Source organism: Spea bombifrons, chromosome 4 (assembly GCF_027358695.1).
Source record: "Spea bombifrons isolate aSpeBom1 chromosome 4, aSpeBom1.2.pri, whole genome shotgun sequence".
NCBI classification, from domain to species: Eukaryota; Metazoa; Chordata; class Amphibia; order Anura; family Pelobatidae; genus Spea; species Spea bombifrons.
This window is the reverse complement of record NC_071090.1, coordinates 57,851,496-57,923,584: the sequence shown is the minus strand read 5'-3', so window position 1 is coordinate 57,923,584 and position 72,089 is coordinate 57,851,496. Positions and strand designations below refer to the sequence as shown.

Genomic DNA, 72,089 nt, shown 5'->3' with positions numbered 1-72,089 from the left:
TACAAATGTGAAGTCAGTATTTGCAGCCAAGAGAATCCTCTTTTTACCACTAATCAGTCTGGTGATTAGTTTTTTAGCAGAATGTTTTTGTGGGTTTTTTTTAAATCCTTTAAAAACAAAAAGGGTCAAACATAATGTTAAATATTATATCTCTCAACATCTTTGCTGCTAGACAAAAAGGGTACACCATTGATTGTGTACCACAACTGCAGGATTTGAGAAACTTGATTTTGATTTATTATTGTATACTAGTGTGTTCTTTAATTTTTTATATTTCTTTATAAATACCTATTAGCTTTGAATTTTAGTGATCATTTAAAATGTGTGGGTGATTCTTTTAATTAGCAGTTTGCATTTCTTACCCAGGTGAGCGATCCCTTAGTCTGAGGATCCAACAGGGTAACCTTACATTTTGTTTATTTTCCTAGATTTAATTATGTAACTGACCTGAGCTTTTTGGATATAAATCTACATCTCAGTTCTGCTTAAAATGACAGTTATTCAGATGATGTGTCAAAATTGAGGTTTTTAACATTACATTTCTGAGAATATTAACTTGCATCCCACAGGGATAATGAATGCATTGTACAGTCAGCAATCAAAGGTGCATCCGACTGGGGTCCTGAGGCATCAACATCAGATAAGGATTAAAAGACATACATCCACTATCTTAAAGCATAGGTCTGACAACCTCTTTGAAATATTAGGTGCCAGAGGATATCACAGAAATATTTTTTCACAAAATTAGCTATTTTAGGAGAATTCTGTAGCATTCCTTTAGTGACGCAAAATGATGAAAGTAATGACATGCAGAAAAGCGGAATAAATTACTGCCTCACACTGGAAACATATTGAAAGTTTTGTAAGCTTTGAAGACACTTTTTCCATGCATGAAATGCAAATCATAATAGGAATTAAGACCCAAAAAATCCATTCTATCCCCCAACCTAAACACCTTAACTTTATGCTGGTTTCCATTTTTAAAAAGGTGGAGAACAATGATTTAGTGAATTAAGGAATTCATCTTAAATAAGCGAATAAACATCATGTTTAAGTCATTCTTTATAGTACAAGCTGATTCATTTCTTAACAATTAACGTTCAAGTACGATACCATTGGCTAGTAGTATTAAAACACTGCATCTTTATGCATTAAACTTCTCCATGATAATACCTTTAACTATACAGAAAGGGGGGCACACAAACAATTTAAAGCCTTCTCTGAACACCATTGAGGTACCTGCGGGCTACTCAACCTTAAAGTTTGGCCAGAAACTGCAAATATGCACAGCAGAAAAATATATAGGTAAAGTGGAGCACACAACCTAAAAGACATACACATTCAGGTTCTCGGGTTGCTGCAGGAATAATAAAGACCAATTAATATACGAAACAATGCAAGAATTCAGCAAATACTATTCAAAGAACATATAAGGCAAAAATATGAGCAATATATGGCCATATAGTGTGACAAAATCCCCAATATATGTGCCTTAGAAGTTAGGTTTTTTTTTAATGGTATTCACTGGGTATGCACAAAATGTGGTGGCTTTCCTACTGCATTTACTCGCTTACTCCTATATGATAGAGCCTGACGGTGCTACTCTAGGCAGAAGTCTATCCATCCTGTATGGTGGGAGCCCTTAAAGAGCAATGATTACTTAGTAGTTAGATTTTACAGGTCAACAAATATCTAGAAACAGCTAATTTAAGATATGATAGAAGGTCAAAATGATCATACATTGGTTATTTAATACCAATTAAATCTGGCTTTAAAATGTAGGTTAAAACCTACTCCATGAGTTACTAATAGTAGCCTAATATTTGTATTGTAATGAAAGTGTTTATATTTGTTCCATAGCACTGATAGAAGGTCAACATGAAACTTACGTTTTCAGCTTTGCAAGGTCTTTGTGATTATGATTGAAAAGTTATGCATTATTAAAGATGTGGTTGCACTGCCATCACATGGCTGTCTGTCATTGTCTGCTACTGCTTGATATTGCATAATTATTTATGCGAGCACCCCCTGATGCTTTGCCAGCTGTTGAAATTACACTGATTGTTTTATTGTTATAATGCTAAGTTATGATTCATAGTCAATTACTTACTCCTCTTTGTATATTTAGTCTTGCAGTGTTTGTTGCAATAGCATGTGCATTTAGATGATAAAATAATGCATTTTGTTCAATAATAAATATAGCTTTTATTTGTAGTTGTGTTACAATAATAAAATAAATAAACAACATACATATGTATATAACATGTGAAAATATCTTAGTTTTGTAGTTTACAATATATAAAATCCTAGGTATCTAGTGTCCTACCTGTCTTTGCTGCCCATTCTACGCTGCAATCCAAGAATGCTGTGCATTTTTATGAGTAGGAATAAACAGAAAACTCTTCTGCTCATGTAGATATGATGATGAATTTAAGACTTAATTAAGAACAGTTAAAATATTTACTATTGTGGTGGGCCAATTCAAACAATGTATAAAAGGTTGAGGCAACATTGTAGCTTTCATAGCAGATTTTCCATAACATAGTTTTGTAAGAATTAAATCACATTGATGTTTCTAATATGAGTTTAGAATTATTGCTTACCATGGTATTCCCTAACTCAAATAGCCTCTCACATCAGTAAATGTGTTCCCAGAATTTCCAGAAGTCCATATATTTTAATAAAATAGGTTAGTACAGGGTCATCACTTAAACTTGCATGGAAAAGGAGCTAGGTCAAGTAAAGACCAAAGTCCTGGACTTCAAGTAGATAAATGGTCAAAACTATATATATGGATTGAATGGCTCTTATCTGCTATGAAATGCTACCTTTCATTGTTTTCAAATTGCAGTAGTATATTCAGCCAAATGGATACCAACAGTTGCACTACCATACAGTCTACTACAAAATGGATGTTCGTGTTAATTTGTTGTGAGGCAACATGATATTGGACTTGGGTGAAGTTGTTTTGTCTACAGATGTTTCTGTGAGGTTGAAAGCAAGTACATATGTCGTATCACTCATTGTTCTACCCTGCCAGTGATCTTTCATTTACCGGTATATTCGGTTGACATGCCCAACAGTTTGAATAAAACCTATGAATTCCAAAATACTAATCCTTTAGTTGTCCTTGTAAAATAATGTGTGCAATAAGTGCAAGTTATAGGACCTCTGCATTTGTTTGTACTAATGTTTTCATTCTATTGAATAAACAGTACAATGACATCTAATGAAACTGTGCAGCATTACCCCTGGATACGCTAAACACATTGATATTCTATAAACAATCTAGCATGAAATCTCATTCACTTGTATGGAAATATTAAACATATTTTAACATGCCTTTAGAATATTTTTAAAACTGCAGATGACCCTAGGCATTAGAAATGTCATTAAATTCCTGTGCACTGATAGGGCCATCTGTTGCTTCCAAGGCCAGCTATTCATTAACCTTATTAGTGCCTGCCCTGACAGTCTTGAATTGACATTTCCCTGGTTAATAAGACTTGCTTCCTATCACACACCGAAAAACTGATTAAAGCATTTATACGAATTGTCTAATAACTTCTGTGGTAGCAAGTAACAGCTGCCAGTCAATGCATATGAGATCCTATTTACGGAATGCTTGCTTTCAGTGTGCTCAGATCTACCACAGACAAATCCTTCAAATAATAATTTACTGGAATTACCCATTGCACAGGTTAACACAGATTATTTATTTATTTATTTATTTAGAAAGTGTTTCACCGGGAAGAATAAGTTGAGATTTCTCTTGTTTTCAAGTATGTCCTGGGGAATGGTACCAATTCGCAGGCATAGGATTTATAATTAACTGAACGCAACTTGGGAAAATGCAGTGCGCTATGTGGCAGTGTATTCCGAATTTCTATAGAAATTGCTTAATAAAAATGTAATGTTATGGTAAATTCTAAAGCATGGCATACCTCATTCTCTAAATGCAGTTAACACAAAATCTGCAGAGACCAAATGTGTATGTAAAAGCAATTAAATCCAAAAATATATATGAGGCATCAAAGTTAAAAATGCATAACTACTCTTGTAATCATTCTTTTTAATTATGTAGTGGCAATGCATAAAGTTAAGGTTGTCATCTTCAAAAAATGTGAAATTAATCAAGAGGTCATAAAAAAAAACTAGCAAAATGTGTTTAGGGCTAGATTTACTCTTGTGCCTCTCAGCTTGATTTGGCTTTTTACGAGCGGCACAAATATACAATAGGCAAACTATGATTAAAAATGGGTGGTGATCTGTCAAAAAAGGCAGATATTATGTGGAAGTGGGTGTCTAATGTTAAGATCTATTCCTTTTTGCAACCTAAGGCACATATAAAAACAAGGCTCTAAGGGCTAATGACTTGTTTTCCTAGTGGGAAAGATAATGAATCAATTAAAATAAGCTGCTGCTGATCGCGCACCCTTCCAGGGTAGGAACTTCTGAAGAGTCAGGGGGCAACACAAGCATTGCTTGGGTGCTCCTGACATTATTTCATAAGAACATGCAAATAAATGCTCATGAAAAAGCTTGTACTTAGCAATGTGTATCACATTCAGAAAATACATTTAAATATATAAATACTGCTGTAAGCTAATCTTGCGAATAGTTAGTTGAAAAAGTCCTCACCTAAATGGGCTATGTAGGAGCAATGTCTTCTACTGCAAGAGATGTGAATACATTTTGTGTTTGTTGTTGTCCTTATAATCTTGTCTTGTATGAAGTAGTTTTCTGTTTTATGTCATGAATAACGCTTTCTGATATTATTTAAATTCCAATGATTGTAAGTTATGTTTGTAAGTATGTTTTAACGTGTGGTTACATAATTGTCATTTTAAATTGTCTGTTAACATTTTCACTGTCTACTATTGTAGCAGTTATTTTCCTTTATATCTGAAAACACCGACCACCACAAAATAGTTGAAATATAGCCTTTACTTGCCATGAAAAGTCTTTTTAATCTATTGGGCTATTTAGTGTTTCTCACCTCAATAATATTTTACAAAATTAAACTTGAAGAGGTTGCATTTTTTGCTAGAAGCAGTAAATAACAGAACACTGATGTCACAGGCTTAACACTTTATTAAACCTTTCCAAAAAATAACATCAGTTAAGGTTATAATGAATGTTATCTGATGAATGTTGACTTGTATTACAATTAATGAGGTATTATAAAACATGTGGCACTATTCTTTTATATATATCTATAGCAAACAACGGGAAACCTAGTACCCTTATCATATATGCATCAGTCCACTGTATAGTAATAGACTCTGCTATCAAATTGGTGTGACAGAATTACATTCTACAAGACAAGCTTGACAACTGAATGAGAAAGTGACTCAAATCTATATTGATGTTTCATGAAAATCACTAAACCTGTGTAATCTGGAATACATATTTGTAGCTGCCGTTTAAAAGATTATTCCTGTTTTAGAATACTAATACCTTTGTTCCATTGTGTAAACTACTTAATTATCCTTGCTGATTGGCAAGTTTTATGGGCAATGCAATTAGGTTGCAATTTAAAAATAGAAGGCATCTCTTAAACATGAGACAGGTGTGGGTTTGTGCTTGTGTGCATGTCTTTCAGTCACTCTAAAATTATTTCATATTATTGTATTTGGTCATGTTTACTTACAGTGAACATATTAATGGGTATTCCTTAAAGAAACTGTATATGACAATTTTAAACTAGGGTTCTGTCACGACACAGCATAGGAAGGAGACACCGAAGTCAGGTAGGACGGGTAAGGGATAGTCCAGGAAGCCGAGGTCAGGGAGCCAGAGATCAGGAATGTCGAAATACAAGCCGAGGTCAGGATACCGGAGAACAGGAACGTCGTGGGATAAGCCGAGGTCAGGATACCAGAAGACAGAGTAAACAGGAACAAGCCAGGTAAGCAACAGGAAGGCAAATGGAACACGTACTGAGGAATAGGCACTGCCGAGATAGGCACGACCATCAGAAGGCAATGGCTGTAGGTTTCAGAGTCTCTTATATAGGCACAGGAGTTAGGCACTAATTAGGAATCTCCCGCCAAATATTCAAAGTCCCGTTACGTCACTTCCTGTGCGGCCATCGTGTGTGTGGCGTATTCGTAACCTCCTAGTATAAGGCGATGCAGTTTCTGGTGGTGACACTAGGTGGCGTGAAGAGGATCGAGTCAGGACCCCGGAGCTGAACCTGTCTCCAGGCTGGGGCTGCCGTGATCCCAGCGTGGAGGCGGGAGGTCTCCCTCGCCGTCGCAGCATCTGCTGCTGCCGTGCAGAGGCAGGGGGTCTTCCTCTTCTTCGCGGTGGCTGCGGCTGCCGTGCAGAGGCGGGGGTCTCCCCCTTCTTCGCTGCGGCTGCTGGTCAGAAGCGAGGGGTCTCCCCCTTCTTCGTGGTGGCTGCGGTTGCCGATCAGGGGACCCAGAGGATCTCCTTGCCAGTTACGTGACAGGTTCATATGCTCTTGGGTTGTTTTGTAAGGGAAAATAAATTGGGGATAAATAATGATGCCATTGAGGACCTTTTTTGTATACTGTTCAGTAATCAGTAAACTGTTCAACAACCTCAGTGTTCATAACAGTACATATAACCTGCTTCATTATTGGACTTTTCTCAGAAGCTTTTCCCTTCTCATACATTTGACTGCATATTAATAGCGAGATAGAATTCTATTAACATTAAGAGATTTTGCCTCTAATGGCGGCTTATATTCTAGCACTCACTGCATATCCAGCTACATTATTAAATGTTCACATAAATCTTTGTAATTAAAACATGTTAAAATACCTTATTTTGTTTAAAAAGAAATGTTGTTTCATTTATACATATAATACAACAGCTTGACCATGATAAGCTATCATAACATAAATATCCATATAACAATTATTATTATCATCATTATTATTTTCATCATCTCATAATGATTTGAGATAATTTCATAATAACCCCTAAAGGAGTGACTTTATATTTTAATACGGATTCATTTGCATAGCACTTCTCTCTATGTAATGTATAAACACATAAACGTATGTTAATGAGTGGTTATTGAGAAAATATGTTGCAGGATTGAACAATAGGAAGCAAGCGCTTTAGTGCCTAGCGAGAAAGGTGAGTTTACTTTGTCAAAGGCAAAAGAGGTATCCAATAACATGGCAAAGCCTCTATGTAAACGAAGTTATGTAAATTACACATGCCCTCAGAGTCAGCAGGTATAAATAATTTCTTAGAAGATAGACAACTGTGTTAATCGCCTTCCAGTTTAATCCCTGTGTATCTGCAAATCATCATGTTGGCAATTTAAGCATTTTTAGATGTGACTGAAATCAAGAAAAGGGGATCTTGGGATGCTGAGAGTGATGCTGGTAATTCTGTTTGTGGGGAGAAAGTAAATCTTACATATCTAACAAAAGGAGCCCTCTGGCCCAGCCCTGAGGATCAAATCCAATTCTACCAAGATACACATTAAGCCCTGTCTATCACAGCATCGCCCTTGAAAAGACGAATAATGATGAGATTCACCTGACTCTTTCTGTCTCCAGAGAGTTGGGGGAAAAAAAACATTTAAAGAACCTACAGCACAACAAAGCCTGAAATAAAAATCTGTATTTGTCAAAGCTTCCATAAGCAAAGACATATAAATTATACCACTGTAAACAAAAGCATATTTAAACACATCAAAATACTGTGCAGATATTTAAAATATTTTCCCCTAGTATAATAGGTGTGTGATTAAAAAAAACGAAAAAAAAACCAGATGATTTACGAAATAATTGTAATATGAAATGTATTATATTATCTATATACTGTGATGATCACAAAGATCATGATGTTTCTTCTTTACAATGTGTATGCATTGCATGATAGAATGTAAAATAAATTGGTTACAATGTTTTGGGATTATTGGGGGTTTTTTTTATCTTATACAAACTTTAAAAAAAAAACGATGAAATGTTCTATTTTAGCCACATGACCTTTAGTTACAGCAAATACCTCATGCAGAATCGCATTAAAAAAATTGATGCATAATTTCAAACATAACTATTTTTTTAACAGCAGGATATCAACAAGACGAAAAAAAGCTGCCTAAATATAACAGAGGACATGAATATTAACAGTTTTGTAAAGATTTCTATTAATCAATTATACAAATATTATTTTAACTGGGTAGCACCATTTAGTAAAATATTTACGTTCAAATTGTTAAACAATAGTAAACACTAAATAAAAAATAAAACCTAGTTTTAAATTACCATTCATAATTGATGTTAAATTTAACTAACCATATTATTTTGTCGATTATTTAAATCATTTGTATCACTCATTGCATAACTAAATATATTTTAATTTCATTGTTTTTTGTTTGGTTTTTTTATTATCCAGTACAGTTATTTTGCAAAAAATGTTAAACATAGATTTTTCTTGCCTATCCCACTTTATGGCAGGAAATGAGCCCCCACAAACCCCCCGCTGTGAGCACACCATACTATCTGCACAAAATCGTGTTTGTCATAATAATACATATGGACATTTAAATTCTCATGAGCTTTTGCGTCTCATATTCCCCATCTGTGTTAAAATGTCCATCTATTTTTATGTGGTGAGTCTGCACATTCCCATGTGAATACAAGAACAGATTTATTATTCAGCATAATTTCTGAAAAAGTGACTGCAATCATTTTATCTATTTTTATCAAGTTTTAAACGATATTGAACCACGTTTTTAATCTCTGTTAGACACATAAGAAATGTTTATAGAACCATATTTTAGAAGCTGGAGAAATTGTTTACTGAGGATATTTATGGAGTGTTATGAAAAAAAAATAAGCAGAAACCAAATATAAGGCAAAAGAAAATAAGATGTGGAACACAGAGATGAGTTAGGTTCTCAAATGTTAATAACATTGGTTAATAACTATAGTGGTTAATGTGGTTAAAACAAATGCCTAGTTTAATTTTATTCTAAATGTTAGTTTACATTATGTTTATTGATGCTATATTTGTTGTGTAATTTTTTCCTTATTGTGTGTCATATCCATAGGTATGCCTTTATATTCCTGTGTGTTATGCCTCACCACCGAAGGAATGGCAGTCATACCAAATAATTTCTTAGGGTGGCCCCCCAAGACCACTCCCTTCTCTTAGGGAAGTGTGGTGCTAGTCACATGTTGGGGCAGGGCTAGCCACATGTTGGGGCAGGGCTAGCCACGTGTTGGAGGCAGGGTTAGCTGTGCCCTTGGTAAAGGCTAGGCCCAGGCAGCTTTAAGTAGGTTGAGAGTAGGAGGGGAAGTGAGAATGCCATTTGCTACTCCCCTTCCCAGAGAAAGATGAAAGTGACACAGAGACTGAGGAAAGCAGTGCTTCACCCAGAGACTTCTTCTTCATGCCATGGTGCTCTATCTCCGACTTGGTACACTCAATCGCCACACAATTCCTTTCTTACAATCATGCAGTTTTAAGATGTCTGGGGATAGCCCAGCAACTTGAATTTCTAATCCTGCCCATATTTGTGGGTAAACCTGTGCCTCACTAAGCCACTCCCCCACAAACAGAGGGCTCCCGGTAGCCTAACCTGATGACAATATATATATATATATATATATATATATATATATATATATATATATATATATATATATATATATATATATATATATATATATATAATCTGCATTATTCTGGCCCCTCTGTGCACTTCTGTGTGTGCCCGGAGGCTTCTCTTTTCTGTGGAAGTTTACCAGGAGGCCATGTCCTCGGAGGACAGGACAAAAAAAGAAGATACGAGCAGTAGACGGAGATAAAAGAGAGACGAACAAGAAGATGCAAGAGAAGAAGCGGAGCTGCACTGCAAGGAGACAAGGACATAGAAGTGAACAGCAAAAAAAATAGGCAGACATTCAGAGACAGCGTGAGAGTGCATGAGTGAGATTAAAAAGAGTGAAAGAACCATTAAAATTAAAATTTAGAGCTCTTTGCTTTGGTTTTGTTGTTTTTTTTTTGTTGGGGGGGTCCTCATTTTTGTAGATTCCTATGAATTGAAGAGATTGGGAAATGTCATTAACATTTTAATTCTTTGAATGTCCAAAGACATTGGCTGGGTTTCTCACTGCCAATGTGAAATGGTTTGCACTGGACTCACTTTGTCCTTATATGTCCACTAGGAGAGTTTGTGTTAAATAAGCAAATCTGATATATTGCTATTGATGAAACTACTAGAGAAACAAAAGACTTTTCAAAATGCATATATAAAGTAAAACAAAATCAGGAATGAAAGGCAATGCTATAAGAATATTGCTGGTCAAAAAATGGTATATTCTATCTACTGAACCAATTTCCATTAAAAAAGTTAATTGAGGTCATTTCAATAATTGCATCTTCGCAAAATGTATACCATGCTTCTGCAAAGGCAAGGTTGTAGATTGACTTTTTCAGTGAATGGGTAGGAGAAGAAGAGTAATAATAGCCTGCAGGATGGACTCTGTTGTTAATAAGTCTTTACATTTAAGTTCCACCCATTTAGAAAAAAAGCTTTCTGTGGCAGTTCAGTTAATCATTAACCTATATAAAATGAGAATTCTTCCTTTTGCATTAAAAATTAGATTTTTTATTCTTGAAATAGTGAGTGTTGGAAAGGTGGATTGGGGGTTGCTCCTATGATCTGCTCTTAAAGGGAGTGCTCTTAATCTCAGCTTGTTACCTAGCTGTCCAAGGATGTAAGGGACAAGATTGTAGACCTACACAAGGCTGGAATGGGCTGCAAGACCATCGCCAAGCAGCTTGATGATAAGGTGACAACAGTTGGTGAGATTATTCGCAAATTGAAAAAGAAACACAAAATAACTGTCAATCTCCCTTGGTCTGCGGCTCCATGCAAGATCTCACCTCTTGGAGTTTCAATGATCGCGAGAATGGTGAGGAATCAGCCCAGAACTACACGGGAGGATCTTGTCAATGATCTTAAGGCAGCTGGGACCATAGTCACCAAGAAAACAATTGGTAACACACTACGCCATGAAGGACTGAAATCCTGCAGCACCCGCAAGGTCCCCCTGCTCAAGAAAGCACATGTACAGGCTCGTCTGAAGTTTGCCAATGAACATCTGAATGATTCAGAGGAGAACTGGGTGAAAGTGTTGTGGTCAGAGGAGACCAAAATCTAGCTATTTAGCATCAACTCAACTCGCCGTGTGTGGAAGAGGTGGAATGATGCCTATGACACCAAGAACACGATCCACACTGTCAAACATGGGGGTGGAAACATCTGCTAAGGGGACATGACAACTTTACCGCATCAAAGGGACAATGGATGAGGCCATGTACTCAAATCTTGGGTAAGAACCTTCTTCCCTCAGCCAGGGCATTGAAAAATGGGTCGTGGATGGGTATTCCAGCATGACAATAACCCAAAACACACAGCCAAGGCAACAAAGGAGTGGCTCAAGAAAAAGCACATTAAGGTCCTGGAGTGGCCTAGCCAGTCTCCAGACCTTGATCCCATAGAAAATCTGTGGAGGGAGCTGACGGTTCGAGTTGCCAAACATCAGCCTCGAAACCTTAATGACTTGGAAAGGATCGGTACAGAGGAGTGGGACAAAATCACTCCTGAGATGTGTGCAAACCTGCTGGCCAACTACAAAAAAACATCTGACCTCTGTGATTGCCAACAAGGGTTTTGCCACCAAGTACTAAGTCATGTTTTGCGAAAGGGTCAAATACTGATATGCAAATCAATTTATAACTTATTTGAAATGAGTTATTCTGGGTTTTTTTGTTGTTAATCTGTCTCTCACTGTTCAAATAAAGCTACCATTTAAATTATAGACTGATCATGTCTTTGTCAGTGGGCAAACGTACAAAATCAGCAGGGGATCAAATACGTTTTTCCTTCACTGTAGTTAGTACTTCAGCAACAGGGCAGAGCACAACATGGGGACAGCGTATACAAAAAAACAAAAACTGTGCGCTTCTCACCCTAATAAAGTTGGCAACAAATATATAAACATAATATAAAGGAGAGGTTTTGATTATATGAATTGGCCAAAGCCAGTGGCGTCTCCAGCTTATATTCTCATATTTAGGGGGGCACATGGGGGGCCAGGGACCAAAGTAGGGGGGCCAATTATAAAACGGTACATATACACTATATATATATATATATATATATATATATATATACATATATATACATATATATACATATATATACATATATATACATATATACACACACACGTTAGGCAGTTATTTCTCATTCTTTAATATTAGCCCCTGCTGACAATATATATAAATATTAGACCCTGCTGCCGATACATAGAAATATTACGCCCTGCTTTTGATATATATTAATATTAACCCCTGCTGCGGATATATATTGATATTAGCCCCTGCTGCGGATATATACTTATATTATACCCTGCTGCCGATATACATAAAAATTATACCCTGCTGCCGATATATCTTAATATTTGACCCTGCTACCAGTATATATTAATATTAGCCCCTACTGCCAATATATATTATTAGTCCCTGCAGCCAATATATATAAAACTAGCCCCTGCAGCCAATATATATTAATATTAGCCCCTGCTGCCGATATCTATATAAATACTAGACCCTGCTGCCAATATGAATATAAATACTAGACCCTGCTGCCAATAAATATTAATATTAGCCCCTGCTGCCAATATATGTTAATATCTCCATCTCCCTCCCTATCTATCCTATCTATCCCCTCTCCCTCCCAATCTATCCCCTCTCCCTCCCAATCTATCCTATCTACCCCCTCTCCCTCCCAATCTATCCTATCTATCCCCTCTCCCTCCCAATCTATCCTAACTACCCCCTCTCCCTCCCCATCTATCCTATCTACCCCCTCTCCCTCCCAATCTATCCTATCTGCCCCCTCTCCCTCCCAATCTATCCTATCTATCCCCTCTCCCTCCCAATCTATCCTATCTATCCCCTCTCCCTCCCAATCTATCCTAACTACCCCCTCTCCCTCCCAATCTATCCTAACTACCCCCTCTCCCTCCCAATCTATTCTATCTACCCCCTCTCTCCCTTTGAAGTTCTCTTACCTTGGGCTTGTAGAAGTCCAGCGGCGGGATCGCGAGGTCTCTGTCTTCCTGGTTCTGCCGCAGTGTGCGCGGCTTCATTGCTGAGCGCCGGATATGACATCATATACCGGCGCTCGGCTTGAAATGCCGGCACTGCGACCAAGGCAGAGGCCTCGCAGTCGCGGAGAAGAGTGAGAGGCGCCGAACGGTCGCTGAGAACTTATTCCTCAGCGACCGCTCAGCGCCTCTCTCTCTCTCCTCCGGATCTATTAAAAAAAAAAAGACGGCGTTTCAATTGGGGGGGCACACCGGGGGGCACAGCATGATGTAGGGGGGGCCATGGCCCCCTCTGGCCCCCCCCCTGCCGAAGCCACTGGCCAAAGCATAATTAAGCTCACCTGCCTATTCACGGGCACGCTGGGCAGGGGGACAATGTTAACATTTAGGCCACCCTAAATGTTAATAAAACAACCTTTAATGCAGGACAAAAGCACGCATTAATAGTGATCGCAGGCGTCACAACCCCCGCGATCACTTCCACAGAGGCCCTGACACTTACCTGTGCGTTGCTCGCTCTGCGAGCAGCGTCTCTTGTTCCACCCGGGCGGTACAAGAGAAGAACGCAGAGGGATGCAGCGGCTCCTGCAGAAGTCTGTGAGTGGCACAGAGTGATCTGCAGTTCAGGTAAGGGAGTGGGGGAGGTGGTATGAATGAGTATGCGTGATTGAGGAAATTAATGAGTATCTGCCAATGAGTGAATGAATGAGTATCTGTAAATGATTGGTATCTGTAAATGAGGAAATGAATATATGAATGAGTGGATAAATGTGAATAATAAATGAATGAATACGTGTGTGATTGCATGGATGTGTAAGTAGGGGGAAAACATTGCAAAGGCAGGCTGTTTGAGGATACCACAGGCAGGTTGTTTGGGGGCAAAGGTGGGAAGTCCTATGTTTCCATTCTGGGTGTTGGACAGATCCTGTGAGTGAAATCTGGGTGCTAAAGGGGGGGTGCATTAATTCACAAGAGGGTGCTGGCTGGGAGCATCGCATAAATTAATATTAAAGGGGGGCTGGGCGGTGGGCTAAATATACAATGTGAGGCTAGCTGGGGGTAATACACAAGAGTGGGCACATTCGGGTGACTGCATTGGCCATGTTTTCCAGGATACATATAGCTTTTACATTCTGCTGACCAGCCCAGATAAAATGCTGCCCTGCAGTATGGCGGATTTATAGACTCATGGAAGGAACAAAATAGTCAGATATACATCCCCCATACTGCAGGGCTGCATTTTATCTATGCTGGTGGCATCAATACACAAGGGTAGCAACTGGGGCCATTACACAAAAGGGGGCAAAAACACTAAAAGGGGGTCAACAACAAAGCAGTGTGGAAAATACTTTTTTATTATTGTTGTAGCTTAGCCCCTCTGTGCCTTATCAAGGCACACTCTCAATAGGGTAAGAACCTACTCTCACCTCCTACATAGTGGGCACACAAAGCAGTTTATACTGCCACCAAAACCTTTTTAATATTGCAGAGCTACTACATCAGGCCAGGATAACGCTGCAGAGAGCCAGGCCAAATTGACCACCAGAGAAGACAGGAGAAAGAAGAAACAGAGAAGCAGAGTGAAGGAGAAGTGGAGAGACAGAGAAGATAGAGAGACATTTACAATGTGTGTAGGAGAGTGAGTGCGTGTAAGAGAGTGAGACTGAAAAAAACGAATGAACATTTGGAGCTCTCTGCTTCATTTTCGTGTGTTTCATTAGAGCCCCTCCACATTTACGGACATTTGTACGAATTATTAAATTTGGATACATAGAATTTCTAATTTTAACAAATGTCAAACACATAAGTCTTCTCTAGAGTAACAAACCATATGGACCTCAAATCTTGTGTAAAAAGGGAAATAAACCTCACAGTTTATACAGTACCTCTAAATTAAAGTGTGTTGGACTGAACTGGATAGTGCAAACTTTGTGTACCCAGGAGCTTAACCTCTGGGAAAGGAGCCCCAGTGACCATAGATTATCTCTGGAGAAAGTGACTATAAATAGTTAGTTCTCAGTTGTGTTCTCCTGTCTGTAAATCCAGTGTATAGTGTAAATTATTAAAAATCCATTTGTTGGCAATTATAGCTGAATTATAAACATAAAGGGTTTGTATAGATAACCTAGTTATTTAAACCTCTAGTCTAGTAGAAGGAAAAATTTTGGTGGATTATTGATATGTAAATTAAAAGTCATAAAGTATAAATATTAGCCCATTAATGGGTATCACTTGCATTGCATGTTATAGTAAATATTAACCAAATGTTTAATTAACAAGAACTTTGCCTAGATGCACTGAAGTAGGGAGAATCCATGGCACAGTGACAAGGACTTAACACAACCTAAGTCAGGGGCCTGCCTCCTACACTTCTACTGAGGCTCTATGATGATCCTGATACATAACGTTTAATGTTTCTTGCTGAATTGTTGTTCCACTTTTATTTCATAACAAGCTATATTATTTTATGTAAAAGTGTCTTGTGAAAACAAGCTGCTCTAACTATAGTATTGTAGTCCAAGTAGATAGTTTTATTTGTAATGGGAATTCCTTTACATTTTGTATTAAAAAAAGGATAAGTGTTTAGTACCTAGTTCTCTAATGAAAACCTAATTATGTTAATTGTTTTATCAAATGATTGTAGTAATTAATTATGCTCCTTTTTAGGTGAATTGTGTTTGCATCTTGTTAAATGACAAAAATAAACTTTTAACATACACTTTTAACAATGAAAGAATTCTTACTTTGCGCAGTACTGTATGTATACACTGATCATCTTGTTTTCATAGCAGCTGTCAGTGGGTCGGATATATTAGGCAGCAAGTGAACATTTCGTCCTCAAAAATAAAATGTTTAAGAAGCAGGAAAAATGGACAAGCGTAAGGATCTGAGCGACTTTGACAAGGGCCAAATTGTGATGGCTAGATGACTGGGTCAGAGTATATCCAGAACTGCAGCTCTTGTGGGTTGTTTCCAGTCTAGAGTGCTCAACACCTATCAAAAGTGCTCCAAGGAAGGAAAATCAGTGAACCCGTGACAGGGTCATGGGTGGCCAAGGCTCATTGATGCACGTTGGGGGACGAAGGCTGACCCATGTGGTAAAATCCAAAAGATGAGCTGCTGTAGTTCAAATTGCTGAAAGGGTTAATGCTGGTTCTAATAGAAAGGTGTCAGAACACAAACTGCATCGCAGATTCTTGCCTATAAGGCTGTGTACCTGAAGAGCAGTCAGTGCTCCCATGCTGACCCCTCTTTACTGCAGAAAGCACCAACAATAGGCACGTGAGCATAAGAACTGGACCACGGAGCCATGGAAGAAGGTGGCCTGGTCTGAATCACATTTTTTTTTTAACATCACGTGGATGGCTGGGTGCGTGTGCGTTGCTTGCCTGGAGAACACATGGCATCAGGATGCATCCATGGAGGCCACACTTTGCAACTTACAGAACTTAATGGATTGGCTGCTAACCTCTTGGTGCCAGATACCACAGAACACCTTCAGAGGTCTAGTGGAGTCCATGCCTCGATGGGTCAGGGCTTTTTGATGGCAAAATGAGGACCTACGCGATATTAGGCAGCTGGTCATAATGTTATGGCTAATCGGTGTGTGAATACAGTATACAGTTAATCCATAAAAGATAATTTGCCCATATAACATCTTTTAAGTGCACTGCAGAATTCTAGTATAAAGATTTAATAAGTAGATTTAATGGTCATGGTTACTTTAATTGAAATGTCGCTGATTTTAATATTGTTTTCTACAATACTAACTAGACTGTTTGACTATTATCAGAAAAATATAAGGTTTGGTGCATTTGGCTGTATAGTCTAATGCTGGTTCTTTGTGTGCATGAGACCAATGAATATTCTGTATTATTTTCTTTAGTACAACAGCTGCCTACAGACACCTGATGCTATATTGAATTACAACTTCCATGAATGTCCCTGCCATGATCAATTTATCAGCATTTCTTTAAAGCTAAAGGATGTGCCATTAATTTCTCAAAGGAGCAACCACATTTATATACTGTAGGCTATAATCTTGTGCTTAAGTATCATAGGTTTCATACAGTACATTTCTGATCACCTTATTTCCATTTTATTACTTTGAACATTTCCCTTCCCACTGAGAGGCTTTTTTGTTCGCACATACTATTAAATAGCAGTGACAATGGGGAATAACAACACCTCGCTTTCCCTTTTGAACTTGCAGCTATAGAAAGCTCTTAGTTTTCGAAGAGACTGGTACATATTCTCAGTAGCTCAAAGTCCCAGGAATACCAGCCTTCCATTTTAGTTACAACTTTGAAGTCTAGACCTTCTTAAAAGGTTGCATGACCCAGACACTTGCAACTCAAAGCACCTATGATGATTGCCATGATCCGTATTCTGTGCCCTCCAGAAGGAACATTAAATAATTCCCACTGTGAAAGAAATTGGCTTTTTACGTCGACTTTAGATCTCAGCTACCTATTCGGAAAATAACAAACAAAACATTTCATAACTTGAAAGGATCATTCAAATGTTACTAATGCAACATGTTATTATTTTGGATCGTTTCTGTCCAGGCCAGTTCATGTTAAATTCACATAACCTTTCTGACACTTAAAAACATGCAAAAATGATGTTGTGATTTATTCATTAAATTGTAAATTAAATATGTTTAACACTGTCATGAGAAATGGCTATGTTTAAGGGTTAGTAAGGAACTGTGTCCTAAATATTATCTGGAAACCTGGCCAGACCCCACCATAAGGTTAGCAGAACATGAAGAGCACACAAGCACAGCATCTTGAAAGGATGTCAGATGTCCTGTCCTAGATGCTATAAACTCTTACAGGGGATGGAACACCCCATCTTCAGAATTATAATTTGAGAAATATGGTTAAGTTTCCATTCCAAAGAAGGCCAGATGCCCTGTCTTGGGTGCCATAAAACCTTATAGGGGTCCAGGCATTGGGGTTACACAGGGGATGCAGCACCTAGCATCTACAGAATTATGATTTAAGAAAAATTGTTACATTTCGATAGTAGAATCACATGAAGATGTTGTGTGCTGACGGTGCGACCTTCAGAATGAGTAGAAAACATGGCAGGAGGGGGTTAAACAGAGCCTAAGACGTAACAATGAGGAACCTAGCTGACATGGAGTGTTTGGTACCTGTACACGCGTAATAACATCGGGAACAAGATCACCCCAGAGTTATTAACATAAAAGGTACCATACCACCAAACTATGGCATACTATAATATCAGGCAGGAGTTTGTTGCCCATTTCTATGATCCAGCTCATTAGGAATGTCGTAAAAGTGCCTGGACTACACACATCCCTCTCCACGTGACACCAAAGGGGTGTCTCCCACAGAGGAAAAGGTGGAGATTCCTATAAGAATGGGACTGGTAATTGTATGTAAGAATTTCCGATTAAATGTGCAATTAATCAGCTCTGGTCTTTGCACTCTAATGTGAATTTACTACTCTGAAGAAAGCCCAGTGAGAACACATTACAATAAGGGTTAATTAAATATATGGATTATTAAGGTGATTACTTATATACTGTACTGGCAGTGATGACAAACACAAACTATAAAATACAAAAAAATATTCAAATAATAAACAGCTGAACAGAAATGTAATTATATTTTATATTTTTGTTTGTTTCGTTGGGGGTCCCTCCTGTTTTTATTGATTCATAGCAATTCATGAATTAGGCAAAATGCATTCTGAATGCACAAGTTCTGTACATTAACATAAACGCACTCTAATACCATATGCTGACACACTCACACCATTCACTTATTCAAACCTTACACACTAACACTCGTTACATTCTAACAGCATCAAACCACAAACACACATGCTAATACCAAACAAACACAAATGCTAACGCTATACAATAGCATATACACACTCTGACACACACTCACGCTAGACAATACTATAACCCAATAAAATGTACTAAATCTGCTATTTTTATATGAATATCATCAAAACAAATGAAACAAAAACTTATGTAACCATTAAAGTCCATAGTTTATTAAATACTTAAGTCCACAAATGCATATATCTCCTAGATATTATAATTGTTTTTGCTCCTGGACTATGAATTATTTCAGGATTATAAAATACGCCTGCAAAAAATACACAAAACATAACTGGAAATTATCATCCTCCAAAAATACAGTGCAAAGGATGAGATATGCTTGTAAATGGTTGCACTGCATTGCACAGGTCTGTGTCGTTCTGAGGGTTAAATACTACAGATAGAATGGTTTAAGTTGTCTCCTTAGCAGAATGTTTTGTCATTATTGGATTTCCACACAGTGCATGTATCACTGAGTTACTCTCACTCATGAGGGCTGAAGCACATCAATACTCAATCATGCACACCGGCCCTCCATCACCCAAATAAAGATCACTCACAGACATTAACAATACAAGTGTATATATCATTCTAAACAGCTCACATTCATCTAGAGCAAATGTCAAGTGTACCTAAAAACCTTGAAAAACAGCGAGAAGTGACAGTGGTGTGATGACTTCTCGTTGCTAACAGCCAAAAAAAATTTATGAAACATACTTTATACTTGTCCATATCTAAAATTCAAGAATACTAATGAGGAACCTTGACTAATATCTAAGAGATACTAGTTTTTTTTGCCTTAGTGAGAATTTTCATACAGTTAGTACCTTTTTTGACATTTAGAGGGAATATTCAGATGAGCAGAAGATTGCAAGAGGGTCTCCATTTCAACTCACTGACGAGTCAAAATTGGTCACAATGCATTTTAGGGCAAATCCCTGTGGCTGTCTTCTATATGACAAGCTGGCCTATTTAATACACTGTTAAATCAGTGATATTTCTTTGAAATGCCTACATTAAATTGTGCATTATGCAGGGTCAACTCAGCACTGCATGCAAGAGAAACCTTTCAGCTTTAGCCTTTCATAATGAAGTCAGGGAGACGGCATTGATGTCTAGCATCAAGTCCTTTCCAAAAATGCACGTATAGAAAAAAAATCCATTATAAACCCATAAAAGGAGAACAGAATGGACCCAGTCAATTATATAAAAGCTGCCTTTGTTACTGAATACTCAAGATGGGCTGGTATGTGGAAAAGCAAGTATGATGCATTAAAAAAAGCTGAGGCAGTGGTTCAAACTAGAACACCTTATGGAACAGTTGCACCTGCATCCCTTGCCAGCCCTCCCCTGGAGAGCGTTGATTATTTTTAGCTGAAGAAATATTTTTTGGACAAATCTTGTATTTGGTTTGTTTTCTCCTTAATGGGAGAAGGAATAATCCAGTTGTGGAAGTCTGAAAAATACATAACAATTGTACTGTTTTTCATATTGATTATAATATATATTGCAAAAAATGGCTGGATTTCATTACTGAAAAGCTCTATTTCAAAGTCTACTCGGGAGTTCACATTGAAGTGTGTGCTCCAGGGCAAGGTTGCCATCTTGTGGATTTGTATGGGCAGTGCACATGTGGAGCAATTTTAAATAAAAAAAATAACACTGCAGAACCAGATACTGCTTAAATGCGTTATTCACTAGTCAATTATGATACAATTAAATAAAATTAAACATATATTGTGCAATGGCAACTAAACTATTTTAGTTTTCGGTTCCTTCATTGGAGTCTCTCCTTATTTCTGGACATTGATCCAAATTAAAGAAACTGGTAAATTTCATTAAAATTGTACCAATCTAATGAACACGTAGTGGTTCCTACATATAGATCCTGGAATACATACCTTGTTCTCTTTCTGTCGGTGGAATAGATTACACAACCACTTTTTTTGATCACATTTACTATTTACAACAATGCTCTATTTTGGTGATGTGGGCTTGAAATGATAAACCTCAGGGGTGGAGGGTCTAGGAATTCTATGACATAACCATCTTAAAGTTTGAACTGCCCACTTGTCTGATGTTGTAGTTTCTGAAAGGTGACTTCTTCCTCCTTCTGGTGGATGAAAATTCTGGTGTCAGAAACATCTAGTTTGATCCTGGAATGCACCATTAAAAAAGGGAATGTTTTTTTTGTAGTTCTATTCAGTGCCTTTTCACATTCAGGTATCTTTTTCACTAGGGTGTTTCAATATGACCCATAAAATGCTCCTTGTTACAGAAGCTGGTTTTGGACGTTGGATCAAATGCCCAGGGTTTTAGCCATAATGTCCTTCTGGCAAGTGTAGACAACCTCATGCTTTTTTTTTTGTCTGCAAGTCTCAATGGTTCTGGAGATGCATCACACAGAAAATCAGAAGACGTGTTGATGTTAGGCAACAAATGCTTTATTATCTTGGAGATTATTAGTGTCTTCAAAATGAGACCCAAAGTCTCTGTACTCGGAACATTTCTGTTGCTGCCAATAAGGCTTTACATTGAGACCCCGATGCCAAGTATGCTCTTCGTATAGAACCTTAAACCTTTCTATCCATAGAATCTTTAAGACCCACCAGGTCCTTCAGCAGGAAAGTAGACTGCTTTGTCAAGCAACCTATAGCCACATAAACCATGGGTGAGAAATTCTGCTATTGCTCCTCCTTCTCCAATGGAAACAGTGCCTGAATCATTTGGCTATTTGAGGCTTTTCATCAGGAGAGTTCCACTCCTTGGTCATAAATTTAATGTACAGCAAATGTTTCTGCCTCGTATGTAAAGTGTTTCAGACTCCATAACACCCTTGCCAGCTTTAATTATATTGGACACTTCCTCAACAGGGGATACAGCCAATTAATTCTGAGGAACTTTATCCTTTGAGGATTCAATACAATCCAATATAATGTATATATCTTCATCACTATCAGAAGCAGATGAGCCTTCCATGATTCATAGGGGAAGGTATGGCCGATAGCTTGGCAGACAAGGTGTGGAGCTTTAATCAATTTCTTTCCTTTGGGTTCTGCATTAAGCCCAGGAGGGAGCTCAGTAGCCTGTGACATTCTACAAGAGAAGTCAAATAGCAAAGTAAATACACATACAGGAAACACTGCATGTACAATTACTTTTATCTTAGCACCTGAAAGGCTCACACAAAAGCAGCAGCAAGTATTTAAAGAATCTAGAGGTGAAACATATCTGTCATATCTGCTCCATATGTTTACCAAAGAGCATAAAAAAAGAAAAGAAAAAAATAAATAAATTTAGACCTGTGTCACACCAATAAACCAAGTCTGTGGAGACCAGGATCCTTCAGAGAGGCCGGTCCTTCAAGAAGAAAAAAAAAGTGCGTTTTACTCACTAGGAAACCAACAGGAAAACAGATGGTATGTTCCACTTTGATTGGCTCATATTTACTTGTCCGTTGAGTATAGATATTAGAGAGGCTGCCCTGCTATTAGAACCATGAGCCATAAATGGTTGGAATGCCCTTGCATTTAAGTGATTTAGGTCACTTATTCAATAATTTTTAAACAAATCCTGTTTATTTTGACCGGACACTTTGCCCAGCATTATTTTATTAATTTATATAGCAGGAAAATTAGTATAGCATATATTGCTGCAGGTGATATTAAAACAAAATCAGGCTTTAGGGCATGCAGCCAATTTAGCCACAACTTTGGTCCTTAAACACCCAAAATAGAGAAGCTATGGTAATTATATGTCAAGACCAGTAAATATTCAAGAGCAGTAGGGTAGACTCCTTGAACTTAACATACATTTTAAAGGGCCAACCCAATGGGTTTCTCCTGCAGAAAGAGCTCAGCTGGCTGTAAATGCATTGTTAAACCAGTAAGCATTTTCCAGTCACCTCACCCACTGAATCTTTATCAACTCAGTCTTTCACTCTGGAGAAACGTCCTAGTGTTGGTCCCTGATTTTGAATACATTCAGAGTTGAAACTACAACCTGCAAATACATCTGTCATCTTTAAGTGAATAGATCCCTCGGATTTGCTACCCTGACTGCATCAAATATCATTCACTTGTCATGTACAGTATCATTGACATTCTGACGTGGCTGTGTTTTCTATTCTTTGAAAATATGGCAGCAATGTTTGTATATATTAGTATGAGCTCTCATAGGTCTCTGGTGTATGTCAACTATTGTGTATGTCTTAGGGTTGACGGGTAGCTCTACTACAGTCCATGAACTATTAAGTGTTCAGTGGTTTCGGTCTTGTTTGGTCTATACAGAATTCAATGAAAAGCCAGAATATACTTAAATTATTATGGCACCAGAATGCTTCAGTACATCAAAATCTCAATTTTTTATTTTATATAAAAATGCAGCTTTGGAAACCCACCATACATATATATTATATATAGAATCCCTAACATAATGCTTTAAGTCTTAAAAATAAAAATAGTACTAATTCTATATACATGACATGTACCATACAAAATGTATCCAAAGGTCTATTGCTACCAAGCATTTCTAAATAGGTTACATAAATCCCCCTTTTTTTTTATAGAGATAAAGAAAAAAATAAAAAGTAAAACCCCACTCAAATGTAATTTCATATTTCATAACTGATTTTGATGCATATAAGTGTTGTATGTATGTGCCTTCAATAAAACACATTAATATTAATTCGACAAAATTCTCAATTTAAAGCAAATTAACACTATTTAAACAAACCGCTCAGACACATATACAATTACATTTATATATATTTATATATATGTATATAAAAAAAATAAAATCTCTGGGGAAAAGGTAGTGGGATTTTTTTTTGTTTTTTTAAGAGAACAATGTGCTCAAAACCCTTTTCTCCAAAAGATGAACCAAAAACATAAAAAGTCACTTAAAAAAATTAAAAAAAAAAAAATCAACTTTGGGCAGAAAGTGAGTGCAACAATGAAAAATCTGAAAAGTTCTGATGCATTATCATGCTTTTTTTTTAAGCAAATTAAGATTCTATACTGGATATGCTGTTAGAATATAATATTGTAGAAAAAAATCTACAAAAATGTTCAATAAGTATATGGTGTAAGATCCTGTATTTATGTAAAATATGTTTGGAGAACTTTAAACAAAGCATGATAAGTAACAAATACAATATTTAACATTTAAATGCCAGGTACATTAAAATAAATTCATATTTAATAGCACATTGCACCCTTTTCAATGGAAATTTCATCCTTTAAAATACTCCTTTAAATACAGTAGTCAAAATATGACAAATGGACACACTAGGTAGCAGTACTTCTTTAAATATATTTTAAACATTGCTATTTTCCCCAATCCAGCAGTTTTACAAAACCATTTCATGTAAAGTGGTGCTAAGGCTCAACCCAATGTTTTACATTTTAAAACAAAATCACTGAGAAATAAGAAAAAAATCTTCAACAGGAATTTAAGAACTAGCTCAAAATCAAAATAAGTTAAGTGTTTCCCAATATACATTATGTACAGATTATGAACACTATAAACATGACATTTAATAACTTTAGTGGAAGCTCCTCTGAACTACAAGAAATAGATAAAATCAATAGAATGGCAGCAAAAGTCATGCTCCGCAATAGAACATATTCATCCATTCAGTGATTCGGAATTGTATCTTCAATACATTCTTTCAGAGGAAGAGGTTAGAAGTAAAGCTTAGAGTACATGAGGCATGTTGTTTCTTTGTAGCACCTTCATTAGTCAATGTCACTGAAGTCACTAACAGATTCTCCTTGAACCCTGCTCAAATGGTTAAGGGCTCTATCATAAGCCACTCTCACAGCTTTGCGAATGCTTGAATTTCGCCCTTCCATCATTTTCAACTTGTCTATAGTTTCATCGATCCCAAGTGGAACCATCTTTGATTTAGGAAGCCATTGCCTAAAAAGTAACATGGGAAAAAATGACATTGATTATTCTAATTATTTTGAACACTGAGGTTTTTAAGAAAGTAATATGTACTTTTAAAATTTCACACGGCTTCTCCATTTTGGCTTTATTTTTGCTGAATAAATCATGATACGGTGTAATTTGTCATGTGTTGTTAGTCTGAGGTTGTACTTACCTAATTTTGAGACCTGCTAAGGAACAGAAGATTGTCTTTTTTTACATGACTGTAGTAAGTGCCATTTACTTCAAATTGGCATTTTTACACTTGTGGACAACAACATTTTTGCTGTGCCCTTGTTCAACCATAATTGTCCTCATTTAGTGTACCTGCACAAATTATATTCTTCCTGTGTCTTCTCATAGAGTTATCAGGATGTAGGGCTGTACAGCTGTGCTCTCCTGATCACACCAACTAGCGGGATCAACAGCCCGAAAACTTTGGGTCTCTGTTAGAGTCATAGCTGACATAACTAGAAAGGGAATGCCCAAATAGAAGAGCCCCGCCACATTAGAACACCCAGCTTAGGGCCATTAATATTGGCCCCAATTAGCAGAAGGGATACCAGGTTGTCAAACGATAGCTTGATTTGCCACTCACCGGCAAGAATTTAGCTCTGCCGATGTGTAAAAGGCCAGGGTGTGGTACTACGTCCTTCTGCATCAAATACCAGAATTCCGACACATAGCATTAAGGGCTAGCGAAGGGGCTAATGAAGATTAGAATTTATTGATACTTACTGGAATTATGAAATACATTAACATATAATACAACAGAAAGGGGTTATTATATTATCTTAAGCTTACCAGCTTCTTTTATTGTCAAAGAACAAAACCAAAAACAACTTTTCTTCAGCCCTTGTTTGCATTTGTTCTCCAGTTTTCAATACATCCAACGGTGGTACTGGTATTGCAACACCATTGTGATGACAGCCAACCCGTGGCATTTTAGGGTCAATTATCTATGAAAGAAAATACAACCCACCCAAATTAGTTAGAAGAAGCAAAAACTGCAAATTACTGGCATTGTAACAAACATTTGGACATTAGTCCTTCAAAATGGAAAAAAAAAACTGCCAAACACTTATATTCCAAACGAACACTATTTAAACCAGTCTAAACTACAAGAAATCAAGAGAGTCCTCTAGATGGAGCTATTGCAAAACCTATAAACTTTAGAAACCAGCTATGTGAAAATGTAGGCACTGCTTACCAATCTGATGAAAGAGAAAATATTGTTCTATAGTTATTTTAGGATTTCTATTTCCTAATCTTTTAGTGCCAATAAAAGCTGCAAGGTTAAGCAGAAACAGTCAAAGCAGCAATTATAGAACGGATACATGCTCTCCTTCAGAGTTTCCCTGCTCCCCTTAATAAATGTATCCAACATGTGGCTGTACATATGCTGATTGCACCATCAAGGTGAAAGTACACAACGCAGCACAGTTTAGGCACACATACTGGTGTTACATCCCATAATTGGAAATAAAATAGAACTAGAAAATAAACATGTCAAATTATGGCACTTTTAGCACCTCTGGTGCACCTGGTTCTGAGGGTTACAGCACCCATCATGATTATGACACAAATGGTCAATGGTGCATTAACAGACATTTACTTTTTTTCTTTTATTAAAAAGGACCCTACTGTGCAACCACATATGATAAACATGGTTAAAAAATGGATAAACAAGATTAGTCATTTATTTTATCAGAAGGTTTATTTTTTTATAAAAAGTACAGACTTAACATTGTTTAAGAGGTTAGTAACATAAGTGTTACTGAGGAAAATATGAACGAATGAGTCAACATATTTCTTGATTAAAGAATTATTTAGCTACATAATTGTTAAATTGAGGAGAATAGGTGAAAAAAGTACCATTACTAGCAAACTGTCCTAGAATATCCCATAATTACAACTAAAATAAGCTGGGTCAGGAATGTTAGATTTGATGGTCTCAACACTAGCAATTTATTAATTATCTAAAAAATTTATCTAACACACTCAGTTTGCTCTTTTTATTGCACATGAACATTTTATGTGATCATGGCCTTTGGAAGGTATTGTTAATATATAGGCGTTATAAGCATCATATTTCTAGTGTACATCATTTACGTTAGGTTGCGAATAAGGCTGCTCTAAAAAAATATGCTTTCACTTGGATTACTCTTACATATACACATATTACATATCATAATACTTACCAGTGCTGGATAAGAAGGATAACCACTGCACTTAGCCCACACAACTTTTAAAGGTTCAAGAAATGATGCAGTTGCACTTGCAGACACCCACATGTTTGTCTGACCAACTTCTGAAAACAAAAATAAAATTTTCCAGTTTCCAAGATATTCAAAAAAGTTATAAAAAATCCAAAACAAGAAAAATGAAAAACAGCACAAAAGTGTTACTGTTCTACTATCATGCTTATATGATGGTCTAAAAACAATTGGCTTAAATGTTTTTCATTCTACTTTTTTTCCCTCTTTATCCTTTCATATGATTTATTCATGCAAAAAAAAAAAAAGAAAAAAAAAATCATATGGTGTATGTTGCCCTTACTTAGAAATCAGATAAATCATTCAAAGCCAAGTTTGCAAAAAAGTGCAGTGCAATAGTTATTGAAGAAAAAATGGTTGTATGGGTTTCTACAGGGTCTTTCATGAAAATACCAATGCGTTGTCACGCAAGTGATGACAATCAGTAATAAGAACAATGTTCCACATTTAATAATGCAGAGAATGGGTTGTTAGTGACAATTCTTTTTCCCTATTTTGCCAAAAAAAAAAAAAAAAACAGAATATTTTACAGAATATTCTAATTTTTAAATAGGTTTCACCAAATGACACGCAAAAGTAAAAAGCAAATGAAAGATTAAGTACCTGCTGCAATTCTTGCTGCTCTTGCGTAGTTGCCATTTTCAATGCATGATATTAATTCACTTCTGTCTTCTATGGTGTGGCGCCGTATAAGAGCAGGTTTGCCCTTACCGCACTTGGGCAAACTAAAACTAGCACACAAATACAAGTATTAAACACTAGGTTCTTTAAGTATAAAATAAGCTATCACTCTATATTATGAAAAATAAACAATCCAGAGCTATTTGTCATTTTCATTCTATGGACACTAAAAAGTAAGCAAGTCACTTCTAGAGAAGATGTAGTAACATTGGATGGCTTGGTAATTGTGGGGTAGTTGGTGAAATATATATATAGTTCATGCTACCCCTGTACAGCATATATGAATAAAATACGCAAAGCTCAGTAAGAGAGACTATAATGAATAATATAGGGGCTTTCAAAGCTCTAATCATGGAAGGGGAAGCACTACATCTCATTTCACTGTATCTCTGAATAAAACCTTTGAAAATGGTATAGAAATCATTACATTTATTATACAGTGGCTCGAGTTGGCAGCCGTTTCTCTAACCATTTTAAAAAATAATGGCCTCCAAACTCTAAGCAAGAAAAGTATCCTAGGGTTTTTGCAAATTAACTTCATAACCAGTATGATTATTTTGATACCAGAAATGCTACCAACAGAAACAGCCAAAGTAAAACAACTCCCTTACCTTGGTGGAGTGCACATCAAGCTGCTATTTGAAGAGATACTTGATTCTGAAGCACATCTTCTCCGAGGCTCAACCTTCCGTCCTCGTGGCAGCTCGAAGTCTTTTTCTTTTTCGCCTTCTCCGAAGCCGTTTGAGAGACCTGCAGAATAAGCAGATACACGCAATTACATTTAACTATTACAGAAAATCAGCGCCAATCGTTTTTTCCCATTTGACTTGGAATTATACATAAGTTACATCTCATTAAAAATTCCAAAAGCAACAACAAGCATTTTCTACCATCAGTTTATCTTCTGCGCATGGTTGGTTGACTTCTGCTTTCTAGAGGTTTGGATGCCCAGATTAATGCCCTACCCTCTCTCTGTGCATCATTATTACAATGATCACGATGAACAGAGGTGAACTTTACAAAACACAAAGTAAGTTACCCTGTAACACGTTTTAAAGTGACAGACAACATATTACTTATAATTGCAGTTACAATTATCGGTTCTTTCCCGATTAACATTTTGTTTGATTTAAAAAATGTCTGACTAATAAAAGTCTATGGAGGAAAATATTTAATTTTACAAGCAGGATTTCATTAGCACAGCCATAAATTCCGCTTTTTTTTGTGCTTGTTGCACTCAAGATACATTTTTCCCATGGGACTTCCCCATTAGCAAAATGGGAATCACGTAAAAAGAGTAACTAACTATGAAAGCGGCAAAAGTGATTTAATCAATATGGTGAGAGGTAGCCAAAGTAATTGTGCTGATTGATTAAAAACTTTGTGTAATTTAAAATATATTCTAGCCACATCGTTTTATATAAGATATTATATATACATATGTACACACATTTCTGCAAGTTACATACAAAATGTTCAAGAAATATTTAAATCCAGTTTTTTTTAGATGTTGAAATTCTAATATAAAACAGAAAAGTTACTGGGACTGCAATTTTACATAGCCTTATAGGGGCTAAATTGTAATATTTTGTATTTTCACCCTTGCGGTCATTGTTGAATGCGCGAGTAGATTAGTGTTGTGCCGACCTCTACATAATCCTGTGCCATTGTGTTATCTGTTAATTATAATCCTTTGCCTGTATATGTTGATTACGCACCATCCCAACCAGTTCCTGTTAATTTAGTGGCAGCTGCGGGGGGCCTCCACTTGTTCTAGCAGTGTCCGTTTGCACAGGCTTTGTTCAGAGCCCTGGCGTCGGAACTCAAGGACTCTATTGAGAGAAAGTACCTGTCCTACCACTCTGTACTGACTTTTTCCAGGAACACACAGAGCGCCATTGATGATGCTTGGCGTCTCATGTGCTGTGTAAAGGATGCTCTATGGTTTGATTATCTTTTATATATTTTTAAAATATTTTTTTTTTTTAATTTTTTATATTTTTTTTTTGTAAAAAAAGGTTAGAGGTCCTCTTAGGGCTGGACGTACTGGTACATCCATAGGGGATTCTTGGGATGCGTTTTTTTTTTTTTGGACGTACCGATGCGTCCATATGGGACTGAAGGGGTTAAGGACATGGCGGTTTTAATATTTGTACCCTTTGTGACTGGGGCTGTTGTAATATATATAGCGGTCTTGCTATTTAGCTGTAATTTTCTTGCATTTTGGCGTACCCACACAGTTGTTTTCAGGGCAAATTGGCTTTGTTTAGATACCGTTATTGTTATATAATCATGTTTTTATTTATAGTAACTTTGGTGATAAATTATATTTAAAAAAAAGCACATTTCACTTTCAGCTGCGGGGGGCCTCCACTTGTTCTAGCAGTGTCCGTTTGCACAGGCTTTGTTCAGAGCCCTGGCGTCGGAACTCAAGGACTCTATTGAGAGAAAGTACCTGTCCTATCACTCTGTACTGACTTTTTCCAGGAACACACAGAGCGCCATTGATGATGCTTGGCGTCTCATGTGCTGTGTAAAGGATGCTCTATGGTTTGCCAGATTCCGCCTGGTGTTGAGGAGGGAGCAGGTCACAGTACGTGAGTGCCGCAGGCTTATCGACAGCCTGCTGAGAGACCACTTTCTTAAGGACAGTGTAGAGGCTGAGGACTAGCCCCATCCTTCAACTCCTTTAGTGGTGTTCCAGTAAAACAAAAAAATCTTACATCTGACATCACCAACTATACAGTGAAGAACCCAAAACATCACCCCCGCCTCAGTTTACGTTGTATTTTTACTTTTTTTTACCCCTTCCACAAGCCAACAAATTTACTCCCTTAACCCCTTCAATCCCAGGGGTTTTTGGTACCTCAAGTCCCAGAGCAATTTTGCCATTTTTGCGCTGTCGGTTCAGCGATTATTCTCTTTTCCTGTGAATAGTGTACCCATGTAAACAATATATTGTTTTTTCAAGGAGAGATAGAGCTTTCTTTTGATACCATAGTTGGATGATTAGCTGAAAATTTAGAATGAGAAATTTAGTAAAAACTAGCGAAAATTATAAAAACAAAACTAGGTAAAGTGATGGAAAATCCCCTCCAAGTTTATCAATTCAGGTGTCCTGATTTCAGAAATATCTAATTTATATAGATTTTCCATACTTTTCCAGCACCAGGGAACATAGTATAAAGTGTACATTTTTTGTAGAATTTTTATGCTTATGGCTTAACTGGTTTGGGGATTGTGAACGGGGGCAGGAGGGTTATAATGGGTAGATGTTATGCTAGGGCAATGGCATGTAAGGTTTGTTAATTTTTTTTAATTATCTTTTATTTTTAAAATATTTTTTTTATTTAAATTTTTTATATTTTTTATATTTTTTTTTTTGTAAAAAAAGGTTAGAGGTCCTCTTAGGGACCTCCTGAACATGTTATTAATGCCAGTGATGTCACAACGACATCACTTAGCTCACTTTATTATTATTTTTTTGTGTATTATTATTTTAATGATTTATTATTTTTTAAAAGAAAAACCTTTTTTTTCTCCTTCTCTGTTTCAGGACGGAGGGGGGTGAGAGACATGGTTTTTCAATCCCCTCACCGATCACACTGATCTCTAAGCAGGTCCTCACAGACGTGCGGCGTCAGGGACACATCTCTATGCAAGAAGGGCTGGACGTACTGGTACATCCATAGGGGATTCTTGGGATGCGTTTTTTTTTTTTGGACATACCGATGCCTCCATATGGGACTGAAGGGGTTAAGGACATGGCGGTTTTAATATTTGTACCCTTTGTGACTGGGGCTGTTGTAATATATATAGCGGTCTTGCTATTTAGCTGTAATTTTCTTGCATTTTGGCGTTCCCACACAGTTGTTTTCAGGGCAAATTGGCTTTGTTTAGATACCGTTATTGTTATATAATCATGTTTTTATTTATAGTAACTTTGGTGATAAATTATATTTAAAAAAAGCACATTTCACTTTTATTTGAAAAACATTTTACTAATCTACAAAAGCTATAGTGTCAGTGACATCACTGGGGTCTATTTTTTTTATTTTTTCATCTTTATTTTACATTGATTAGTAGGCTGGGCTCCATTAAGCTGCATGGTTGGCTGTTGTACCTGTACCCTTTGGGCGTCGCCACTTTGCTAGAGGCAGTATTCTTCTTGCTACCTGGCATTTGTGATCTGTTCCTAAGCACTTATTAAGCAGCTGGCCACCGCCATATTGAATATGGTGAACGTGATTGCTACTAAGAGCAATCGCACGGAGCCCCTGCAACTTTTTTGGTGTTGCTGAATGCCTCAATATTGAGACATTGCAACACCGTTTAAGTGAAGAAAGCAACTGATCGTTATTGGTTGTTAAGGGGTTAATGGACAATAATAAAAGTGCCCCATAAGTTACAGAAGCAGGACTATATAAATTAAAGTTACTTCTTTAGAGTGCACAGGCTCCAAACCAGATGTAAGGAGCAGAGTACCAGTACGTCCATACAACACATCGCAAGAAACCATTATGGACGTACCGGTACGTCGTGACCTTCATGCAGCAGCAGGGACACATCCCTGCCGCTACACGGGAGATCGGACTCCCCTTCGCCATCCTGGGCTCCCCTCTGTGTCGCGTCGGTGCTGTCGTCACCCGGAAGGACAGGATATCCCCTGCAGGGTCTGTCTGGACCCCGCTGGGATATCTGATCGTTCGGATGACACACTGATCACAGAGACTGCTCTCCATGCAAATCAATGGAGACCTGCATGGAGATCACAATGTGATTTGTGCAGGGGAATCACAGGGAGGGGAGTGAGAACCCATGTTTCTCACAAGCTGAAAAACTAAAAACAAAAAAAAGTGTTAGTGATTTTTATCATAACTGACGTTAATAGTGCAGTATGGTAAGAGGTCCTCTTAGGAGACGCAGAAGAGTTTGCATAAGCTAACACATCGAACAAATTGGAAGTAAATGCAAGGCATCGTTGACAAGGTAGGGTGTGCTGCTAATCAGTTAGAGACTGTAAAGTGAAAAACTTGCCATCAAAATGTACACACATGGTAACACCATATATTGAAAACACTATGTTGACATACACTCATGCTAATGCCATACTGTAACAAACACCACACTCAAACACACACACTGGCTAACAATATACATATATAACAAAACACTAACGCTATGGACACACACTGACTGACTGACACTAGTTTACACACTCACAGACTATACTATAGTACACATACATACAGACTCCAGCACTATACATACACACCAACTCTGACACCACAGTATACATACACTCTAGCACTATATATTTTCTATTACACACACTCACTCACATACACTACTCTCCCTCCCACCTCGTGGAAATCAGCCCAACGCTGTCTATCTTCTGCCATCGTGAATCTAGCACCCTATGCTGTGCTGTGGGGAAGCAGTCAGACGGGGGCCCTGAGGCACTCGGCATAGGGTCCCGTATTCATGATTATAGCCCTGCAAGATCCTAGGTGCCAGAAAGGGGTTTGTTGAGCCCTGCCAAATAAACTTTAAACGACCTGGAACCTTTATTTTCCAAGAATCGTTGCATGAGCAAGAAATGCTTAATTACTCTGGCAGACCTCACAATCAGTAAGGAATACAAAGTATTGATGCAAACATCAAGCTGTATAAGCAGCAACCTTAGAGTCTCCAAACAGAATTTTCACCTAGCCTATAGGTTTAAAACATACTTGTAACCGGTAACCAAAAGAACTATGGTTTAGAAAAGATGTACTATTTACTAACCAATGAAGAGACTTGAGTAAGGTATGAGACGTTCCATTAGTTGATCATATACGGAAATGTGTCAATGCACCTTTAATTCCTCAGATCTCCCTTAGTTTTTCCCATTATTTTACCTTAAATAGGTAACTACACTACTACTTCAGGATTTAATATAATATGGGTTATTGTTTTTGAAGATATCTACATTAACCCCTTAAGGACCAGGCTGTGTTTTACCTTTTGTACCATTGGGACCGAGGCTGTTTTAACACTTTTGCGATGTTCGTGTTTCGATGTAATTTTCTCCTCACTCATTTAGTGAACCCACACAAATTATATGTTGTTTTTTTCAGGACAAGAAGGGCTTTCTTCAGATACCATTGTTTCTCATATTATCTAATTTCCCATAAAAAAATAATAAAATATGATGAAAAATTTAAAAAAATAAATAAATAAATAAAAAAAAAAAAAAAAAAAAAACACATTCTGACTTTTATCCCAAAAATCTTTTACTCATCCAAAAAAGCTAATGAAAAAAACCTACTAAATATATTCTATTATTTGTCCTGAGTTTAGAAATACCCAATGTTTTTAAGTTTTTTTGCTTTTTTGATACACGTTATGGAGCATTAAGTACAAGTAGCGTTTTGCTATTTCAAAACCATTTTTTCCAAATCTGGTAATTCTTCCCCCCCCATGTGCCATTTCGGGTATTTTAACTTTCCATGCATTAATTCTACCACCAGTCTTTGTCAAACTTTGTGGTAGTAATTTATTTTGTGTTTTTTTATCACTAAAATTGCTCTTCAGGTATGGATTTACAGCTCCCGGTATACATCACTTTCAAACAACACCCCAATATGTGTTCAGCAACATCTCCCGAGTACAGTCATACCCCCCATGTCGGGTTGTTTGGGAGGTAAAACGCCACATTTAGGAAGTGCACATTTTTTATGTTGGAACTTTTACATCTGGTCATTCTGCCCCCATGTCCTAATAGGACCATCTTTGAAGCCGGCTAATTCAATTTACCCCATCAAACCATATATTTTTGAAAACTAGACACCCCAAGGTATTTCAAATGCTAGTATTTTAACCCTTTCCATGCATGAGATTCTACCACCAGCCTTTGCCACACTTTGCGTTAGTATTTTTTTGGTATTTTTTTTTTTTTTTTTTTTTTTTTTTACACAAATTGCACTTTGGGTATACAGTTATAGCTCCAGGTATACGTCACTATCAAACAACACCCTAATATGTGTTCAACAACATCTCTAGAGTACAGTGATAACACCCATGCATGGGTTTGACTGCTGTTTAGGGTTAAAAGGCCACATTTGGGAAGTGCGCTTTTTTTTCCCTATTTTGGTCAGTCTGTGCCTATGCCCTATCTTTGAGCCTGGTCACTACAATTTACCTCATAAAACCATATATTTTTGAAAACTAGACACCCCAAGGTACTTAAAATGGTAGTATTTAACCCTTTGCATGCATCTGATTCTACCACCAGCCTTTGCCACACTTTGTGGTAGTATTTTTTTATTTATTTTTTTACACAAGTGGTACTTTGGGTATAAATGTATAGCTCCAGGTATACGTCACCATCAAACAACACCCTAATATGTGTTCAGGAACATCTCCCGAGTTCAGTCATACCCCACATGTATGGGTTTGTCTGGTGTTTGGGGTTAAAATGCCACATTTTGGAAGTGCGCTCCCCCCCCCATTTCAGTCAGTCTGTGCCTATGCCCTATCTTTGAGCCCGGCCACTCCAATTTAACCCCATCAAACCATTCATTTTTTTTAAATTAGACACCCCTTGAGTATTTGAAATGCTTTTATTTAAATTTTTCCATGTCAGGATTTTTGGGAAGATACAGCACTAATTTTAGCACTTGCTCATAATAAACTTTATTTTTAAATTTTATTTATTTTACTTATTTTTGGACTTTTTTTTTTACATTTTGCTGGAACTGGATAGTTCCTCTGATGCATAATAATTTTTAAATGGCCATACCATGTTTTTTTTAAGCTTTTTATTTATTTTAAATAAATAAAAACGCGGCCAAGGCTTATTGATGCACGTGGGGTGCAAAGGCTAGCCCGTGTAGCTCAAATTGCTGAAAAAGTTAATGCTGGTTCTCATAGAAAGTTGTCACACAGTGCATCGCAGTTCGTTGCGTATGGGGCTGCGTTGCGGCAAACCAGTCAGGGTGCCCATGTCAACAGCCGAAAGCGCTTACAAATGGGTACGTGAGCATACGAATTGGACCACTGAGCAATGGCAGAAGGCGATCTGATTAATCACGTTGTCTTTTACTCCATGTCGATGGCCAGGTGCATGTACGTCGCTTAGCTGGAGAACACATGGCACCAGGATGCACTATGAGAAGAAGGCGAGCTGGCAGAGGCAGTGTGATGCTTTGGGCAATGTTCTGCTGGGAAAGCTTGGGTCCTGCCATTCATGCGGATGTTACTTTGACACATACCACCTACCTAAGCGTTGTTGCAGAAGCCTTTCATAAACAGGGTATTGCCTCTTTCAGCAGGACAATGTGTCCTGCCACTGATCAAAAATGGTTTCAGAAGAGTGAGTTGAAGGTGTTGACTTGGCCTCCAAATTCCCCAAATCTCAATCCAATGGAGCATCTGTGAGATGTGCTGGACAAACAAGTCTAGAGCTGAAACAACGAATCGATAAAATCGATAATAATCGATAACGGAAATCGTTGCCGACGATTTCCGTTATCGATTAATCGAGTGATCGATTCGTTGTTGGAGCACTCGGCTCCTTTTACTTACCTCCGCGAGCGTTCCCCGCTTCTGCTACACGCTCTGCAGTCTCCGCCTTCTAGCTACGTGACGGATGTGACGTGTTCCGGAGGTAAGTATTCTTCATGTCTATGTGCACGGATCGCACAGAGCCACTCGCACAGAGCGAATCGCTCTGTGCGAATGGAGCCACTCGCACAGAGCGGTTCGCTCTGTGCGAGTGGCTCCACTCGCACAGAGCGGTTCGCTCTGTGCGAGTGGCTCCACTCGCACAGAGCGGTTCGCTCTGTGCGAGTGGCTCCACTCGCACAGAGCGGTTCGCTCTGTGCGAGTGGCTCCACTCGCACAGAGCGGTTCGCTCTGTGCGAGTGGCTCCATTCGCACAGAGCGGTTCGCTCTGTGCGAGTGGCTCCATTCGCACAGAGCGGTTCGCTCTGTGCGAGTGGCTCCATTCGCACAGAGCGATTCGCGGGGGTGGGGGTCCACGGCGGGGTGGGAGTGGGGTTTCAGGGGATGCAGGGCAGGGTGTGAGTGTGGGTGCAGGGCAGAGTGGGGGTGGGGGTGCAGGGCAGAGTGGGGGTGGGGGTGCAGGGCAGAGTGGGGGTGGGGGGTGCAGGGCAGGAGACTGGGTGCAGGGCAGAGTGGGGGTGGGGATGCAGGGTGTGAGTGTGGGTGCAGAGCAGAGTGGGAGACTGGGTGCAGGGCAGAGTGGGGGTGGGGATGCAGGGCAGGGTGTGAGTGTGGGTGCAGGGCAGAGTGGGTGCAGGGCAGAGTGGGTGCAGGGCAGAGTGTGAGTGTGGGGGCAGGGCAGAATGTGGGGGCAGGGCTGGGTGCAGGGCAGAGTTGGAGACTGGGTGCAGGGGCACAGTGCAAAGTGCTGGGTGCAAAGTGCCAGTGCTGGGTGCAAAGTGCCAGGGCTGGGTGCAAAGTGCTGGGTGCAAAGTGCCAGGGCTGGGGCAAAGTGCTGGGCGCAAAGTGCTGAGTGCTGGGTACAAAGTGCTGGGTGCAAAGTGCTGGTGCAAAGTGCTGGGTGCAAAGTGCTGGATGCAAAGTGCCAGGGCTGGGGCAAAGTGCTGGGTGCTGAGTGCTGGGTACAAAGTGCTGGGTGCAAAGTGCCAGGGCTGGGTGCAAAGTGCAAAGTGCTGGTGCAAAGTGCTGAATGCTGGGTGCAAAGTGCTGGATGCAAAGTGCCAGGGCTGGGGCAAAGTGCCAGGGCTGGGGCAAAGTGCTGGGTGCAAAGTGCTGGGTGCAAAGTGCTGGGTGCAAAGTGCTGGGTGCAAAGTGCTGGGGCAAAGTTTCTTGAACAGTAATAGTCCACCTCTTTTCAGAATGTTTGGGGTTATTTTGTTTCATAAATATTGTGTTTGGGTTCTTGTACTTTGAAAATATTGTTTTTTATTACATCATAACAAAATAAGAATGTTAATGTAAATTTTAAGTTGTTTTTTAACATCCAGTTCATTAAATTCTTTTAAATAAACGAAAAATTTGCATATTGTTTTTTTTATCCGATTAATCGATTAATCGAAAAAATAATCGGCCAACTAATCGATTATTAAAATAATCGTTAGTTGCACCCCTAAACAAGTCCAATCCATGGAGGCCCAACATCACAATTTACAGGATTTAAAAGGATCTGCTGCCTTGGTATCAGATAAAGGAACAACCTTCAGAGGTCTGGTGCAGTCCACACCTCGGCGGGTCAGGGCTGTTTTGGTGGCAAATGGGGGCTCCAATGATCTTCAGCAACTTTCTGAATGTGTCATGAGAACTGTAGTACAGAGGGGCTCAGGTAATTTATTATATTTATTGTTGACTTGTATTTCTCTCCCATGGTGGGCAACTGTCACATCACAATGTCTAATCCCTGCATGTAAATAGGGATTAGACAACCTGAAAGTTGGTAAAAGCTGATGTAACACATCAGCTAGAAGCATAAATTGATCTTTACATATTTTGTTACATGGAAACAGAACAGCCACAATAAACTACTGGTTTCTGTACATCATATACACAACATATGCATTGTCTTCTGTTTTATTTTTCAGTCAATATACTAATGATCAAATGTGAGACCCTCCATATGCAGGATAGGAAAGTGCCGCTGACTGACAACTCTACTACGCTACAGAAAGGTTATTTTAGTTAGATGGGACCAGAGTGCCAGTATGAGATTTTGACTGGCCATTTTTATCTAAACCAATTTCCTCCCAATATATCCTAACAAAGCAGACTGTATCAAACCATTTTAATAACAGTTGTGTGGTTCCTTGTAACAGGTGAAAATATTCACCACATCCACATTGCTGGTTTGTATTTGGTATATATTGATTATACATATGTTTTAATCTGTAAACACTTTCTTAGGTCCATATGGTAATAAGAAAAGCAAAATGTATTGTTTGGAAAAACCTGACTATTTAAATGCACAAAAGCACAATACTTAAATAGTATATATTTGATTGTTGCTCATACTCAAGTGGTGGCTATCTATAGGCAATTTTCCTAATGCTGAGACCATCACATTTTATTCAAATACATACACATGAAATGTAAATGCTGGCAACTTTTAACAATAGTTGTGGAATAGTTGCAATTTAAAAAGGGGCCAACTTATTTTTGGTGTTCTATGCCATTTGATGAATACTTACCATTTTTTTTTTTCTTACTCCAGTTCTGCTGCAGTTTATCAGATAAAATATCTTGTGCCATTCTACTCCTTATAACTGTTGCTTCTAGTGCGAGTAGCAGTTTCCACCAAAGACAGAAAACAGAAGTACAGAAGGCTGTTTTATCTGCTAAACTGCAGATGCTCAGTGTTCTGGTTTGGAATAAAGGTGAGGTGTTTATGTCAGTATTTCCTCTACCCTCAATCAAAAAGGTGTGTGTGTAATTATATATATATACATACCGTATTTGCTCGATTATAAGACAATCCTGATTATAAGACGACCCCCCAAAATCAAAATATTAATTTAGGAAAAAAACAAAAAGCCTGAATATAAGACTACCCTATAGGAAAAAAGTTTTACTAGTAAATATTAATGTAAACTAATTTTCATATTTAATAAAAGCTATGATTAAGAAAAATATATTTTTTATTTCCTTTTACTTGCCAACCTTGCCCCCCCCCAGTTATGCACATCTGCCCCCAGGCTTGCCACTCTGCCCCCAGAAATGCCTTATACCTCCTATTTGCCACTCTGCCCCATGATGTGCCCTTTAACCCTCTATATGCCACTCTGCCTCCAGAAATCTTATACCCTCCTATATGCCACTGTGCCCCATGATATGCCTTTTAACCCCCTATATGCCCCTCTGCTCCATGATATGCCTTATACCTCTATATGCCACTCTGGCATATAGGGGGTTAAAAGGCATATTATGGGGCAGAGGGGCATATAGGGGGTTAAAAGGCATATCAGAATTGTCTTATACCCTCCTTTATGCCACTCTGCCCCATGATGTGCCTTTTAACCCTCTATATGCCACTCTGCCTCCAGAAATGTCTTATACCCTCCTATATGCCACTGTGCCCCATGATATGCCTTTTAACCCCCTATATGCCCCTCTGCGCCATGATATGCCTTTTAACCCCCCTATATGCCAGAGTGGCATATAGAGGTATCAGGCATATCATATGCCACTCTGGCATATAGGGGGTTAAAAGGCATATCATGGGGCTGAGTGGCATATAGGGGGTTAAAATGCATTTCTGGAGATATATATATATATATATCAAGCCAAGGCAGCCAGTACATGCTGGAACCTGGGGATGTTAGAAGTGTGATTACAGCCTCCCTATGCTATGCTACCACCCCCACCCCCCTTACACATCCATGCTATCACACACACACTCATTCACAAACATTTAAATACTCATTCATTTCATTAATCACACATACAGACACAAGCTAAAACCCCCCACCCCCTTACCTGAACTGCTGATCTCCCACTCGCAGACTTCTGCAGGGGCCCGGCTGTGCGAGCAACTTCTCTGGCCCCGCCCCCAGAGGAAGGAGGGAGGAGGTAGAGTTATGTGAGGACTGTGCTAGCTTCCTGTTTCCTGCTGCTAATAGCAGAGACGCCGCTCGCGATCAAAGCCCGGTAAGCAGCACGGCCGAAGCAGAATGAGGTCTGATTATAAGACGAGGGGTATTTTTCAGAGCATTTGCTCTGGAAAAAACCTCGTCTTATAATCGAGCAAATACAGTATATACACACTAGGGCTGCAACGATTTTCATAATCGATTAGTTGGCCGATAATTTTTTCGATTAATCGGATAAAAAAAAATTGAATGTAATTTTTTTTTATTTAAAATAATTTAATAAACAAATGATGTTAAAAACAAACAGCAGAATAAAAAGCCCCCCCCCCCTCAAATATTTCAGTTTGTTTTGCAATTGAATTGTTATAGTTATAGGTCACATTAAAGGTAGAAAAAGTTCTGACATGATTTATCTGTCTCATTCTTTAACATCACAAGAACCTGCCATTTTAACAGGGGTGTGTGGACTTTTTATATCCACTGTATGTATATTTGTTTTTATATTTGATACATAATAGGATACATTTATGTGGTGTACTTATACAGAATAAAAGATAAATCACCTAAATATACCATATTTTCCGGCGTATAAGACGACTTTTTAACCCGTGAAAATCTAATCAAAAGTCGGGGGTCGTCTTATACACCGGGTACTGAAACTTACCGAGCCGGACTGGAGAATCACGAATCTCTGGGGAGGGGCGAGAGGAGAAGCGGCCTCCCCTGGGCTGGTCTTCAGGGCCACGCCGTGGTAGGTGCAAGATAGTGATCTCCCCAACTAGCCCTGATCAGTGGGCACCCGATGAGCAGGGCTGGTTGGGGAGATCACGACCTCTCTCTACCAAGCCCAACATTAGGAGAGCTCGAGGTCTGGCAGGGTTAGGATACAGATCCCCCGCAGCGGTGCAGGGGATCTGCATCCTACTCTCCGATACGCTCAGACAGCCTCCCCTGCCGGCACTTTCCACGGACAGAGTGCCGGCACGGGAGGTTGTCTAAGCGCATCGCGCAGACGTTCACCGGCAGCGGCGATGCGTGTAAACCCCTGCTGCCGGCACGTCTGCTCGGTGTGTTTTAACAATCTCCCTTGCCGGGAATTCCCACGGAGTCCCGGCAAGGGAGATTGTTAAAGCACATCGAGCTTTAACAATCCTCCCTACCAGTTCTGCGTAGAATAGATGTCCCCTGCCGGCCCCGCAAGACACCCGGGATTCCTGGTAAGTCTAGGGGAGGGACACACACACACACACACATACACACACACACATCTCGGGGGGACACACACAGAGTGGCAGTGTGTGTAAAGGCAGGGGTGTGTGGTGAGGGCAGTGTATAAATGTGTATGTATGGACAGGCATGTGTTAGTATGTGTAGATTGTGTGTGTGTATGTGTGTATGTGTGTATGTGTTTGTATATATATCTGTATAACAACCAGCCAATCACCGGTAAGGTACATTGCTTGCCGTGATTGGCTGGTTGTTGTATACTGGGTAGAGGGGTAGTCTTATACGGCGAGTATAGCCCAAACTCTATATTTTAACTGGAAAAGTTGGGGGTCGTCTTATACGCCCAGTCGTCTCATACGCCGGAAAATACGGTATTTAAGATGTAACGTGTGTGTGTGTGTGTGTGTGTGTGTGTGATGATTTGCAGTGACCTTTTCAATACAGCTCTAGTTGACCAATCAGAAGCCCTATTACATCTGTTTAAAGACCTGTTATATTAAGGCACTGATCCGTAATACTTTTGGAAAATATTTGAACTATGTTAGAGTATTAGCTAAGGGACATTTCATGTACCGTATATTCCGGCGTATAAGACGACTTTTTAACCCCAAAAAATCTTCTTAAAAGTGGGGGGTCGTCTTATACGCCGGGTACTTACCAAGCCGGAGGTTCCCACGAAGCCACCAATCTCTATAATCACTACCCGCCGGCTATTGATGCCGAGCGCAGGGATGCCGTCATGTCCCGGCGCCCGGCATAAATTGCCGGCGCGTAGTGATGAGGGAGCAGGGAAGCCCGAGGTCTGGCACTTGAGACCTCGGCTTCCCTGCTCTCTAATCACTAGGCGCCGGCTATTGATGCCGAGCGCAGGGATGACGTCATGTCCCGGCGCCCGGCATCAATAGCCGGCGCGTAGTGATTAGAGAGCAGGGAAGCCGAGGTCTCAAGTGCCAGACATCGGGCTCCCACAACTGGATGGAAGAAAGAAGACAGAAGATAAGGTAAGAGATGGGGAGAAAGGGACAAAGGGGGGAGAAATATATATATATATATATATATATATATATATATATATATATATATATACACACACACACACACACACACACACTGGTGTGTATATATATATATACCGTATTTGCTCGATTATAAGACGACCCTGATTATAAGACGACCCCCCAAAATCTAAATATTAATTTAGGAAAAAAACAAAAAGCCTGAATATAAGACTACCCTATAGGAAAAAAAGTTTTACTAGTAAATATTAATTCATGTAAACAATATTTTCATATTTAATAAAAGCTATGATTGAGAAAAATATATATTTTTTTATTTCCTTTTATTTGCCAACCTGCCCCCCCAGTTATGCACATCTGCCCCCAGGGTTGCCACTCTGCCCCCAGAAATGCCTTATACCCCCTATTTGCCACTCTGCCCCATGATATGCCTTTTAATCCCCTATATGCCAGAGTGGCATATAGGGGGTTAAAATGCATATCATGGGGCAGAGTGGCATATAGGGGGTTAAAAGGCATTTCTGGAGATATATATATAACTGCTAACAGCAATCACACCCCTATCAAGCCAAGGCAGCCAGTACATGCTGGAACCTAGGATGATAGGAGTGTGAGTACAGCCTCCCTATGCCATGCTACCACCACCACCCTTACACATCCATACTAACACACACTCATTCACAAACATTTAAATACTCATTCATTCCATTAATCACATATACACACACACGCTCAAACCCCCCAGCCCCCCACCCCCTTACCTGAACTGCTGATCTCTCACTCAAGACTTCTGCAGGGGCCCGCTGTGCGTGCAACTTCTCTGGCCCCGCCCCCAGAGGAAGGAGGGGGGAGGCAGAGTTTTGTGACACGCAGCTAGCTTCTTGTTCTCCTGCTGCTCGCGACCAAAGCCCGGTAAGCAGCATGGCCCCACCGGACATTTTGAGGTCTGATTAGTAGACGACCTCGATTATAAGACGAGGGGTATTTTTCAGAGCATTTGCTCTGAAAAAAACCTCGTCTTATAATCGAGCAAATACGGTATATATATACATACATACATACATACATACATACGTACATACGCGTGTGTGTGTGTGTATATATATATATATATACATATACATGTGTGTGTAAAGGCAGGGGTGTGTGGTGAGGGCAGTGTATAAATGTGTATGTATGGACAGGCATATGTGTAGATATATATATAGATATATATATTATATATGTGTGTGTGTGTGTGTGTGTGTGTGTGTAAGGGCAGTGCATGTATGTATATGTCAGCAAATCAACCAGCAAATCACCGGTAAGGTACATCGCTTGCCGTGATTGGCTGGTTGTTGTACGCTGGGTAGAGGGGTAGTCTTATACGGCGAGTATAGTCCAAACTCTATATTTGGACTGTAAAAGTTGGGGGTCGTCTTATACGCCCAGTCGTCTTATACGCCGGAATATACGGTATATGATTTATATTAATTTTTATTTAGTTCTAAATAAATCTGTTATGAGTCACTACTCCTTGGTTGGGGCATTGGTAGCATTACTAATTACGAAATGCACAGTGGCATTTAAGTTAAATGAAAATGGTATGCATATGAAAGATTATGAATGATGTAATTGATTTAAATGTCTCTTAAAAGTTAATGGAAGCAAAATACTGGTGCCTAGGAAACATCCATCTACGGAAGTAGAAATTATCACTTTAATAACGTAGAAATGCAGAAAAAAAAATGAGCAACATCACGGACACTGTCTTTTTAAAAAAAAAAAAAAACTAAAAAAAAAAGCATACGAATAAAATTGTGGGCTGATAAATACATATTGAAAGGATAAAATATCCATCAGTTTAAGACTACAGTATCCATGATATTGTTCTTAACTTATGTATATGAGAGAAATAAATGAACGTGTTTACCTGAGTCCAAACGTTTCACTGGGGACTCCTCATCCACTTCTGAATCTCCACATGTACTCCGTGATCTTTTTCTTGGCTGCAGGAGTGTCTCCAGCCTTGGAAGGACTACAGACAAAAATGTTTTGGTCCCTAGCTGTGGAGAACTCGGCTGGGTTTCATTGTTCTTTGCAGGCTTTTGGGGGCTTACACTTTTTGATTTGCGGAAGAGAATGGATGTGCGTCTGTTAACATCAGTTGATGATTCCGCTACTTCAGAATCTGACGACTCACTGAGATTACTGTCCTTAAGTAAATGTTCTGGGTTGTGTCCATTTACCATTTCAGTCTGTAATGTAGTACTACGTAATTCGTTATCAAATGTGACTCTTTTGTATAGCTTACTCTGCTCTGGATTGAGTTCTATTGGTTTGAGAGTTGGCGGTTCTGAATTAGTCTCCGAGTTTGAAGGTAGAGGTAATGCATCAGATGGTTCAAGTTTAGGGGGAGATTTATCTCCTGAAAAATTATAAATAAAGTTCCATTTTTAAAAACTGTATAAAATTTATAAAAAATATATATCTATGAAACAAAATATTATATAAAATATATTTTAAATGAAAAACAAACATTTAAACATTTTAGGTATATGCTCCAATTTCCGTTTTAGCGTAAACAAATTCTGCTTAATCTCCTTATCTCTAAAAGCATTATAAAAGACCTATGCGAAACATATCTAGTAAATTTATTTTACGTAAAATTAGTGGTTAAACAAGATCTTAATACTTTTCAATAAATTTCACAGTCTATAGTTGCATTTTGTCATTGAAAAGCTTAAGTTAGATTGGCTGTGTAACTATAAATGCTATATTTCACAATAGCTGTGGTATCAGTCTTTCAGGAAACTAACTTGAAATGCTTCTTTACAGGTATACTTGTTTTTTTCTAGATGACCAAGCACAGTCATCTATTTGTTTTAAAAACTGTCAAACATTTTGAATAAAATTTCTTTTATTTTTGTGGCTTAGAACCCATAGCAAGGCATGGGGGCTTATTTACTAAAGCAGTAGAGCTGTGATTTAAACTCGCTTAATTTCTTACGAACGGTCATTCTGGTTAATTTTGACTGCATGAATGGCTCGGCTGGACTTCACTATCCATCATACAAGCAGTGAGGCAACTCATTTATTTAGATATGCATTACACTGGGCCAAAGCTATTTTTGGAGTTGAAACTCAAGGTTGATGCTTCATAATCAAAAATGAAGTCAGGAAAGTGAAACCACATCTTGTGTACAAACTCACACTCACAGTATAGCGATATAGTATATAAATAAAAACATAATACCGTATTGGCTCGAATACAGGCCGCACTTTTTTCCCCCACTTTAAGTCTTAAAAGTGGGGGGTCTAGCGCCCGACGCCCGGGAAATGCAGTTCCGGGCGCCGGGCAAGCAGCGGGGTTAGGATATAGATCCCCCACGGGGGGAGTGCCGGCACGGGAGATTGTCCAAGCGCATCACGCAGACGTTCACCGGCAGCGGCGATGCGCATAAACAGCCTCCGCTACCGGGACGTCTGCACGATGTGCTTTAACAATCTCCCTTGCTGGTAATTCCCACGAGGGGAAACCCGGCAAGGGAGATTTTTAAAGCACATCTTGCCAGCAGCGGAGGTTGTTTCTGCTCGCATCGCCGCTGCTGGTGAACGTCTGCGTGAACAATCTTGCTTGCTGGTACTTCCCACGGCGAAAGTGCCGGCACCGGAAGTTGAATACGTGTTACGTGTAGATGTCCCCCGCCGGCCCCGCAAGACCCCGTGGAGTCTGCACCGGTACGTCTGGTGGGGGTGGGGGGACATCTTGGGGACAGAGTGGCAGCATATCTCGGGGGGGTACATCTTCGGGACAGAGTGGCAGCATTTCTCGGGGGGGGGGTAGGCAGAAACTTTTTTCATTAAAAAAAGCACCTAACTTTTAGGGTGCAGCCTATATTCGGGTGCGGCCTATATCCGAGCCAATACGGTAATAAACCTGTCCAGGGAATGAATCCCTCTGTCTCCAAGCAATTTTAAAGGGGAATCCACATTTTTAATCGATAGGAAAAGTGTCCAGCTATTTTGTTTTTAAACATTTCTACTTCTTGCATTAATACAAAATTTGCATGATGGTGCATTGTTTAGCCTAGTCTAATAAAACACTAGCTTATTATACTACATTTCCTATGAAACAATATCACAGACACAAATTATAGATGTTAACAGGATGGGCAACCAAACAGAGGGAGGATTGATGCATGCTGGGGGTATTTAGTTCCAAACAAGGCGACATTACTTTTGCATCCAAGCATTACAAGAAAAAAAAAAAAAAAGAAGATTTACAGGTTGACTATGGTAAGAAGGCAGTATGTAGTCAGAGTATGCAGAGGATACAAAAAAATAGTCCATCAACCAATGTGGTGCTAGTAGTAGAAGAATACATTATTAAATATCTGTCTATTAGATGGCAGTTGAATAGCCAAGAATCAGATTTTAACAGAATACATTATAAGATATTGCTCCCAACACACAATTCAGACATATTGGGTCAACCCCCCCCCCCCAATATTCACTGGAAATGTATCAGTTAAAACAAACTTGTGATTTCGAATGTACTGAAAAAGCCTCCGTTATTAGGCTACAATTAACAGATGGAGATACACATCACCAATGTGTAGGCACATATTAAATAGGACATGCTTTGAAAATAACTCCTTCATTACAGGAGTTTTTCACACACTAGAGATCACTAGTAACTCTTTCCATGTCAAGATTTTTGGGAAGATACAGAGCTTATTTTAGCACTTGCTCATAATAAACTTTTTATTTTAATTTTTGGACAATTTTTTTTACATTTTGCCGGAACTGGATGGTTCGTCTGATGCATAATTATTTTTAAATGTTACCACTTTCCCCCCCCCATGGTTTTTTTTTTTTTATTTTTTATCTTATTTTATTTTTTTTTTAAATATTTTACAAATCACATTGTAATTAGAAAGCTGGGCTCCATTGATTTGCATGGTTAAACGCAGTACCTGTATTCAACCCGCAAGTGAATTGTTTCATGAAATGACGTGCCAGGCACATCATTTGTCGTTAGCACAACGTGCCTGACCCGTCAATGGACGTTAAGGGGATACTTTGTTCTTTCACAATGCTCTTTTTATTGTGTACCGACACGTACTTGATATTGGATTCATGGTCCTGATGAGCTGATGTCTAGAATAAAATGATACACTTAACGTTAAATGTAACCTGAAATAAAGTTAAACTTTTAACACGTAACTATGCCAAAAACATGAACTTTGCCTGTTATGTGCAGGTAGTGAGGGTGTATTTTCTTCAAAGGCATATGGCAAATTGTGCTATGCATTATGCAGGTGAATGTCAGCCTGTTCTGTAGGAGAGATGTATTGGGATTTGCCATTCATAACGCATAGCGTAAATTCAATTAACTTAAAGCCAAACACCTCAAATGTGGGATTTGTACCCAAGTAGCATTTAAAAAAAAAAAAAAGAAAGAAAAATTAGCCTCCGGAGCGCTATCATTTAGCTATGGGTTTATCAGTAAAGGAAAGCAACAGGATATTAAACCAAACAATATGAAGAGAAAGCTATTTGCAGAGACAAAAGTCATGCAGTAGTTATACTGCAGTGGCTGTGGTACTTGAAGGCTTATTTTAGGGAGACTTAAATTTAACAGATTTTACTAAAATCTATACACCATGTTGTCTGAATGTAACCCATCATGTTTACAATTAAAGGGGCACCTCCAGTGTGCCAGGTAGTACTTCTATGTTTAACCCCTTGATGACCATTGCCGGTCCAGGCACGTCATGCACTAACATACAGTTAGTGTCAATTGACGTGCCAGGACCGCCATGGGTTTAAACGGGTGCAGAAATCGATCTACGTTTGCTTTCTGTACTCAAACGGTATTTCTGTAATGCCTCAATATCGAGGCATTCAGCAACACAGAGAATGGCATCCTGGGGGCGTCAACATCTGCCATACACTGTATGGCGGCGGATGCCCGTCTTAGAGTTTAGGAGGCGATCAATGATAGCGGGGCAACACCCACCTCAGGACGCAAGATGGTGGCGCATCTTTTCAAAAAAATAAAGGAGTTGAAAACATTTCAGAGAGGGTCTTCTCCAGACCCTCCTGAGAACCTTGGCTCCCCTTGCAGGTTGAATACAGGTACTGCTTTCAAATATGTGTCAATGGAGCCCAGCTTTCTAATCACAATGTTACATAGGCTGAAAAAAGACATGCGTCCATCAAGTTCAGCCTTTCCCATAATTGTTAATTTCTTGATGTTAATCCAAAAGAAGGCCAAAAAAAAAAAAATAATCCAGTAGTGGCTCTTTACAATTTTGCAAAAATTAGGGAAAAATTCAGTCAAATCTCTCTTTGGATCAATTTAAAAATGATATCCCTGAATATAATTGCAAGTATTCATCCAGATGTTTAAATGTCTGTACAGACTGAAAACAACCTCTACAGGCAGAGAATTCCACATCCTTATTGTCCTTACTGGAAAAAAAAAAAAAAAAAAAAAAAAACCATTTCCTTTGCCTTAGACTAAATCTCCCTTCTTCCAGTGTAAATGCGTGAACCACGTGTCCTACGCACTAGTCCTGTTTATGAATAGATTTCCACACAATGGTTTGTATTGGCCCCGTATATATTTATATAATGCTGTCATATCCTTTGAGGTGCCATTTTTCTAAACTAAACAGATTTAAATTAATTAACCTTTCTTCAGAACTAAAGTGTTCCATTCCTTTTATTAATTTTGTAGCCCGCCTCTGCACCTTTTTCCGGTGCTATAATATCCTTCTTTAGAATAGGTGCTCAGAATTGCACAGCATATTCAAGGTGCGGTCTTACCATTTATTTATAAAGAGGCAAAATTATATTTTTATTCCACATATTGATGCCCCTTTTTATACACGACAATACCTTACTGGCTTAGCAACTGCTGACTGACATTGCACATTGTTGCCTAGTTTGTTGTCTATAGCAATTCTCAAATCCTTCTCATTTGTTGTTAACCCTAATTCACTACCATTTAGGGTGTAAATTGCTTGTGCATTCCCTACCCCGAAGTGCATAATTTTGCATTTATCTACATTACATTTCATCTGCCATTTGTGTGCCCAGTCCCTCAGTCTAAATCCCTCCTGCTCACGTTGTATTACAGAGTTTAACGTCATCATGGAAACATGACTTTCAACGCCTATTGCAATGTGATTAGTAAAATAAATGTAAAACAAAGTTGTTGTTTTTTTTGGGGGGGGGAAACACACAATGGTGGTAAAATGTGTGCCTGCAAAGAGTTAAAATACCAGCATTTGAAATACCCTGGGGTGTCTAGTTGTCAAAAATATATGTGGTTTTATTGGGCACAATGAATTGGCCAGGCTCAAAGATGTGCCACATAGGGCATGGGCAGTGGATGACCAAATGCCAAAGTTCAACATTAAAAAATCTGCATGCCCCAAATGCAGCCCTTTTGCCCCCCCAAAAAGCCAGGCAAACCCATGCATGGGGGTATCACTGTACTTGAGAGATGTTGCTGAACAGATATCGTGGTGTTGCGTGACAGTGGCATATACCAGGAGCTATAAATTTATACATACATCTCCAATATAGAAAATAGCTGGGGGCAAGTTACTTAGACCCCCCCTTTTCCCCTCACAACTGAGATGCTTAAGTGTCGCATATGCAAATGACACATTAATCATGGGTTGCAAGCCTATAGTTTCCTAAACCATTCCTAAGAATTAACAAGCCAAAATTAAAGTTAAGAACCAGAATACCATAAATTATGAAGATCTGTAATAATCCTGGAAGCCTACAAGGTGCATTTGTAGAATGTATCCATTTACTGATATCAATATAGAAGAAATAGGATAAATAGGATACAAGTAATTCAGGTTCTTGTTTTTTGCACAAGTATTTATATTACAAATCTAAATTTTGAAAGAGACACTTTATAAAGAGAAATGGAAAAAAGGACATTTGACCGATATGAATGGAATAGTATAGCATATGGCATTCATTCATAGCTTAAGAACAGAAAACTGAATAAGATGCCAGGGAACAGCTGTTAAATGCAGGCTTTGTATTACCCAAGAACAAAGAACGCAATATGTTTTGTTAACAGATTCTATGGGACTGTGTTTTGGTGTCTAGAATGAATTACTATGTTTCAAGCAAAAGAAAATTCCCCCCGTATGCCTCTCCAACCCATAACTTTCCTATTTAGTCTCTGAAAACACACTGCTATACAATAAAAACAGAAAGATTTTTGGAAATGTTTATATGTAAATGCTAATTCCACCTTATATATGTTTATATGGAAATTAAAAAAAAAAAAAAAACATACCAGAAGAATGGAAGCTGTCTAGGACATACCTTGGCTTTGGAAGAGCACCAGTGTACAAAATAATGCTAAAGCTGCCACAGGATTATCTAGAATATAAATCCTAATCATATATATTTTTTAAGTAACAGTTCTAGGTGCCGCATATGGTTTCAGATACATATTAGCCATTTCTATGTTGTCTTATCACCAGCTGTCTTACCAATACATGAGTTGCCAGGGAAAAGAAAAAAGTGTCTGTGCGCTAAGCTAGTCTCAGGCTCAAATAGATCTTCAATACATGAGTTGGCCAGGCCCCCGGCAAGCGCAAGGCTAAACTCAGTATGTATATATTTTGTAGTCCTTGATCCATGGGCATAAAGAATATTCTTTTATCAGTCCATTGTGAAATTAACACCAGGCCTGGGCCTTAAATTCAATGAGCAGATATCAGAGAGAGTGTCAAAAATGCACTGGGGCATCTGCTCCAAGGTGGGTTACCCAGGGGGCAGCAACATAACATCAAATATGGAGAATGTGCCAGAGTTTGTTTGGTAAGAAAGTATAGATTAAATACATGTTCAGCCAGGTTTTATTCTTTTGGTAGATACCAAACATGCCCAGGGAGAGGTGTTCCTGTTATGTGATACAAGAAGGGCTACTTTGCAAGCAGTTACAGCCATCGTATTTTAAGATTAGAATAAAATAATGGGGTGGGCTGTAAAGGTTTCCTAAAACATGCGGTTAAATTGTTTCATATCAACACTTCACTGGTGTCCTTGACAGGTCTGAGTGGGTCATAACCTGTTAGGCCAAGCCTCAGTCTCCCCGCTCAGTCTGGTCTCTGGTTTATCTATAAATTATGGGTCTCTGGTAATGAAAGATTCTTTTTAACAACTTCATGTAGAACCTTGCCATCTAAACCCCTCACAAGGACTTGCATATCGGTAATTATACATGTATTAAGTCAATGACTTTATATTGTGATTGTGTTGTTTGAGGTAACCCAAGATGCCCACATATAAGGCCTTACATCTGACGGCAACAAGTTGTGTACCGGGGTGATTGTTTACAACTTATCTTTAGGGGTGTACCGGGGTGATGGTGTAGGAGGTATTTCTAGGGGTCGATTTGTTAGTTACTGCAAAAAGAAACAGGTAATCAGGGATCTGGTGTTAACCCTTGCACTCCCACATACTCACTGTCTCTGCTGGGCCCATAGTCTTCGCTCATGACACCAATCTACCAAATACCCCGACTCCTCACTCTGCTTGTGATAAACATTGCATTGGTCACTGCCTAATAATTCTGACTAATAAAAGTCTATGAAGCAAAGGACTTCTTTAGTGTTGTCATGAAGACTTAGCACAGCGAGGATAAATATTTTCTCTTAGAGAATAAATTACAGTGCCATATAGAAGCTAACACTGACAAAAGCCTGGCTTTATCTCCTCCTGTGTCAATAAGCTGCCTTTATCTGCAAAACTGCCATCCAAAATGAGAGGATCCCAAAAAAAGTATTTTGTCAAGGCTAAACTGTATTACTATATACAGCACAGTATTAAAACAATCATGGGAACAAATATTTTCAGTTTGGAACATCTCCAAGTAAAATTAGTGAACATATATGCTTATGACATAGGTGAGTGACAAAGTGCATATAATAGCCAACTATGGATCCCAATACATGATGACACTATAAGACTATATTACACCTATATTTATAGCACCAGCACATTTCGTAGTGCTGTTACAATAGAGTCAATCACATAATTTAAAAATAAACTGGTACACAAGGAGCAAAAGAGTGTTTTAAGTTTATCTACTCTTCCCTAAATAGTAAACCAATCAGGCTGAATGTAATTTAATGGTGCAGTAATAGAGCGCCGTTACATTCAATAGAGATTTAAATGCCAGAACTGTTCGGCCATTCCCATTCTGGAACCAATAAAAAGAAAAGAAAAATAGTTGCCCCCCCCCAAACAAAAAACCCACACTGCCAGACTGTTTTAGAGACGACAAAGGTATTTCAACACTTTCCACATACTAATACTACCATCAGCCTTTGTCAAAGTCTGGGGTAGTAAATTTGTTTGGGTAATTATGTTACTACCACAACCATTGACAAAGGCTAGCAGTAGAATTAGTGTATGGAAAGAGTTAAAATGTCAGCATTTAAGATATCATGGGGTGTCTAGTTCTCAAAAATAATGTTAAACAAATCTGGTTTGGATCTAGGAGCCAGTCAAAGAGACTTAGGAGCCAACTTTTTTTCTTCCCCAACAATGGTTTTATTTTAATATATTACCCCCTGGTATGCAGTTAAAGGCAATACAGCATAAAACATCTTTCTTTATTGCTGCACCACTTTGTACAGTATTGTGGTTAACCCTTTCATGACAAGGGGTATTTTACACCATAAAGACACAAGCTTGTATGTTTAACCATTATTCTTACACACACTAAACACCACAGAGTAACACACACGCTATACTATACTCATGTCACATGTCAATGCCATACACTATTAACCCCACTACATGCCAACATATCACATACACTGACCCTCATGCTAATGCCATACTGTAACACCACCACACATGGTAACGCTACACTCTTATACACATGCACACACTAACCAACAACACACACACTGGCTAACACTGCTGCCTATCTTCTGCCATTGTGAATCCGGCACATTAAGCAAATTACGCGACTTATGCTGGGCACCTCACAGCACCCTCTTCACCACATACCCGCAGGAAAGTATAGGGTGCAGGATATACCCCGCAGCCAGTTTTTACCCCATCGCCCCGCATAACCCTGGGCGCCAGGAAGAGGTTTCTAGTCACCATGGCACTCGGGTTTTGTCAAGGCCTAAATTAAAAGATGGGTATGAGCCCTTGTGGACCACCTTCAAGACCATCAGCCTGACTGTTGATGCTTATCGGAGCTGTAATCCATAAATGCAGATGCATACCTGCAAAAGAGTGGAATAATTGAAAATCTATATTTGCTTAGATTGTGTTAATTTTGTAAAATGACAACATATTCCCCATTTTGTCAGTGCCTACTCTGCGATATATGTTTACATTGTGCATAAATGGGATACATGTATATGAAACCATACATTCGATAAACATTAAAAGGAAGTAGGGCTTCTAAGAAAAAGATTCAGGTTTCATTACTTTTATTTGGTTTGCCATATGTGACAAATTAAAAAAGGTTTCTCTAGGTAAAGTGTAAGCTGTTCATAAAAATATTTTTTTCTGAGAATAAAATAAAGCGCCGTATACTGTAAGGACATTTTAATTTTAAAAAACAAACTTCCTTTATCTGCAGAAATGGATGATATCACTTGTCAGTCATACGATTGTGGGTTACTCTTTTCCTGAACAAACTGAGCTGATTCTTTATGGCAGTATTTTGTTTAAATGAAATCCTTCCCTTGGCAGATTTCATTAATCAGAGTGTCAGGCCACTGTTTACCAGAAGCCAGAATGATAAGTCACTATGTTCCCTTACGTGCAAAACCTAGAATGGTTTGCAATAAATTGTGCTGGCTCTCAGTGACTGAGGGGTGCATGGGTGTGAAAGGATTGATTGAAAATCCAGCCCGCATGCTCACTTAACACTCTCCTCCCCACAGGGCTCAGAACAACTACACCTTAACCAAAAGCCTGTTCACCCGACGACTCGCTGCCACGAGAAAGAATCGTGAGTCGCGTCAAAACGAGGTTCCAGGAAATACAATGTTTTTCTCTCCTTGTCTCTAGATTGTCATTTGGTGTTATGTCAGAGGAGTGTGAAGCCAGTGATCTGGGCCCAAAAAGCTGGCAGCGACCTCCTGTCTGATATTTTAATGTCATATTTTGTTGTTGTGGTACTTTGTACATTAATAGCTCTAGAGTGATATTTGTTATCACAAATCACAGGTATGAAACACCCCTAGCTACCTGATAGCAAGTCACCCATTGTTATTTCTGGGGCCCTGTTTAAGCCCCTTCTGTCTTGTTTCCTATCATTCTGAGGGTCGCACCGTCAGCACATAACATCCTCATGAGATTCTACTATGGAAATTTAACAGTTTTTCTTAAATCATAACTCTGAAGATGCTAGGCGCTGCATCCTTCATGTGACCCCAATGCTTGGTGCCCTGTAAGGTTTTAAGGCACCCAAAGTCAGTGTATCTGGCATCCTTTCAAGATGCCCTGTTCGGGTGCTCCTCATCCTCACTCCTCATTCCCCTAGCTTTTTGTTGGAGTCTATCCAGGATTCTAGATAAAATTTATGGCAGGATCTGCCCTAAGAAAACGGTTACAATTTTTGGTATTCATGCAAGACGCCTTCCTAACCCTTAAACAGTCATTATTATGCATGAAAACATTATACTACTTTAGTCTGATTGTAGACGCAAAGGTTATAGAAAGTTTTTATAATGTGCTAAGAAACTCAAAACCACATTGCTGGACGAGGCTTCGAGGGGCTGTAATTGTAGTGTTAAAGATATCATTAGCTAGAAATTTGCTATGTTTATAAAATTATGTCAGGCATGAGAGAGTGTCCTCTACAGCACCGGCACAAATACCATGTATTACTTTTGCATGGCTGATATGTACTGTCTGCAATTGGAGGAAATCTAAGATGTGAAGAACATTCTGCATGGCCTTTGCATTTCTATGTAAATCACTTTGTTCTGTTGCTTATTCCGTAGCTTGAGAAAAAAAAAAAAAAGAAACTCAGAAAATGCAACGGGCAATAATGCACCTACTGTTAAATCTTTTAAGGAATTCACTCTGCCTGCTGAGGTCAGAAGACCCAAAACATTGGTGAAAAGGTCTTAAAACGCACAGGATCGTTCCTCAAAAAGGAGACTTAGATCAGATCTAAAGCTCTAAATTTTTATAACTTCTCAGTCCATAAACTTCAACCAGGGTGCATTTAAATACAGCCTAAGCTGTAGCAAGCACCATAACCAATGATTCACACAACTAAAATGAACCATTAAACAACTATATTGTAAAAGAAAATAAAATTGGACATCTTAAGTGACAACCCAGCCTGCATCAATAACAAATCAACACATCAAGCCACAAAAGTAACATACAAACCTTTTACATCTGACACACAGATTCCACTAAAGTTATCAAAGCAGAAGTCCAAGTCAGGCTGCTGAAAGCTCAACACTAAGAAACAGGTTCACAAAGTGGAAAAACTGAACATGTTGTTGTAAGTTTGTTACAGGCTAAAATATTCCATGTATGTATTTGCCAACTGATTGCTGTGAAATCATGGCAAAGTAAAATCTGCAAATGGTTTAGATTTAAAAGAATTGAAGGCAGTTACAAAACCTGCAACATTTGCGACAGCGATAAGGACACTCTGAAATGTCGATGCTCGTTTATACAACATGCAAAGTCTGAACAATGCAGCAAACCATCCTTGATTAGTAAAGATATGTTATATATAGTCTAAATATTGTATTAACTGAACTAAAAACACTTGACATACATTACAAAACGCATGCTTAGGTGCATATAGCTAAAGAAAAGGTGCCTGTTTTTAATACACAATGATATTGACAGAACATTTTCTTACCATCCTCTTCACCATCGTTTTCTATTATTGATCCATTCTCCTCTTCAAAGCTTCCAATACCAGATTCTATTTGCGGAGGCTGGACGTGTTGCTGCGACAGCATTTGACGTATGTTATTAATTTCTTTTTTAAGCAACTTTAATCGTTTACTTCTTGATCCACTTGATTTCATTGCAAATGTCATGTCTAGTTTTTCCAGGAGCTCTTTCAGTTGTTCCTCCAAGGACATGTGCGCTCTGTTGTCAGGGTTCAGTAGCTTGTCAACTGAAAATAAAATAAAAAAAACATTTCAAATTTGTGTGTGGAATAAGGGGTTGTGTACTTTAAAAAGAGCTTACAGTAGCCAGTATGCTCCATCTCATTGATTTTAAAGTAACTTGATTCAGAATTATTGCCAGTTTAGACTCCACACATTTGGGAGCTTTGTACTAGCCAGAACCCTTACTTACCAACATGAAATGTTCTACCAGAAATGTATGTTTTTAAAGGAAACGTCAGGACAAAAATTGGAAACCGGTAGTATATTTACCAATTGGGAATACAGTAAATGAGAAAAAAAAATCCTTAAAAGGGAAATGTGAGCAACGTTACATACGGGATACGTCTTTTCTTTCACTACAAACAGAACGCAGTAGCAGGTATGATACGTAAACGGATTAAAACAATACATAGCTATCGAGGCATCAAATCATGTAACCATCAGAAGAAAGGAAACATTGCTAATCATGAAGTCAATGCATATATGTACTAAATACACCACACACCAGAGAAAATATGCTAGTGACTTACCATCATCCCATGTAAACTGCTGTGGTGGTTCGGTTTTTGGTCTTTCGGGTAAATGCATGCCTGTTTCATCATCAAAGCCAATGGCATTAACATCCCGTCTCGCTTGCCGCAATAAAACACCCCCCTGATCTCGTAACCTCACGGCAGCTCTAAAGAAAATGGTGTCCTTTGCATTGTATTTCATACAGTTCTCAATGATCAAATTAAAGTCCTCTTCAAATTCATTAAGGTTCTTATATCTCTGATCTTCTAACCGTTTTTTCATGGTAGAAAAATCCATGGGATGCTTAATGTGGTCTAAGTAATCTGGCACCTGTAATATTAAAAAATGACATTTAACCATTTTATACAGACACACAAAATGAAACTAATCACGACAGGAACTCTCCCAACAAAACTATTATATTTATTATATATATATAATAATATATATATATATATTTATTATTTATATAAGTATTTATACACAAGCATACCTGCATGACTGTCATATTGTGTATTGTTGGAAGAGCATTTTGATATGCAACGCAAAATGTACTTTAACAAATCTAATAAACATAAATCAGGGCCTTAAGAAAAAAACAACTGACCTCTGTGAGACTAACAGGATGAGCAAATATTCGAGCAGGATCTTTTTCCTGTAGCTGTTCAAGAAGAGATCGCAGCAATACAGTCAACGGCGTCAGCTGGAGCTCCATAGCAACCTGTTCCACTTTAACCTAAAACATCCAAAAATATCTTTCTAGCCATTTCCAAACAAGTCATAAGGAAAGCAGTGTTTTTTTTTTTGGAGGGGGGGTCATCATATTGTAATTAGGGGAAAAACTTGACACAGAACTTGCCTGTTCACGCTTTAGCTTTTCCCGTTTACGTATGAGTTCGATTAATAACCTCGCTCTTTCAAGATCATGTCTTAACCGCTGCCAATATTTTAATTTCTTTTTCAAGGACTGTACTTCTTCGTCATCTTCCCTCTAGGAAAAAAAAAAGAAAAAGCTACAATTATAGTTCAAAACATGATTTTTAAAGAACACTAAGAAAATGGACAGAAGACTACTGGAAAACATACTTTCAATACTACGGTATATTTAATATCCAATATATTTTCAATATACATTCAATAACAGCCTATACATTAAAAAAAAGTGTCCTTGCTTAAGGTCCATAGCGAAAAAGCCTAAAATTGTTAGTAAATATACAGATAAAATGATAATCTAACAGTGTAATGGAAAATTGATTGTATTGAGAACTGGTTAAGAACAAAGACAGGTTACCTGTTGAATATTTCTCTGTGATTGTAAGCTGGACTGAAGCCTCCTCAATAAGGGAATGCCATTCCTAGAAATTCGTTTCAGGAGCCAGTAACTGTGTACTTTCTCAACAAACTGTTTTTTCCGTTGAACAGATACTTGGTTCATTATTTTATTAATTCTAAAACAAATGCAAACAAATACATGTTCTTACTCTGGAGATTTTTTTTTTCATTTAGATATTTCAATTACAACGTATATTTATCTCACACACACAAATATATAATTAAATAAACATAAGAATACATAAAGGTTTGTAACAATCATTTAGAGATGACAAGTTATAGTGCTGCACTGCCCAGGGAAGAAGCTTTCGATGAATCTTATACACTAACAAATCAATTTTTCATAGAAGTAGTATCCAAGCGCTATAATTGACACGCTATCCTTTTAGAGATATATACCTAGGAAGAGCTGTTTGTTCAGCATATGTTGAAGAATTAGGAAGAAAATTATTTACCAAGACAGAGGGGAGAGAAAAAAAAACACAACATGATTGCAGACTTTTATAAAAGATTAGATTTATAAAAAAAAAATCATAAGATACTGCATTGTAAGCATATAGAATTCCTCAGCAGATAATACCCATTGGTCCCACCTTGTCTGCCAGTCTTTCCTATCAAACCTTAATCAGCATTTGGGCTTGTCTTAAATTCAGGAGCCATATGTCTATCCTATGCACTTAAATTCTTCCATTTCTGCTGAGAGGCTGTTCCACTTAACTACCAGCCTCTCAGTAAAGTACATTTTTTAAATTCCATCTAAGATGAAGATGCACTCGTTTTAGATTACGACCTATGGTCCTAAACGTGTGAAGTGTAATAAGTTTAGAATGCAATACACCTCAGGACTCACTGCCCCACAAACACACACTTTCCAGTGAGATGATCACAGAAAAGCATTAAAAGGTGCATAGAAAGTTGGTTAAAGTACATGCTAGAATGAACTGCTCACTTATATCTAATACACACACTCTCGAAAGACCTTCCGTGTGCAGTAATTCACTTAAAACTGCTCTTACTGGTAAGTTACATAAGTCTATTTACAAATAATTGTTTTGCCGGAAGTGCCTTTTTTTTTTTTTAAATCCCTTTTCTTTACCACTTTCACTTCTTCACTTCATTCTGTGTGCCATCTTTATCCGATTCGAAGAATTGAGAAGCACACTGACTTTTACTTCAGTATCCTTGAGATGCCAGAACAGCCCTCTGGCATTTCACATTATAAATACAAATTATAATCTGTACTATAACTGCACAAGTTTGTATTCAGTCTCTATTTGTGAACTTGTGTTTGCAGAATAGTTTGAATTGTTAATATGCTACAAATTGGAGAAGAGCTGCCAATCCAATAGGTTCCCAAAACACATGCTTTATTACTCTAAAATCACTTTACTCAACTATATATTCTAACATTTACACCCATTTCCAGCTGACAACACTATCTGCAACAGTATTCTGATGAACAAGCTACAGCACCTATTTGCTTAATTTAGAACTGACTTTATGTAGTAATTCTATGTTACCATTGTCATGATTAACTCATATAATGTAGTGGATGCATGGAAGGGTAACCCAGCAGAGGTGGTTAGTTTCTGAGGTTGATTTAATGTGTTTCTTTGTGAATGCCCTCTATCTGTTCTGGCTAGAGGTGTCATCTTCCCAAAGGACCCCTGTGGTGATTCATGGCCTAACAGATAACGATCCTTAGTTATAGGAATTCCATTCCTATCTTAAGTGAGGGGGCTTCCATCACCTTTACCCCACCATAACTTTTTGGCACATCAAAGATGGGACCCGATTCTTGGGGATGGTGTCATATAATCAGTCATGTGGTCAGAGGGGCGTTTGCTTGCAAAAGTCTGATTTAGGGACAATGCAGCGACCTCAAAGCAGAACTCCATGATATACTCTGATCGGAACAACATCGTAAGAACCGTCTGGACTTAAGGAGTTCCCACAGGCCTGCTTATTGGAGAAACTCGTGAGTGAGGGTCCTGTGTTTAAGTCCCATTGTTTTTAAGAACTGTTTGCCGTTTTATTTTTATTTTGTATGTCTTGTTTTTTGTAATTCTGGCACTGTGTAATCTTTGTATTTTTGTTATTAAAATATTCATAACCCAAGTCTGTCTTTGGGCTCTAGTATCGATATCCACAAACCCTAAGAGAGGATAACACGTTACCGTATTGTTATTAAGTTTTACAGGATATATATATATGTTGTTTGCCCGGGGTGGGTTGATATATATATATATATATATATAGGGATAAAGGTTCTAATTCGGATTTCTCACGAATCCGGTATCAAAATCGTGAGTGGTGGCAGACTACAGGCAGGATTTGGGGGTTAATTTGGTATAACTGATGCCTTGTTAAGGGGTGAAGTTAGTAAATCCAGAGGCCTGGTGCTATTAACCCCTTCATGACCATGCCCTCCACACAGTCACGGCTTGGCAAGTAGTCCAGACCGTGACAACCATCTTAACTTTTGTGGACCAGTTCTGTAAATTTTTGTCCTTTTGCAAATTTTATTGAAACTAAAATAAACAAAGTTAGCAAAAACAAAGGTAGCTTTTCAACTGGGTGGTGTAACCTTGCTAGATACCAGTGAATCTTATTCTACACTTCACCATATAGATTTTCATATTTAAGATAAAGGGGTTGACTCATAGATGAAGCAGTGGCACAATCATAAAAAAAAAAAAAAAATACCACGACTGGCCACTTAGTCTTGCTAACCTGCTAACCATGTGCTTCACCTACTCAACACATGAGCAGCATTCCTCAAAGAAACACTGTTTGTGTAATAATCGCCTCCAAAAGCATCAGTTCAGTGAACGAAATTAGGAAAGAGATGTGCTAACATGCACCCTTAGTATATTCTCTCCTGGCCAACGTGTTCACTACAGAATACAGTGGCTCCATTCCAATGCCACCTGCATGGAACCATGCCAAACAGGCTATCGTGCCAATGTCAACAAAGGGAAAGCTTCACTTCATTGCATAGTGTTTCTTCTGGAAGAGGGGGGAAACCTATACTGCCAAAAGTATAAGTAGCAATTTAAACATGATCTATAAATAAATGTCATGAGCAACTCGTCTGTCAGGTTGCATTTGCATAACAAAATATACAAGGACATATACTATAACGATGCAATCATGACAACGTATGGTATACCAAAAAGATTTGTTTCTGATTTGTGATCCGCACTTGAACAGAACCAAAAAAAGAACCATGTAAAACCTCCAAGGATTTCATTATGGAGGACTTAGAGTCAAGTGGTTTTAGTTATATCCGTCTACTGTCTGGTGAAGGTTTATATAATATGTAGGGCAGCACTAGAGTGAACAAATGATATATTTTAAACTAAATTTGTAGCAACCCCATATGCCATATTTCTTCACCAAGATATACAAGGATGTACTGTAAAACTCTTGCAAGACACGTTCTTAAATAGATTTTTGTCAGCACAAAGTGTTGCTTTAGGCTCCTACTATCTATTTTGTAAATCGGAATCCCCTGTATAGCATTACTGATATTTGCCAACTTACGTTTGCGGTGGAATATCCGGTACTGTGACTGTTGGGAGAATGGCGCAAGTCTCAGTTTCTTCTTTCTTTGCTTTCTGAGCTTTTTTCCTCACTTTTGACGATGACCTGACTGATCTGTCACTACTTCTTCTACAAATGCCATTTTTGGAATCTGGCTCTTCATAAATATTTAATGGCCTCCTCACACATCCTGATGGAGTGTGGGCATCACAGTAAGCAGTCTTTTTAACAGAGAATGTTGTGCTGCTTCCAGTCACTTCTTTAACTGGTTCCATCTTCATGTACAGTCCAGCCTTCTGAGCACAGGTGACATGGAACGCAGTATAGCAGTTGGCCTTATGGCACTGGATGCAGGCACCTATACCTTTTTGCTTGCAGAGGTAGCAAGTTAGTTTCCATCTCGCGGGGGGAATGTTACTTACACCATCTATGGGCTCAATAAAAACTGTATTTGCAAACCCAACTTCAGGTATCCAGAGAGCACAGACAACATGTCCCCATCGATCATCATCAGTCTTTTTGAAGGCACCTCCCTTGTTTGGGCACAACACACACTCAATAGGTATATTACGGGCCTGAAGACAATGCCTACAAAGCCACTGCCCTTCAGGTATGTATGGCACCCCGTAACACTCCTGATGTACTGCTAAGTTACACATATCACAAAACAAAATAACATTACTGTTTTGACATTCCCCATCCATGCATATACAACAAACTGCATCTTCGTCAATCAGTGACTGCTGGTCACCCTGTTTTTGATTTTCACAGTAAGATTCTTTCTCAAACCTGTCCATGAGGAACTCAAATATGTCTTGAGAAACTACAGAAAATCCTTCGCTTTTGCGTCTCTCGTTTATTATTTCCAACCATGCATAGTCTTCTTCATCCATGTCGTATTCTACTTCTTTATCTAGCTCTTCTGATGATTTTTCTTGAAATTTATAGTAGGCAGCAGGTCTGTTGGGAGCAGAGGGGGGACTACATTCAATGACACGTACTTTGGGCTCTGGGAGAACGCTTGTGGTAGAATTTCCATGTGCGACTGGAAGAACTTCACTTTTCTTTTTACCATTACAAGCTTTATGCCTTTTTGACCGTAGACAAACTTGTGGCGGTTGCTCACTATTCTCTTTATTGCTGTTGCATTCAGTCATTTCTTGAGCAGTGAGATCATCGTCAGAAATTATATCCAAAGGATCAAAAATACTGATCCTGTGCAGACGGCCTTCAATTTCTATCTCGACCATTCTCTGGGCTTGGGCATATGTCAAGGTTTCCCTGGTGGGGGAATGTTTAACACTGCATGGGGATGTAGATGTTCTGGGTGGTGCAGAAACCCTGTGCCAACGTCCTTTTCGCCTCATTTTGACAGACCTGCAAGACATTAAAAATGGACATTAAAAATAATGCATAATCTTAAACTTTTATAGTGAAATGACAATATTACCGTGTATTTGATGAAAGGAAAACATTGCAAACAAGAAAAAAATGAAAGGCAGTTCAGCAGCAATGAAAGTATGAAAAATAGCACACACAAAAAAAAGCCTAAAATAAATTTTAAAGTACTTAACTGCTTTTATATATAGCCACATGGTTATTAGTGTTTAATGGTAGAACTGATTAATATAAAATAAAAAAAAATGGTTTATGCTATGTAATAAATTGAAAATGCAAATACGATCATGCAAACGACTAAAAGCTAAAATTTTACTTCTAGATTGTAAGCTCTTTTGAGCAGGCCCCTCTGTTTCTTTAAGTTCAAGTTCGTATGCACTGCTTGTTAAGTCCTGTTTACCCATTGTACAGTGCTGCATAACAGGATAGCTCTATATAAAATGCCAACATACCTAGTGCTCTACAATATAAAACATTATTTCTATGTTTGCAGTATGTGTTACATTAAACTATCTATAATGCTTCACTTAAAGGCTGGCACAAGCTAAAAGTGTTCAGGCTATTTCAACAGTCAACTGCTTATTATGTTCATTATAGGCTTATACCTTGAAGACTACATCAAAGTGTGTCAAGTTTAAATAAGGGGGGGGAGACGCATAACACTGTTCAGTATGAAAAAAAATGTTTATGTAAACTAGAGAAGGCTAATGGGAATTTCTGGACAGTGGGTCTAACTTAAATGGCCATTCAGAAATAATAGAAATCAGCAGAAGAGAGGATAGAACAAAGGCCAAGTATCAAAGTATTAATGAGCCTGTATACAGACAGCCCACTTACTTGCTCTCAAGAAAAACGTGCTGGGTCTTAAATGTATCTGTTGGATTAACACATTCTTCAAGTTTATCAACAGTCATTCAAGAGTGAATTATTTCTTGCGTGTAAAGTGTAAAAGTGCAAAGTTTGAAAAGTGGTGTTACCACTTCAGCAACCAATAAAAAAGTTGTACATATTGGCTTACTACATTTCTGTTTAAGTTAATAAGACCACTCACTTCAAAACAGAATCACTTTTGTATATAACATCCAAAGATATTGGGGCTGAACTTAAGTCTTGGCTCCCAAAAAAATATTGCTGACAATTATCAACTATATACACCATTGCTCACATCAGCATATAACAAGCACTATAGGACACATTCTATTTCATAAGACGTGTATTATGTAAAAAAAAAAAAATATATATATTTATTTTATGGTACTTCTTGTGAAAAATCAATTACTGGGTATTAAAGATAAAAATTCCTGCAGTTAGCTTATTACCATTACAGGATCCCAATCCTTTGATATAATATTGTATTATTACGCACAAGTGATGAGATGACTGGAACACGCATAAAAGTAGTGCAAGGAATAGTTGTTTGGAGCAGAGGGCTGGGAATATGCATTGGAATCCTTATTGACAATAGAATTTCGGGGCACTTTGTAATAAGGATTCCTGGCCTATTTTATTTTATTAAATTTAGCATTAAGTGTGTAACACACAGGTGAAAAGAAAACAGTAAGACATGGAAATAGAACTGTATTACTGATGATAGAAAAGAAGATAGCCATCAATGGCAACATGTCTAATTTCACTCCTGCTTCAATTCACCAACATAACCGGGTTTATTCACCAACGTGAAAGCAGATAAGCGTATTTTAGCTCTCATTGACCTTTCGCTGCCGTAAGAGCTTGGCTGACACTGTATAATGTATAATTAAATCAGCCCATCCAACTATACATCGGAAGAAGAACCCATCTAGTATTGGTCCTTCTCAATGAATTGTGCGCGAGTTAAAGCACAAACAAATCTGCTAACTTTCCTGACAACTCCTGGACTTCGATATGTCCATATCATGTATGATAAAACATAAGGATATAGAAGGATATAGATATATCTATATATAGATATATCTATATATAGATATATCTATATATAGATATATCTGACTAACCAAATAGTTTATTCACTAACCACTCTGTCATAATAAAGGTGATGTAGCACTGAGGACATGTGAAAAGGTTTGTCTAACTGCAGCTCACTGTGGTTAATGAATTAACCACTGAATGCATCAATTATAATCCAAAATTTATCTTGCCTAAACCACACGTATTTTAAGACCGTGTGTTTTATGCTACGGAGCAGATATTTCGGGTGTCGTTCTGCTACTCCTCACATGAGTATAGAATAGATCTGACACAAACATTGTTAGTTGTACCTGGGATCACCTGAGGCGACGTCTGCACATGGCCTTATGTACTGTTAAGAAAAGCTCTTCTTGACAAACTGTATCACAGTGTATTCAAACAGCATTAAATTAATGTTTATGTGGGGTTAAAAAAAAAAAAAAGGTAAATAAAAGGTAAAAAAGGTTTAGTTTCCAAAATTGACTGGAAAATTTGACATTCGAGACGTTTGTACCCTTTAAAATATTGACCAGGACAGTGAGAATACTACCTAGTATTATTCTTACTGAAACTATCAAAAATAATTTAAAATTAGGAAAAATTATAGTATAATGGCCCATTTTTTTTGTCTTTGAACGAAAACCGGAACTGAATTATTACCAGGAATATTAAATGTGACACAGATACAGTTGTACTTAGAAAACACAGCGGTGACATATACTATTAATAGAAAACATAGCATATATCTATGTCCTGAATTTCACAGAGGGGAGCCAATCTCATAGAGAGCGCCCATGCATGCAATGTACATGCAAAGCAGCGGTTAGGAAGCGGAGAGTAAAAGGAAGGGGCTGGTGAAACAGTTTGATGTAGGGAACTGGTTTCTGTGGTTAGTACGGAGCGTGATATTACTGCCAGGCTGCTGTAAAAAACAATGACTGATAACTCCCAGGGACGCCAAGCTTAAAAGTAGCAATTCGGTTACAAAAACACACATAGCAACACGTTGGTGAGCCACGGCATAACCGTGCGAATCCACACGGGCAGATAGGTGTAGTGAGTTTACCACAGGTTACCTTTTGGACTAGCGCACGGAGCTACCCGCCAGATTTAAACAGCACGTGACGCCGCATACTATCATAACACGGACCAAAACAACTACACCAAAGTGACAAGTTAACAGAGAGGGAAATGGGGGGAGAAACTCTAGAATGTATACATTAGAACATCCCTCACTGGTTTACACTGCACGGAAGCGTGTATGTACAAGTAGCCGCCACATGGGCTCCACAGCCGAGAACCCCAAAGAGCTCTTGGGCGCATCTTCTCAGTAAGTTGCGATTTGTGAGTAGACGTGAATACACCAAGAGTTATGAAAATTAAATCGCAGCGTGAGTCACACAGAACCAAAGCCAACGAGAAGGGTTACCCGTAACTTACAAGCTGCCTTTGCTGCGGCCGCCCCAGCTCGCTCTATAACTGGAGTTAGGAGGTGTCTGGTGCCTGCCACTATTTTTGACCCCCTGGCAGCTGAAGAGTTAAGGTCCCCCCAATGCTGGGGTTGCAGCCAGTGCCGTGACGTCACTGCACCAAACACTTTCCCGGGCCCGTTCAAATCAATGGGTGGCCGTTACAGGGACCACGGAGAGGGTTCTGACGAGCCAAACCAAACTCCGCTTTCCCCGCAGCTCAATCCCCCGGCTAAAGGCCGAATCAAGACAGGATTCCACAAACATGGCGTCTGACAAAACAACTGCACAAAGCAGAGTACACACACAGCAGAAACAAGGAGCGATCCTCCTTCCACTGACGCCGGCAGCGGACAAGAGAAGGAGGAGGGAAGAGCTCGGCTCTGCGCAGGCAAAAGGGCCGGGGACGATTTTCAGAGTTTAGCATTAGACAGCAATATTCCCAGCCATTACCTGTGTGAAGCGGACAGTTGACAGGCTCGTTAGCGGCTAATGGCGACCGATCGCTCTCTCGAGCCTCCCTCCGACGGCGGATACCGCCGCGAACGAGCCGCGGCCCCGCTCACAAAAGATTTCACGACTCTCCAGCGCTTCTAGCCTACGATTCCTGCCCTGGTGCAGCAGCCGTTAATAAGAAACGGAGTAATAGTCGACAAACCGCCACCTTTCCCCGAGATCCGTGTGATCACCCTAGCTCGCCCCAGGTCTCTGCTCGGCGGCCACGGCTCGGCCCAGATTCCTCCTTTGAAACAAACAATGCGGTTTCACCAGTGCGCGTACCGCCCCTCTCCGCTGAATAGCACGTAACTACGTCAAGACTTCAACGTGCCGCCATGATAGGTGAGGCAACAAAACTAGCTAGCATGAGCGGTTACCATGGTGACACGAAGGTAGAGGTAATGTATGTTTTTGCAGTATGTAAAATGTTACACATGCGGTTTGCTTGTAGTCGCATCCAGATTAAAAGGGCTAGTTTGCAGCATATCGGGACCCCAACTCGTGGATTTTTGATGAAACGGCACGAACCTTTAATACTACAGCGAACGCCATCAATGTCGTTTATACATCATTCATTCCTGTGGCAATCGTAGTTTGTAAGTAACATTGGAAACCTCAAAATTCATCAGAACCACACTAGTTTTACTCTACTTAACCAAAGGAAATGTAAATTAAAATGTGGCGTTTGCAGTGGGTTCGGAAACTATTGTACTTTTTATATCTTACCTTTGACATCACTAGGCTCCTATAATAATAAAAAACAATGGGAGGGGTCTCCGTACAAATGGTGTTCAAGTATCTAAATGACACTCACATCCAGCCCTGTTATACCGTCTCTGGCACAAATCTAGTCTCAAAATGTATACATGGGATTACTTACATACATACATACATACATACATACATACATACATACCCAGATGGGGAGGAAGGGGATTAGGTTGGCCATACAAATGAATACCTGACACAAACATGAATGAAGCAGTGGTTTGTCTTTTATCACAACAAAGTATACAATGTAACCACTTTATATATACATAGTTGCAAGAACTGTTTTTTACTGAAACAGCCAACCGTCATGTACGTGGGAAGACTGACTGTACCTTTACCAGGTCACTACCTTTAATACGGTTACCTCAATGAAAGCCATGGCAACCAATGAAATAAACACAGGAATTGACATTCTGCGTTATTTATTATATCACAGAAATTACATTAATGAACAAGTATGGGGGGGAAGGAGGACACTTCACAGTTCATGTCGGTCACTGACTGATTGTACTTCACTCCCCATATTTATATTCAAAATTCCTGCTGAAAACATGGCACAAGTGCACCGTAGAACATTCCGCGCTGCATGTGTGACCTCGTCACCTTAGCGCCAGATGTATTAACTCTAGCATATCCTATATACCACCAATCACCTGTTCCATAGCCCAAGGCTTGCTCATTTTACCCAATGGAGCTAGCAAGACATCTTGAACCAAAGTTTGTTTGTTTTTCTTCATATTTATTCTTTATATTCTCTGCCCAGACACACCCACAAGCAGAAGATGATGCGGTGTCATGGATGGACATGCCCCAGTATTTGAGTGGAGATCAGTTGTTGGTCCACTGTCTGGTGTTGGTATTCTCTGTGCCCAATTCAGCAATTGTGCCTGCAGTTCCATTAACTGGGGCCATTACAAATACATTATGTTGTCCCTTTCAGCCCCACCAACTAAGAATGCATGCTATTTAAGGGGTAAATACTTTCACCCCTTTGGGACCGGGACTTTCATAACCTACTGACGAGAGGGCTTATTTGTATGGTCTTTTAAAAATCATAGAAATACATAATTACTGTATTTGCTTGATTATAACATGACCCCACCCCCAGTTTGAATCTTCCTGAACGAAAAAAAAAGCCAGAATATAAAGAGGGAATATATCAAAACCACCATTTTTGCCAACCACTCATATGCACACTCAAAGAAAAGAAGATGTCTAATTTCAATCCTGCTTCAATTCACCAACATAACCGGTTTATTCACTAACACAAAAGCAGATAAGATAGCTGTGTTTTAGCCTTTTGCTGCAGTAAGAGCTTGGCTGACACTGTATAATGTATAATAAAATAAGTGAGATTACTTAAACACTCCCTGCCCATTTAACAATACATCGGAAGAAGAACCCATCTAGTATTGGACCTTCTCAATGAATTGTGATCTTTCCTGACAACCCCTCGACTTCGATATGTCCATATCATATATGATGGAACACAAGGAAAAAAATAAATATATATTTATTATTATTTATTTATTCACTAACCACTCAGTTATAATAAAGGTGATGTAGCACGGAGGACGTGAGAAAAGGTTTGTCTAACTGCAGCTCACTGTTAAGTGAATTTACCACTGAATGCATCAATTATAATCCAATATTTTTCTTGCCTAAATCACATGAATTTTAAGGCTTTCTTTGCCATTAAAAATACAATAAAGGATATTTGTATTACGTTTATTTTCAGCAATACAGTATCTCTTTCTCCACTCTCTCTGACAAGACCAAAGGGAGGATACTGAATTGCCATTTATTGCATGTGATCACATTAATTCCATAATATAATGGTTGATCCAGGTCTGCCTAACTCTTAACCCTTAAGGACCAAACTGTTTTTCATTTTTTGTACCCTTCGTGACCAAGGCTGTTTTAACACCTTTGCTGTGCTCGTGTTTAGCGGTAATTTCCTCCTCTCCTATTAAGTGTACACACACACTTTTTCCCCCCAGAAAAAATTCATTTATTTGATCATATCATCTAAATTTCCTATAAATGATGAAAATTTGAAAGAAAACAAATTCTCACTTTTATTTGAAAAATCTTTTACTCATCTACAAAAGCACCTGCTAAATAGATTTTACTATTTGTCCTGAGTTTAGAAATACCCAATGTTTTCATGTTTTGTTTTGTTTTTTTTTTTTGCAAGTTATAGGGAAATAAGTATATTTCATAATAAGTGCTATTTGGGACATCTTTGAAGCCAGCTAATGCAGTTTCCCAATTTAATAAAACCATATATTTTTGAAGAATAAACACCCTGCGGTATTTCAAATGCTGACATTTTAACCCATTCCATGCACTAGTTCTACTACCACCCCTTGTCAAATGTTGTGGTAGTAATTTGTGTGTTTATCACATAAATTGTACTTCAGGTGTGAATTTACAGCTCCTGGTATACATAACTGTCAAACAACTCCCCAATATGTGTGCATAGGTTTGTCAGGCTTTTTTGGGAGGTAAAATGCCACATTTGGGAGTGCACATTTTTTAACTTTGATATAGTCCTTCTGCTACCTTTTCCTATTTGTGGCATCTTTGAAGCTGGTCAATTTACCCCATCAAATCATATTTTTAAAAACTAGACACCCCAGGGTATTTTACATGATGGTATTTTAACTCTTTGCATACACTAATTTATTACCACCAGGCTTTATCAAAATTTGCAGTAGTATTTCATTTTGTGTTTTTTTTTTTAATCACACAAATTGTACTTCAGTTATGAATTTACAGCTCCTGGTATACATCACTGTCAGACACCCCAATGTGTTCAGCAGTATCGTTTGAGTACAGCAATACAACCCATGCATGAGTTTGTGTGGTTGTTTGGGGGCTAAAAGGCCACTTTTGGGAACAGCGTTTTTTTCCCCATAAGGGCCTATGCCCTATTTGTGACATGGGTATCTGCCCCTAGGTAAATACCCTGTTTTGTTCCCCAATTTTCTCAAATATATTGTTTTCATTAATTAAATTGACATGTGGGGCCACTGTACTGCCTCAAATGAGGCATGGACCCAGTAATCGATCAGTAAAAAAGTTGTACAATGTTTTTCAATGTTCTAATCTAGATTTTGCAATGTCCCATTGCCATGCCAAACCTATACATGTTGGATATCGTAGAACTCAGCAGATGTTGCAGAAAATTATGTTTTTTGTTCATGCACATATCCTATTAGAGAAAAACACTTTCTTGAGAAAAATCTTTTTTTCACCAACTTAAGTTATTGGTGTGAAATCAGATGTGTAAACCACATCCTTATACCCCTAGGCAAGTACCTTGTTTTTGAAAAGTTTGTTTTTTGGGGGGTTAAATTGAAATATGGAATCAGCACACTGCCTCAAATGAGACATGGGCCCAGTAAATCCCTCAGTTTAAAAAAAAAAAGTTTGAAAAATGAAAATGTGCATGTTTTCTAAGTTAGACCCCATTACATCCTAAAAATGTGGCAAGCCTATGTACGTTTCCTGGATTTCCTATACCCAGGAAATGTTAAATGAAATGTAAGATTTCGTTCTGGGTCTGCAAATATTCTGTTTTTCCCATTTTTTTTTCACACATTAATGGATAATTTGTCCTCAACATTGATATGTAAGAAGCAGGAAAAACAGGCACGCGTAACGATCTGAGCAACTTTGATGAGGGCCAAATTGTGATGGCTAGATGACTGGGTCAAAGGATATTTTAAACTGCAGCTCTTGTGGGGCTCTGCAGCAGTCAGTA

General features: G+C 38.6%; 1 protein-coding gene across 2 annotated transcripts; it reads right to left on the bottom strand.

Annotated features, from left to right (window-relative positions):
• Positions 1 to 23,322: 23,322 nt before the first annotated feature.
• Positions 23,323 to 67,815, bottom strand: BRD1 (bromodomain containing 1). Of its 2 annotated transcripts, XM_053462133.1 has the most exons (13): positions 67,505 to 67,812; positions 62,238 to 63,614; positions 58,651 to 58,807; positions 58,219 to 58,350; positions 57,967 to 58,095; positions 57,377 to 57,689; positions 56,588 to 56,851; positions 44,609 to 45,103; positions 28,478 to 28,616; positions 27,789 to 27,916; positions 27,111 to 27,220; positions 25,714 to 25,868; positions 23,323 to 24,900 (listed from the first exon to the last, which is right to left on the bottom strand). In XM_053462133.1, exons 2-13 carry the CDS (start codon positions 63,602 to 63,604, stop codon positions 24,717 to 24,719), a joined length of 3,573 nt encoding a protein of 1,190 aa, XP_053318108.1. In that variant the 5' UTR covers positions 63,605 to 63,614; positions 67,505 to 67,812; the 3' UTR covers positions 23,323 to 24,716. The 2 variants fall into 2 exon arrangements, with proteins under 2 accessions (XP_053318108.1, XP_053318109.1); XM_053462134.1 differs by lacking the exon at positions 44,609 to 45,103 and having other exon boundaries at positions 67,505 to 67,815.
• Between the last annotated feature and the right edge of the window lie 4,274 nt (positions 67,816 to 72,089).

Bases quoted from the DNA above. Each gene is read 5' to 3' on its own strand.
- BRD1 (XM_053462133.1), bottom strand. From the start codon at position 63,604: ATGAGGCGAAAAGGACGTTGGCACAGGGTTTCTGCACCACCCAGAACA. The intron at 58,351-58,650 runs GTAACCTGTCTT...TTTTTTTCCTAG, and splicing joins CACAGAGAAATATTCAACAG to AGGGAAGATGACGAAGAAGT. The intron at 56,852-57,376 runs GTAAGTCACTAG...TTTTATTTTCAG, and splicing joins GCAGTTTACATGGGATGATG to TTGACAAGCTACTGAACCCT.